The 72,089-nt window shown below is 45.1% G+C and overlaps 1 protein-coding gene across 4 annotated transcripts; it reads right to left on the reverse strand.

Moving 5' to 3' along the window:
* Positions 1-5,645: 5,645 nt before the first annotated feature.
* Positions 5,646-48,166, reverse strand: Ehf (ETS homologous factor). Of its 4 annotated transcripts, none has more exons than XM_023710532.1 (9): positions 48,006-48,166; positions 26,318-26,417; positions 22,251-22,496; positions 19,726-19,788; positions 17,211-17,279; positions 17,027-17,095; positions 10,894-10,956; positions 9,422-9,617; positions 5,646-9,317 (listed from the first exon to the last, which is right to left on the reverse strand). In XM_023710532.1, the coding sequence occupies exons 2-9, from the start codon at positions 26,412-26,414 to the stop codon at positions 9,218-9,220; spliced, it is 903 nt and encodes a 300-aa protein (XP_023566300.1). In that variant the 5' UTR covers positions 26,415-26,417; positions 48,006-48,166; the 3' UTR covers positions 5,646-9,217. The 4 variants fall into 4 exon arrangements, with proteins under 4 accessions (XP_023566300.1, XP_023566302.1, XP_023566299.1 ...); XM_023710534.1 differs by lacking the exon at positions 48,006-48,166 and adding an exon at positions 44,575-44,661; XM_023710531.1 differs by lacking the exon at positions 48,006-48,166 and adding an exon at positions 37,058-37,289.
* Positions 48,167-72,089: the final 23,923 nt, after the last annotated feature.

Below are 72,089 nucleotides of genomic sequence, written 5' to 3' on the forward strand. Positions count from 1 at the left end.
ATCTCTTCCACAAAGTATATGCTCCAACTTAGAGTCCCTGTTTATTCATCAGGAAGATGAAATTCAGAAAGATTAAGTCACTTGCCCAAAGTCACCCATCTTTTAAGTGCAAGTATAAGAATTAGAACTGAGACTCCTGGGGGCCAGGGAGATGGCTCAGTGGAATAAGTGCTTCCCGGGCAAACGCAAGGGCATGAGTTCAAACCCTGGTTCCGAAAAAAAAAAAAACAAGAACTGAGACTCCTCCAACACAAAGACCTATGCATTTTATCCTGTTAAACTTGGTTGCAGTCCTGGTGATCAGAAACTATTTGTTTTGAAAAAAAGAATGGCCACCAACAGAGGGTGTTCGGATGGAATAGAACTGGAAGTCAGAACAGGTGCAGGCACTAACCTAGAGTGTGAATTTGGACTTCTCACTTGACCTCATCTTCAGTCTGTCTGGTGCACAGTGGTAGCACCCAGGCAGTCACTAATACCTAGTTGAAAGCTGTCAAATAGGTGCAGTATCCAGGAACCCAAGTCCTTTGCTTCTTACTTTCCCTCTAGAAAAGCCTGGGTAGAGAGGGCAACATGGCCAGAATCCTGTGGACCCCATGCAGGTAGGTTGTGCCCGCAGGTCCAGCTGAAGAGCCCGCCTCTATTTTCACAGCCTCGGCAGGGATCACCAACTCTGTGTGGTGTGAATACACTGTTTGTTTTCCTTCCCTTTTAGTTTGCCATTGGAAAGTCCATTAGTGCTGAATGACATGACTAAACAGAAAGGGAGAGAACAGTTGATGTGTTAATAATTCTTAGGTAAATATCATTTGTTATTGTCACTGCTGAGGCTTTCAGAACGGTGGCACCATTCCTGATCCTGCACTGTCTCCTTGGCTCTGTCTTTTGGCAACCTAGAAAGACAGGTTTGGAGACGGAAGGAATCTCAAAAGGACTGGTGAGCAAGAGGAAGGAGGGGTATGGGAATGAAACAGGGACTCTGAAAGAGACAGAGACAGCAAAAGAAAGAAGGGCGGACACATGCACGTACGCACGCATGCACGCACATCCACACGCGCATGCGCACACACAAAGCAGAGGAGACAACACGAAGAGCTAATGATGGATCATTAACCAGATCCCACAGTCTCTCGTGCTTCTTCCGTAAAAAGCAGGCACCTCTACATTCACGAGTGAGCTGCTCTTTCTTGGCCCCTCGGGTCCCACATCTGCTCTTGCATCAGTATCTAGGATGTGCAATCTCCCTGACTAGCTGCGAGCCAGAGGACAGGTAATGTCTTCTGTCTTGGGAGAATCAACCTAAGAAGAGTGAGTCGCATCACTATGGAGGCCGAGAGGCATGAGGGGCTTCCCTGGGAATAACTCCACGCCTGTGGTTAGTGTGTGTGTGTGTGTGTGTGTGTGTGTGTGTGTGGTGGGGGGAGTCATGGCCAAGCAACTATCCTTTTGAAAGGAAGGATTTATGAATGCATAAACAGATAAACTGGCTTCTCCTAGCCAAGAAAGAAAAAAGGGACCTTCAGTCTGAGTCACATGGTAGGTGTTTATGTCAAATGATTGTTCCGATCTGGAGCTATGATTTTAAGGCTATCAGACACTTTTTTTTAACCTTCACTGCCTGGCTAGGAGTTGCCAGATATGATTTTAACCCAGGATTCATGACTAGAGACACCACGTTGGCTGGATAACATTTCATTCCTTGGCTAGACACTCAGAACATCTCTCTATGGGTCACATAAATTCTGAAATGTATCCCTCTCTTTATTCAGTGTACAATATTCTCGCAATGCTTTCAAAGGGAGACAGTTAGAACATCACGATTAATACCTGGCAGAGGTTCAAATATCAGCCCTGCAATAGACCAGAGAAATCTCAGGCAAGATTATTACCTTTCAAGCCTCAGTTTCCTCATCTGTGAAGTGGAATTAAGAGTAGAACTTTCATGATAGGGTTAAAATGAGGATTAAAATATAATAGTAAAATGCTTAGCATAATACCTATATATATGAGTCTTCCCTAAAATACAGAATGACCATGAATCAGCGTCTGTTCAGTCAATTCCCACACCACCACTGGGAAGCAGGTTGTGTTGCCACCTAATAAAGAATTAATTGACATATCCACAATCTCCAGGCATTTAGCATTGAAGTCAGGATCAGAAAAATATACCACTGTGAGACTGGACTCTCATGAGATGACACCGTGGGAGAATGTAAAGAAGGAAAAGAGGAGGGACAAGGATTTGTTCTGGGGGAACAGATGCCATTAAAGGCATGAGAAGGGTAGGGTCTGGACAAGAGCTACTCAGCAAAAGCAGAAAAGCAAGGATTTCACTGTTGCAAAAAATGCAGGAGGGAGCTCTTTTCCCTAAATACAGGAACAACGGGCCCACTAGGATCAAAAATCATGAAATTGAAAGAAATGCCTTGCAATTCGAAAGTAAGAAGGTCGTCCATTTATTTATTCAACATGTACCGATGGGGCCAAGGGCACTTTTGAGGCGCATTCTCGCTCTAGGAATGCTTTGGTGAAAATGGAAAGCCAGATCTTTGTTCTCTGAGGACATAGCCCCTCACAGGGAAAGCAAGTAGTATAAAATCAAATGGAAAATCATAATTTTGATGGTGTCACTTCTGAGGACACAGAGAGTGGATAATAGAGTAAGAATTTGACTTGGGTAGGTGGGCAGCTAAAGCAACTGTGATTGGGAAAGCATATTTTTTTTTATCTTTTTAAGACAGAGTCTCACTGTGCAATTTAGGCTGGCCTTGAGTTCACTTTGTAGCTTAGGGTGTGGTCTCGTACTCACAGTGATCCTCCTGCCTCAGCCTCCTATGTGTTGGGATTATAGGCACATGCTACTACACCCTATGGAAAGCATACATTCTTAAGGAGACCTAGAAGGAGCCAGCCTCAGAAAAATCACAAGGGCATTGTAGTTGGGGAGAGCAGGTTAAGCAGAGTCCCTGAGGCAGGAACGAGTTTTACTTTGACCTTCGAAAAGGCATTGTTGCCGACTTTATGTCAGTAGAGGCCAGACTCTGATAGCTAACAGAGAAGAATTGACTTAAAAAGAGCTAGACAGCCTAAGTGTGAGCTACAAGACATTGTTCTTGAGAAGATACAAGACAGAGGTCTGGGCGCCATCCGGAGCAGTGGGCGTGGTGGCCACACTCCTTTAGGAGACCTCTCATTTCCCTCCCTCTTGTAGGGATCTCCCCTCAGTGTCAACATTTGCAACCAGAAAGGCATACTTAGCTTATCCATATTAATAACTGTAAGGTGTTTGTGGGATTTGGAGGTCAGAATAATCAAATCCTCCCACTCCAACACTCTCCTGACAGTATCAAACTTGTTTGTACTCGAAGGCAATGTCATCATTCCAACAAACACAAGGATCTTCGCTTCAGATCTCTTTTGTTTATTTGTTCTCCACAATTCAGGGTCACCCTTTGTTTCTAAGCCTTCCCAGATCTCATCTCACTGCTTAGTCTTGCTCACTGTCTTGTCCACTCAATCTCCGCCATCCGAGGTCAGACCCTAGATCAGGTGATCCGGTGGAACTTCTCTAATGAAGGAAATGTTCTGCATCTGGGCCAGCCAGTGCAGCAGCCACTTGCTGTACGTGGCTGCTCCACACTGAAACATGGATGGCATGATTAAGGAACAAAATATTTACTTTATATAATTTTAATTAATTTCAACTTAAATAATCACACATGGCTAGAGCCTATAATTTTAGACAGTTTGGGAGAATTAAAATTCAGGAGTGTTCATTGCTTCCCGTCACTTTATTGAGAAAAAAACCAACACAGATAATTAATGCCGAAGCCAAAGAATGAGGAAATTTCTTCTCAAGGAGAAAAGGATGGAATGTATTCAAAACGGTCTAAGTTTAATATGCAGGACTATTATCAGCATCTTTCTTTGGCCCAAACATGAACATACCGCCTCTTCAACGTCTGAGATTGTTATTTTTCAAGTGTGTTCTAATGAATGTTAATTTCATGAAGTCTTTGATGGAAAGGAATCATCATCCAATAGGCTAGGGAGCTTTGAACATCTTTATTTTCCTTTGTACATTTACAACGTGCATTATCTTATAAAGACTCTGAGCAGTCCTACAGCATGGAGCTCTGAAAACATTGGTCAGTTCAGTAGTTCTCTGTCGTGTTTGACCAGAGAAATCTCTGAGTTTGTGGTGTGTGCATAAGAGAAAGGGAGAGAAGGAGAGAGAGAAGGAGAAAGAGAGAGAGGAAGAAGGAGAGGGGGCGAGGAAAAGAGAGGGAGAAGGGGTAAAGGAGGGGAGAGAAAGAGAGAGAGGCAGAGAGAGAGAGAGAAATTAGAGAAATACTAAGCTTAAAACATGCATTTAAGGGGTACAGGAAGGGGTACTTGTATAAACAATGTCAGATTTACTATTGATTATTAACTGTGTGACCTTGAAAGAGTCAATTAACCTTTCTGACCTTCATCACCATCATTGGAAAATTAAGGATTGTATCACAGGTTTGCGTGAGGATGAAATGCAGTAGTGTATATTAAAAAATTGCAGTTCTTTCACATTTTTTATCCCTTATTTCTTTGGTACAGGGTCTTTCCGTGCAAGTCAGACTCATACTGATACTCCTGTCTCAGCCTGCCCAGTGCTGGGATTCCAAGCCTGTGCCACCACACCTGGTTTCGGTGGCCAGTACAGTGCAGCATGCAGTTCTGGGGATTGAACCGGGGCCCTTGCACTTGCCAAGCACGTGTTTAGACAGCCGAGCTACCTCCGCGACCCCATATTGCAGTTCTTGAGAACAAGAGAATCTTCTCAAAATAGTGGGGTATTATTCTTTTCACTGTCATTTATAAAAATTATATGGCTAAATGACAAACTTTCTGGACCCAAGGAGAAGTATATTCTGAGCTGGAAAGGCCCACTTATGGCCTAGAAATATTTTGAAGTTTTGTATTGGAAAGCTGAGTGACAGAAAGGGGCCTCTCTAACTCCCCTTCCCCATCCTTAGTAAGACTGTGCACCAGGCACCATCTTCCTGCAGTCCATTCTCAGCGCAGTAACCAGGATTCTTTGGAACCAGAAGCTGGAAGGCATCGTTCCTGGAGGTAAAGGCCTCCAAGCTCTGTGTAGTCACATCAGCCCATGTTCCTGTTTTTTCTCTTCCTACCATTGCTATTCTGGGAAGCACACGTTCTTGCTGTCCCCTGGTAAGACAGGAGGCTTGAGCTTCCCCTGGTGCCTCTGGTATGGATCACTCCCCACTTATCTGCATGGCTTGTTTCCCTGCATCTTCCAGCCCCTTTGCTGCAGTGTTTCCTCCTTAACCCAACCCAGACTTGGTGGTACAGCCTCCCACGTCCCAGAACTCTCCATTTCTCTTCCTTTTCTACTTTTTTTTTATTACACATGTGATATCCCCTGTTTTACTTGGTTGCATTTTATCTTTATCTGTTTCCATCCAGTGAAACCTAAACCTGTCCCTTTCATTCTCTACCATAACTCAATGCCTATGGCCATGCCTAGCACATAGGAGATGCTGTTGGGTCAATGAATGCAGAAATCCCATGTGTTCTGTTACACAATGGCGGGCCCTTCCTCCAAGTCCAGTTCTGCTTGAAGAATGAAACACACATGTACAGGATGGTTTCTGTGGTTTTTATTAGTGTTTTCTGGGACCTGTCAAAGGAACAAATAAAAAACCCATATCTTGAAAAATATAATTCTCTAATAAAATAGGAGCACTCAGTTTAAGTTTACCATAGCTTAAAGGGAAAGATTTCTGATTTACTTAAACAATAGAAGCGGTGTGGTTGCTCTCCCCAGTTTGTCAACCCCGAAGCCAGATGGCAAGCATTATGCTGATAGCTATAGAAAGCTGAATCCCAATTTAGTTCAACTTGTAAAGGCCTGCATGTTTCAAAGGTTTATAAGATAAAGTCTCAACAGGTATTTTTTTTTTTTTCTTTCAATGCCATCTTACTTCAGAAACCAAATCCTGAGAACCAAAGCTGAGGGTAATTTTATTCTGCTATTGGGAGCTCTGTGATGTTCTCCATCCAGTAAGTACATGCAGAAGAGCTGCAGTACTCTGCATAATTAGACAAGCCCCTCACACAGATGGTTCCATGTTGTACACACGGCAGGCAGGCATTCACCGGATGCTTAAAAAAAAAAACCTATAGAATAATATAATCATTTGTCCCTCTTACTGCCTTCCTTTTCTTATATTTTATACATCTGAAAAAAAAAAAAACAACACACTTGCAAAACTAAAATCTAACGTGGATTAACTAACCTTATCAAAAAAAAAAAATCCCTCAGAAAGAAAAATAAAATAAAAACCAACCCCCGAATACTAAACCTGACAACTCTTTGATGCTTAAATAGCAATTTACATCATATAAACATTCATAATCTTCATTGGTGTCAAGGGGTTAATTATGAGTGCCTTGTACCAGAGAAGTCTCACAGTTCCAAGTAAGTTAACAGAATTCGCCTCCAACACACGCCGACTTGGGGAACCCAACAGCCTGTTTGGGTTTCATCTCAGCGCTGGTGGGAAGATAAAGTAAAAACTCTCACAGTAAAATGTTCATAATAGATAATAGGTCCTGGAAGATTTGGCTGTGCTGTTCCTATTCCATTGAAGAAATGATTCCTGTTCCAGTTATAGACACGGCTGCCCAACCAGAGAGGTCTTCCACAGGCATTTGTTCACTAGTTCAACCCATATTTACTATCTACCTGCATCATGCCTGGTACCAGAAAAACAGGCCCCTGCCATCAATGAGCTTACAATCTAGTGAGACAAGAACTTTCCAGAAGGATCAATGTGTTCCAAAGAAACCTCATGACTCAGGTCTGCCCTGACCAGGTGACAGCTTCAAGACACCGTGTGTTCTGAGAGGCAGGACCTTACTCGGTTTCATCAAGCCAAGCGGAGCCTCAGATGCTCTAAGTTTTCTGAAGACTCAACAGTGTATCATGTGACTTAATTTCCCATAACTTGCTAAGGAAAGCGAACAGAACCTTTGAGTTCAGGAGGTTCTAGGAGACCATGTTTAGTACTCAGTGGATAGCCATTGTGAATAAGCTTCTCAAGTGAGGAGCTGAGTACCCAAAACAAAGGGGACATTCCTCAGTAGGCCTTTGTGTTCCCTGTCAACGCTGGTAGGAAATACTCGGCTCACACCCCAGGTTGGCATGGTTCAATTACTTGGGCTCTCCAAGTCACGAATAGCACATAGAAAACACAGCAAAGAAGCCAAGACAACAGAGATATGCTGAGACCTTAATACTGCAGCCTATTTAAATAGGTGCTGGGTGCCAAGGAACTGTCACTTTCAACAAATAACACAATTTGCTGCTTATCTGCAGAACTGTTCTTCGTTCTTCCAAGACTTATCGCCTATCTAGCAAAGACTGTTCCTCAAAGGAAAGGTTGCACAAAGAGCCAAAACCCATCACGAGGGGTGGAAGGGGCTTCTAGGTTTGAGGAAGGGTGAGCACAGGGAAGAGCTAGCTCGTGGTGATGGTGAACAGGCAAAGCCAAGGACAGAATGGCAGAGAATTGGCAGATGCCCCTAATGACTTCACACAGTTCAGATGTGTGGACACACAAATCCCCACATGTTACACAGATAGCCAAATGGTGGGACAGCCCACATGCTTTTTACCCTTGGAAAGTAACGTGTCTTTTGCCAAAATAATCTGAGTCGCATAGTTGCTCGTTCCTGTTCAGCATCATTTTTCTCAGTTCTCTCAATAATTGTTACTCATTAATAAAAGTTGAGTGGAGCTGACCAAGTGAGGCAGAAATGAAATGAATGTGGCTATACTTTCAGAAGGGAGGTCATGTGAGCTCCAAGGTCACTTCCCATAATGGTCCTCATTATCAGTACAATGACTTCTTAATTTCTTTTACATCCAGCCTTCTAAATACATACAAGTACTTAGCAACCACTGAGCATGAAATGCCCACTGTCACTGCATAAGCCACCATGATAGAGGCTCTCCTGCCTGGTGAAGAGCAGTCCTTCCAAGTAACACAAGTTTTCATGCCATACAATCACAGAAGAGAGAGAGGCAGGATAAAGGAAGAGGTCAAAAGCCAAAGGAAGGCCCAAAGCAAAGCTGTGCAAAGGATCGGGATGTTCAATTCTCAGACTGTCTACAGATTTCCATCCTGAATTTCATGGCGCAATGAGTCACCAGGTATTCCAGAACAATGCCAGTAACAGGGAAGAAACTTCCAACGCCTCACTCCCGAGTTGAAGTTTTTACTTGTCTTTTCGATCCTCCCTGCCTGTTCTTTCTTTCTTGTTTTTAAATATTCTCCTGAATGCAAGTCTCAGCAATAAACCATTCACTTCAAGAAGAGTTCATATGAGACAGAGCTGACTCAAAGATAGAAGATTGTAATAATTAATACACGCAAAGAGGGGTTTTCCTGGATAGCTCTTCTCTTCCTCTCTTTCTCTCTCTCTCCCCCACCCCCAAGTTTTTTCACCAACAATTCTAGGAAAAAGGAAGATTAGGCAAATCATTCCTGAATAAATATAAAGCCCACACACACACACCATTATTCTTCTCACTGATTCGAACTTTCCAAATCTTCTGATTATGCACTGATTTACGGCCCACCCTAGATTCTGGAAATTTCCATTTCTCTACCCCTTGTCTCCAAAATGTCAGGTTAAACTTTCCAGCACCTTCCTGGTTTATCCCATCCACCTGAGACCATGAACTTCATCCCAACTAGCATGTCCCCTTCTTGATGAGGCCCTATGGGTGCTTATGTGCGAAGGACACATCATCTTTCCCTAAATCATTTTGCATCTAAAAACATTTAATGCCCTCTGAATTGTTTTTTTCTGTCTCTTAGCAAGAAGCACAAGGCCACCAGCCCTGTTATTTTTGTGGTAGAAGAAAAGCTTCACAAGAGAGGCAAAAACAAATCCTGGCCACATACAGCATCATATTTCACAGAAAACTGTGTACATTTGTTCCCCATATAGGACATACATCAAAGTAACAAAAAAAATTTCATCAACTGTAGTGTTCCTTCTTGCCATTAGAAGTAGAACTGTCTCCCTCGTGGCACATAAATATCAGAGAAAAGTAGTCTTTGAAATATTTACGTCCGGGAGTTCTTTGCTGGTTATTATTGATTTGGTGCGTGTTTCTCGGTTTGTGTTCCAAAAGGTGGCAGCCTCAGTTTTCATTTTCTCTCCACCCACGAGCATTCTTCCCAAACTTATATACCAGCCTGCGTCCATCCACCCGTTCCAGGATCTCTCTTTTGTAGTAATATCTGTAACAAAGGAAATTGCATAAAGCGGTTGTTTAGACAGAGTCTACCAGGTAAATAGCTACTCAAAATAGCCTTATCATCTGAAGAGACGTGAAACTTCTTACCTCATGGCCCGGCTGAGTTTTTCATACGTCATGCTACTGTTGTTTTTCTTTTTTCCCCATAGCTGAGCCACAGCTTCTGATTTCAAGAACCTGAAGATGCCCTCAGACCGGTCTTCCCACTTGATTAACCCTGGGTTCTTGTCTGGGTTCAGGAGGATATCACGGATAAATTCCCACAAATGAGTCCCTCTTGGGTCTGTAAAGAGGAAGAAAACAAGGTTTATTTTCTCCTACAGCACAGCAAGAAAGGGGCAAAGAAAGCGCTGAGTTCTAATTTCTCCCTTCAAGATGGAGATATTCTGTTTTCCTCTACTGGATGGGGTAACAGATCACAGAACCATCAAATATTGTACATTAGAAAAAGCATTTGATAGTGAACAATTAGCACAACTTTTTATTTTGTATATCATAAAACTGAGGAACAGAGAATTTCAGTGATCTGACCAAGATCACAGGGTCAACTTTTGGTAAAGCCTGAAGTGAGGAACAGGTCTTGGGTTTCTTAAACTGGAGAGCTTCTTTTAATTATTATTTGCAACTTGCTTGCACTTGATTTCAATGTATTTTTCCCTATCAAGCACTTTCAACCACTTCTTTCTAGTCCCTGACCCAATGAAGGTACTCCGATCTAGCAACCAAATTAAGTTAGTCTGATCCCAACACAAATGAATATTGCTGCAGAATATATATGAAGTACTAGAACATACTGGGGAGGTTGGCATCACACAGAAGCTAGAGATGATAATTTGAAAATGAAGCAATCATTGCAGTGAAATTAACAATCAAATTCAACTTTACTCCCAGTGAATTCGTGACACCTTTCCCTCACACCACTAGGAAGAGGGTTGCGATGGCAACAGTATGGACCCTCGGGTGCTCTATAATTTTTAGATTATGCTATCTTCATTTCCCTCTATGGCCTCTCAATTCTGTGTCTGTTTTCACCCATATGCTCCTAAGGCTTTATTAATGGTGTGATACAATTCCCAAAGAACCCTACAAAATCTAGAATAAACAGTCATTTCTTAGAGCAAAAGCTCCATAGAGGTAGGAGGGCATAATTCAGCCAAAGATAGAATGGTGCACCTCAGTTGTTTCTTCTCATTTTACATCTCTTCCCACCTTTCTTATTCAGGGAGAGAGAAAATCTCTAACCCTCTGTCTGCAAGAAACTGTTATCCATGGGGTCCTGATTTTAGAATAAATATGACAAGGTGAAGGGGAAATAGCCAGGGGCTCCCATTTTGAGAAACAATTGCATGCTTCCCACTTCCTTTTCTTTGTGGTGCCTTATGAGACAAAGGATTCGTGAGTGTTTACCGTCAGCGGAGACCTCTATTTTCTCTCCTAGTCTTTAGTGAAGAAACACTGATAGCAGTCAGAGGCAACCCGGGCCTGAAAACTGGGGGGCTTCCAGCTATGGCCAACACCAAGGAAAGGACCAAAGGCCATTTAGAAGCCAGGTGACTTACTATGCTTTTTGGTGTGAGACTTTGTAGGGTGGTCAGGCTCTTTTTTCATATCAGGTGACTCTACTAAAAAGAGAAATGAGAGCTGTTTAGTTTATCTATTTCTTATACCATCCTTTTCATTCACGCATATACCCCATTAGCCAACATTTATTAAGCACCTTTTTCCTGCTTGCCCCTTTTCACATCCATGTTAATGAACCAAACACAGTCCCAGATTATAAGAGCTGAGGAGCAAAATAATTCAGAGTAAGAAATGGGGATAAACATACAGAGGTGGGAACAGTCTCCAATTTTTTTCAGTACCAGCAATCGAACTCAGGACCTTGCACTTGCCAAGCAGGTGCTTATGCTGCTGAGCTATCTCCCTGACCCAACAGTTTCCAATTTAACCCAAGATGTGAACAGCCAGCTTCTCTAATAAAGGAACCAATGAGGTGTGAGGGAGCTGACGATGCAGAGAGCTTGTGGGAGAGCCTTCCATGTGTGAGCACGGTTTGTGCAAAGGTCCTGAGGTTGACGTGTATGGACGCATGAACAAAATGAAAGATGTCAGAGTAGTTGTGAGCAAATAGAACCCTAGGAGAAGAGGATACAATCATCAATGCCTTTCTGGGCTTCTAAGTAATCTCTCTGAGAGGGATAGGAAGCCACTGAAAGACTTAGGTCCTTAGACTTTATTTTTTTACATAATTGCAAAATATAAACATTTACAACAAAGAAAGATGGTTCTTAAGCCACAAGAGTGCCCTGGTTTTGGCATGCAAAGTCGAATTTCAATCACCCTGACAAAGGGGCCATTGAGCAGTCTGGGAAGAGAACAGAGGGCCACAGTGGCCTGTGGAAACACAGATTAGCTTAACAAATAACTATCACCAAAGCAGAGACCACAGAGGCAGACCTTGGTAGTCAAAAGTTAAAAGAGAAAAGGCCACGTTCTCCCTTGTGTGCAGAAGGTTTACAGTCTCATACAAGAAGAGATTAGAATGGTGACCACGAGAAAGAAGGGAGGGAAGGGAAGAAGCTGGGTGGATAATGGGGAGAAAATGCAGCTGGACAAAAGCTCTACGGCGGAGTAGCCTGTGTACAGTTTCCAGCACTTTACAACATGTTTCATAATGAACCGGAGGAGAGTGCGCCCAAGCTCGCTCTCACCACAAATAAGCGGTAGCTGGAGAAGAGACAGAAATGCTAACTCGATGGCCTGAGCTGGTCATGCTACATTGCGTGCACGTATCCAGCTATCATGCTGTACCCCACAAATGCATGCAATTATTGTGTATGAATTAAAAATAAAATGGAGAAGAGAAACCAAATAACCTATCTGTGCATGTTTCAAAGGATACTGCAGGTATTGTGAGAATGGAAGTAGGTATTAAAAAGAATTCCTGAATCAAAAAAACAGTCAATACAAAGTAGTCCCCATCTACAAGTCAGTTCTTCAACACCTTGTCTCCTCCTGGCACAATCTACCAGTCCCCCCACTTAGGGCTCACTGCCCCCTATATGTCCTGCAAGGACATCTGGACTGATTGCACACAGAGGAAAAGAATAAACGGTAATCATTCAGTTGTTCAAAAAAGTTTAACTACAGCCACTGTGAACATCAATATGGAAATTCCTCAAAAAGCTGCAAATAGAAATTTCCCTTGACCCCGCTATACCTCTTCTAGGTATTTCCCAGCAAGAGACAAAGACAGTACACTGACACGTGTTTATGCATGTTTATAGCAGCACAACTCATAATAGCTCATCCTGGAAGAAGCTGCCTATCTACCCATTGACAGATACGTAGATAAAGAAAATGTGGCACTTGTACACCACAGAGTAGGCTCAGTCATAAACAAGGATGCATTTAAATGATTCGTAAGAAAAGGGATTTGCCTTAAGCCAGTAATGCTAAGTGAACAAAATCAAACACAGAAAGTTAAATAATTCATAGTTGGTCTTCTGTGGGAAAGCAAAAGTATAAATCTTTTAAAGAGCAAAATAAAAGATAGATGATAAGAAACAGGATTACAGACTTGGTGGAGATGAGAAGAAAACTTGGGGATGGGAGAAGATAGGAGAGGGAGGAGAAGGGAAGTGAAAAGGGTCAAGATGTGATCTTATATGTACCAATTCCCCACAAGGCATGTGTTTTTAAAGTTCATTGAACACTAGCTTCTAATTAAAATGGCAAGAAGCAAGCTACTGTTTCTTGACTACTTACTCGGTACCAAACCTATACTAAGCACTTTACACAAATCATCTTGTGTAATTTATACAATAACCCAAGAGATCAGAACTATGTACTAGGTATTATGGCCTATAGATTATAGCTGGGGCAGAGCTGAGAAACTGAAAACTCAAGTGACTGGGCTACCCATCAGACAACCTGAAAGTGGAGCCTGGAAGTGAAGCCAAATAACTTTGAACCCATAGTCTTCACCTTCCCTCATACTCACTCTTCTGTGTCATTTCATCACCTATAACACATAATTGATTACCCAGAAGTCTTTTCTACCAAGAGTCAGTTCGTTTTTCTTCTACTTTCATTAATGGAAAAAATAATCCCAGGCTAATTTCCCAGTGCACATGGCCCACTCATCTGTCTCTTCACACAGTTGATCATAATCCAGTTCTCCTAGTGTTTCTCTCAAAACCACTGCAAGATGAAGAAAAGGGCTTAAGTAAGAGCCAGGCGGTAGAAAAGCTTCTCATTCTGGTTAAGAATCTCTCTCCTGACATGGGCACCAGGAGGACCTGCGCCCGACATGAATTTCTCTGAATCTGGAGGGACAAATTCACAGGAAGTGGGAGGAGACTCCGCTCTCCCGCCTGGACATTATGAGGCAGGGTTGCAACATCCCATCAGGATGTGACAATATTGCGACAGGCCTGGCACTCATCCCGGTTTCCAAGTGATACATCACTCTGACAGGGCCACGTTGTTCTGCAGACAAAGAGTGGCATTTACCCAGCACACCACAAGCAAAGCTCATTTTCAAATGGCATCCAGGATGGTGTGGGGACATTATTTCCCAACCAGGGTTGAAGTCAGAAAATCCTGAGCGTCCCTCAGCACATTGTCTTCATTGTGAATTCCAGCTTAATGTGGAATGAATCACTTTGGGATTAAGATACCTTTGTGGCGATGCTAAAAACCCTTGGCCCCTCTCCCCAGAAAAAGGCACCTATGTGCACACTTGTTGAATTCTCTCACAATTTTTAGAGTTCATGGTTTATGCTAGAGTTCATAGACTCTAAATTAAAAGCCCCCACCCTAGATAAACCATGCAAAAATTTCTCTATATTAGTCATTTATTCAACTTAATCCTCCATCTAGTTTAAGAAAAGATTTTTTTAAAAATCTCACTTCAGAAAAGATGTAAGATGGGCCAGGGTTATAGCTCAGTGGCATAAGTGCTTGTTTGGCAAGAACTAGGTCCTCAATTTGATCTCTGGTACTGCAAATAGAAAGAAGGAAGGAAGGAAGGAAGGAAGGAAGGAAGGAAGGAAGGAAGGAAGGAAGGAAGGAAGGAAGGAAGGAAGGAGAGAGAGAATAATAATAAAAGATAAACCATGAAAATATTCCCATCATCATATGGGACAACAACCAAAGGCAAAGAAAATATCTAATTTCATCTAGGTCCCTCCTCCAGTTCCAATCCACAGAATCCCAGAGCTGCCTTAGCACTAAAATCTTTTGATCTACAACTTTAATACAACCAACTTCTTCCCCTCTCTCCTTCCCACTGCCACAAAATAAAAGTCAAGACCTTTGAAGTTATCCAGGTGGTTAAATGATTCATTGTTATAAAATAATGGCCCACTCCAGGGAGGTTATCCATCCTGGCTTTCTCTAGCTCCCCTCCCAAGCATTCTGGGCCAAGGTCCTCAAGGCCCAGGCTGGGGCATGACAAGGCACAAGTTCATGATGCAAGGTTGACAGCTCGACTTCAGTTAAACTGCTTCCCAAGAAGCAAAGATTAGAAGCATTTGCATATGATTCATCCCTGAGCCATTCTTTACGGGATATACAAATTTCAGTGTTCTAATAGACCATGCCACCCTCGCTTTAGGCTCGACAAGTCAGTAGATAAACACATCAAGCCTGCATTGGCATGAGCAGCTGCAGGACAGTCCAGCAGATCCATGCACTGGCGGCAGCCGTTTTATAAAAATAGGCAGATGACAGAGCAATTCAAACATAGCCTCTTCCCCACCAGCCTTATCGCAGAGGCCATCAGTTTAGGCAAGTCCTGCCTTAGCTCCGCTTCAACTTGCACCGAAACTTAGACAGATATGTATTTAGCTTCACTCAATTCATGAGAGCTTGAAATATAAAAGGCTCAGGCTGGCAGCAGAGGTCTTTTGGGGAATGGATGCTGGTCCCCTTCAGTACTAAGGGAAGAAGATGCAAGGATGATGGAGCTATGGATCAGCCAATTCATAAAGCCCACTTCAACCAGGACTATCAGAAAATATTGCGCAGGTGGGCTCAGAAGCTCACAAGCTCCCTATTACTACAAGACTGCAAGCAGTAACTGGCTCCTCAGGCCCCTGTCATCTGTCAGATTCTAGACAGTCTAAATCAAGACATAGAAAGGGGAAGGAAGACCGGGTTGCAGAGCTGTGACCATTAGAAAAACTTCCCGGGGAGTCTCTAACCCTAACCACCCCCAAAGCTCAGGAAGCAGTTAGTTCAGCTTTACTCTTAGTTGGAATCTTTTGCCATAAACCAAAGGCCCAACCAGAAGGACCTGAGAAGTGACACCTGAGGAAACGTGAGAGGAAATCAGAGGGTGACTTGGTGGTTTCCTCAGCCCTAAAGCCTTTAGTCCTGACTGTGACAATGATTACCACAGAAATTATACCCTAGCGGGCAGTTCCTCCAAAGTGGCACCTCAGAGTCTTTCCACTGTTTGATCTGCTTCCTCATTTCAACAAATAACTGCAACTTGGAGTGAAACCTAATGCTAAAGGCTATGGAGGGAGGGGAAGTAGAGAGATGAACTGCCTTCAGTATCAGCCTCATTTCCAGAGCCATTTACACTGGTTCCCAGCCCCGTCTCATCTGAGGGGCTTGACCAGATCAAAACCAAAGGCTTTCATTATTTCAGGCCTCAAAAACACACTCAACAAAAGCAAAAACTAAATACATACATAAATAAATAAATAAATAAATAAATAAAAAGAGGAAGGGCGTTGTTTAATTCCCCTGATTAAATCCTAATTCTGATGCTGTCCCAAATTCAATTCCTGGACAGAGGCATTTCCTGTGTGACTGACATATATGTTCTGCTTCCTAGACCCAAAGACATCCAGAAATTTTCATTCAGGTCAAGGGCAGCATAAAATCTGCCACACAGGTTGTTCCTATACTGTCCATGCTAATGACCCCATCTGAAAGCCCCCTCCCCAGATTCCTGATGGATCAGTCCTCACTACTATAAACTTGATGAGTAGTCAGGAATCAAATCTTCACACAATAGAACCAACGTGAACATAATTTGTAGAGTGCAGGTACTCTAATTAGAGAGGATCAATGAGCCATCGGGCTTAGATTTAAAAGCTAGACCATAACATGACTGAGGGGGTTCTGGAAACTTCTAATGGCCATCATCATAAGTTCATGACCCCTGAATTCCACTGGTAGACAGTCTTCTTCAAAAGCCAAATGTAGTTTGAAGTTAATGTTCCAGTCTAGGTGAAAGTTAAATACAGCCCTCTTCCCCTATATGTGTAAGTAATATTTTTCACGTATATCCCAAGAGAAAATTTTTGTGAAAAAGAGAGGAAAACATGAACAAAATCTGTTGTTTCATGAGAGACAAACATTTCTAGAGGAATCCTTACTGGTCATCTTTGATGCATCAATATTGACTCAAAAATTAACATATTCTTAGGGGGCCAGGGAGATGGCTCAGTGGAATAAGTACTTCTCTGGCAAGCACAAGAGCCTGAGTTCAATCCCCGGTTCCGCCAAAAAAAAAATTAACATATTCTTATAAATGTTAACTCACTCCTGTTTTTAGCTTTGCAATGAGAAAGATTATAGCAAAGCAAAACAGTAAGATGTTGATAATTCTCATTAATTCTCAGGAAGCACTTGCATTAGTCACATTTAGCCTCAGATGACAGGATGACTTACCAACAGGAAGGTGACCCGTGGTGGTCATGGAGATCTGAGCCCGACAGAAAGTTTTGCTGTCCAACAAATCTGTAACAGTGAAAATATAAAAGGCGTGAAAAGCTCCCTCCTTACCACATCACATGGCAGTTATACAATAAGCCTAAGAAAGGAAAAGGGCCTTCTGTATTGGGCAGTTAGTTACCTACTGTGCTACCATAGGTGGTGTCGTATAAATAGTTTTCTTCTTTCCAGGTGTTCATAACAGATGGGTCTACAAAGAATAGAAGATGGGGAAGATCAACAATTGTTTTCCTCAAGGTGAAACATCTGCCTCTTCTAAGTCCCCACTCATCTAAAATCACTGAGGCAGAGGTGGCCCTCAGAGAGGAGGGATGATATTCTGCTTAGGTACATGTTACCATTGTCCTCCTGGTGTCATGGCGGCAATGGCATCCTGGTCCTCATTGAGTGATCATTAGCTGTTGCATTTGGAAAGTGAGAGGAGCTTCAATAATAGAATCCTGCCCTAGACCAACACTTTAATTTTCCTAGGAAGGTTTCCAACCTTCTCTAGCGCTCTATAATCACCTGAATATTTTTGCCTTGGGGTAGAAGGAAGCCCTTGTTAGAGACAAATGAATGTAGGATAAATGATTAATGAGCATCTTTTCATATAAATGTCTTCCTGGGAAAATCAATAGTGTTTCTCGTTCTTTATTTTGTTTTCTGAAAAGTCTTGTGCGTTTCTCTCACCGTTTCTTTCACAGCCTCTCAGTTTCTGAGACTCAGAAGGCACCCTCAAGCTGAGTGACAGCTGGGAACCCTTCAAGGGTTTCTCCAGTTAGTTCAAGGAGAGACGAATTCTCAAAACAACACCAAGGAGAAGGGAAGGGAGCCTTACCAAATCAAACAAAGAACTTTTAAGAATGGGGCACCGCTGCCTCATCTCTGGAGAAAGAGGAGTGCAGGCTCTGACTAGCTGGTTCTTTCTCCTCAGTGCGAGGTAAGTACACCTCCCTCTGACCCACTCTTGAGACTCGGCTTCTAAGGAAATTCCCTCCTCCTTCCCCAAGTGAAGTCCAACTCCTACACCACCCCCAGATCTTGGCTGGTCACCAACTCAGCATTTGCTTTCCTGCCTGGTCAAGTGTGCTAAGATCTTTCACCTTTTTCCTGAACACCCTCACCAACACCCTGACACCCTCTTTTGGCTTTAACCATAGTTCAGGCTGCCTGTGCCCCTCTTCTGCTTGAGTGCTGAATTTTAGGTCCAGAGTGGTAAGCCACTGGCCAAGTTTCATTTTGTTTTTACTGCGCAAATGGCATAAAACCTGACTCACTGTCTAAGTCCTCCTGTTTACGACATAGAGATTTAGCTGGTATTTTAACTAATAGCTACGTGTTTGGGCACCCCAAGCCCAATCTCTTGGGGTTACACCCTTTCTCCTTGTTGGATCACTCTGTACACCTGTTGTTGTCTCTGAAAACAAACTGAACCAAAGAGGCATGGGGGTGTTGGCCCCTCAGAGAGCCTCTTCTCCCTTCCACCCAGGGAGGACCTTCTTCTCCACGCTTTAGTTTAGCTTTTCTGAACTGGCAAGGCAAGAATGCCTAAATGGTCAAGGAGGAGTTAGCAAGGTTTTTGAGACCCCTCCAGTATCAATCAGGGTCCTTCAGGGAGGCTATCTGTAAGGTCAAAGGACAGAGTATTCCTTTAGCCAAAGGATGTATCTCTCCCTGGGCCAGGCCTATAAAGCACAGACCATCGAGGCACCCTAGCCCCCAGTCTATGCAGAGGAGGGGAGGGTGAGGGAGGCCTAATTAACATGCTTAGCAGCTATTGTTTTTTTTTTTTTCTTTAATAATGGTAGACCAGCCCCCTCATAAAAAAGTAAATAACTGCATGGGCCAATTTGGGTGCCAAGTGACTCACAAATCACCCCAGGTCAAATTCTGTCCTTGGTGACTGGCACGCAACCTTCAGGGCGGCCTGTGGCAAACGTGGTCAGCCCACATGGCTCCCAAATCTTCCTGATGTGGACACAGGGAGTAGCTCAGGAACAGTGGCACCTGCACTTTTATCATAGCTGTAGATTCTGGGAGGTCAAGCTCCAGGAGAGAGATGTGGAAATGGCAAAAGGGGAACAAAGTGAGCACTGATGTTATGGGACCAGAAATGCTGCTCAGAGCATCTTGTATATGAAAATGTCCGTAAGGGAGAAGGTGAATTTCACAGGGGACTTGTGAAGCCCACGGGGCTTCAAAACCTATACAAACTAGACTACCACCTCAGCATTTCCTTTCTTGTGAAACACACTCCCATGGGGAGGTGGGGGAAAGTGGAGACACTAACTTCCTCTTCTTTTGCACTGCTTTCTGAATTTGGCCAAGGCCCACGTCTTCACTCTTCGCCGGTGAGGAGGCTCACTTTAGATTCTGTGTTTCTACAGCTACTGGCTGGGAGTCCAGTGATGCCCTGACAGTGGTAGGAAGTAGAGACATATGGGCTCACCGCTCCAGTCTCCATCAGAAGGAGTTAGGGGTCACTGGTCCCAAGGAGTTAGTAGCCCATGGGAATCACACTGGACAGCAGCCTCCCTGGGTTTCTTGCCAGGACCCGCTGCCGTGCTCTGATTTGTGCTCCACCCTGTAACCCCCCTCCCCCACCGCAGGACTTTGCCTGGCCAGGTTGGCTCTCTGCCTCTCTCACCACTCACCGTTTTGTTCGGTCTTGACAATGACATTGTGTGTGGACTGGAACAGGTCGCTGCTGCACTGGCCTGTGAAGGACACATGGGAAAAGTCAAAGAGAGCCCAGAAGGAGCCAAAACGCCATGCTTCACTAAGAATGGAGCTGGCCTCATGGACAAGTAGGCTTCTGTCACCTCCCTGCCTGCTCAGGTGTTTGCTTACAGGAGAATGCTTCCTTCTCAGCCTCCACAGGTTCAGACCCAGAAACGTCCCTGACCCCAGAAAAGCCAACAGTCCAAGGCATCCCCACCAGCTGGAGTTATCTGGCATTAAAGAAGGAAGGCACCTAATGTGCTGGACCCAGAACTTCAGACATCCAAAGAACAATTTTTCCATTACTAGCTACAAGGCATTCATTTTCTGAATCTCTGCTTCTTCATCTGTAAATGTAGGTCATAAAATTAGATAGAAGTGCAAGCAATTTCTAGATGCTTTCACTTATCAAGATATGAAATGAGGACAAAGGGAAAACCATTTCCACTAGCTTGATTCTTCTTTGATTTTAAATGTGATCAAATCCATCTCGATGAGATCCAGTATATAAGGTACATCTGGATGCAGTAAGCCTTCCCTTATTTTTATGACCTCAGCGCTGGAGTAAATGGTGTATAGCACATGTTCTAGTGTTCCTTTTATAACACCGCTTGACTTGCATCATATAAAAGCACATATGTTACATATAAATGAATCAAGAATTTTTTCCCCTCCTAGTGAGACTATAACTATTTCCGGAGTGCGGATTGTACCTCTGACCTCTCTGACCTTCAGGTTTCCCATCTGTAAAATGAATACAATACTTATTGTGCCATAAGCTCATTCCATAAATTAATTCACCTGGAGCATCCAATATAAGTAAATAATAAATGTAAGTTAATAGAATGTATACCAAAAAGTAAACAATAAAGCAAGGGGGAGAGTCTGATGATTAGACACTCAGAGGCCATGGCAGTACACAGCCAGAGCGGACAAGTCACGGGAGGTCAAAGATGGAAGGTCACACATGGCCCCAGCGCCTGCCCCCGCCTCAGGCTTCAGTCACAACAAAGCTTTAAAGGAGGACATTTAATCGGGGGTGGGGAGGTAAATATTTTTAATTCTTCAGCTATAAGCCAGCTCTTTCTGAAGACTCCTGGGAGTTATTTATAGGGCCTTGTTTAGTTTGGTTCTTGTAAATGAAAAATGAGCAACCGAAGCTGCAAGGTGAGTGGGAAGGAGGGAGTGCCAGGGTGCTGGGGCCAGATGAGGTCATCCAAAATGGCCGCCCCAGCTGCCCGCTTGAAGCTGGCCTCCTGGGTCCTCCTCAGGGCTGACTGCAGCTGCCAGGGCCTGGCTCTGCCTCAGAGTCTTGGAACTCCCATGTACTTATCTTTATTAATTCACTCACACACCAGTTCTGCTAAGACAAAATACTTTTCCCATTTCCATTTGGGCATAGTCTCCATCTCTGCTAAGACATAAATATTTTCCTTCCCAGTGTGGCTGCACCAGCTCACTGTCCTTAAGTGTTCCTCCTTTCTAAGATGTCCACAGTTCTCAGAGGAGCTAATTTTACGTCCACTGTCAGAGGAACCTTCTGTCAGTGTCAAAGGCATTCTACAGAATGAGTTGTGTGCCCTACAGGGCCTTATGAGGCAGTGTAGCACGTGGTGTAGATGTTAATAAATTATCACCAATATCTTAGGACTAGGAGGTGCTAGGTGCCCGGTGAAGACACTCGAGGGTTTCGGGCAGCCTCGGTTCCAGAAATCAGCACAGGAACAACCACAAGAGTCCAGACTATTGGCTCTAGCCTTTCTTTGTTTCTTTCTTTTTTCTTTTCTTGTCTCTTTCTTTCTCTTTCCTTTTCTTTCCTTCTTCCTTTTTTTTTTTCTTTTCTGGAGATGTCTTGTTCCCAGAAAAAAAGGGACATCTTTCTTTCCTTTTTCTGTCTTTCTTTCTCTGTCTTTCTTTTTCTTTTTGTTATGAACATATTCAGAATCTGCCAAGAAATGATGAGTCCTCAAAAACTATCTGTCCCCTCCCAAACATACACATTTAATGTTCCACCTCTTCTCAGTTACCTTAGACCCCCACTTAAGAACCTACATCTAGAAGATTTGGTTTTTCAGTTGTTTGCTTTTTAAAGTAGTCATGATCATCTTTAACAAACAAATGATTGGGAATTAAACTACTGAACTCTGCTTGCAAAGTTTAGAAAGACGAGTTTTCTAGGGGTAGCAAGTGTTCCGGGAATGCCCAGCCAGCGCCTTGTCTCCCTGGATCTGAACACAGCCAGAGGCGATTACTGAGTTGCATAAGCGTTCCTAAGGGATCAGACACACTGGATCCCAGGTTTTTCCCCGTGTTATCACCCCCCTCCTACTGCCCTGTTTTGGGAAATGGTCATTCAGAGGTGAGACCATTCTTCACTGCTCCTGATAAGGAACCCACTCAGATGGAGGCCTCTGAGCTCTCCCACCCCCACTTAGCAGGACAGGGCAGGGCCAGTCACCATTCCACTTGAGATGCTGCAGGCTGCTGTACAGCAGCTGCCCCGCTGTGCCTGCTGCCCTCGTGAACTCCTGCAGGCTCATGCTGCACAGGTGCTCGCCATTGACGTCGAACTCCTGGAAAGGGATGCAGCTGGCGTCCAGCTGGTTGGTGTCCAGAAGGTGCTGCAGCCATTCCCACACCTGATACTTGGTCCAGTACTGGGGGTGGATTTCATGCCACTGGCCTCCAAAGAACCCGCTGGAAACTGCAAGACAGGAGATGAGGCTGTCAGTGGTTGCTGGGCATTGCTGGGCATAGTCCCTCACTCAGCGTGCTTTGCAGCCATGCCATGAGGGACAGCCCCAAACTGTGAGCAGTGGAGTAGGGGTTGAAATGTGAGGCGAGCTCTGGGAGGTGTGATTCTTTTCCCCATTATGGCAGGGGCCACTGAATTCCTGCGCCTTCACCTTCTCCTTCCCATGATACTCACCCCTGCACTCTGAGCCTTCAAAGCTCACATCTGCTCCACCCAAAGCACCACAAACACTAAAACACTGCTGTAGTTTCAATATCTTAGTAGCTTATTATCCACACCAAACACAGTCATGCCTCGGTATCCACTGATGTATGGCTTCAGGATCCCGTGTGGATACTAAAATCTCCAGCCGCTCAGATTCCTTACACAAGATGGCATGGTATTTGCCTGTACCCTCAACATATTCTTGCATATATTTTAAGTCATCCCTAGACGTCTTGCAATCCCTAGTACAATAATACTGCTATATAAAGAGTTGTGATGCTGTATTATTTAGCGAATAATAAGAAAAAGTCTGTGATGTTCAGGGAAAACACCAAAAATAGGTATAAAATAAACAAGCCAGGCATTGAGACTCTTTTCTGTTAGTAACCCATGACCCTTGTCTTCTGTGCTACTCTTTTGATGGATTTTTTTTTTTAATGTATTTGGTTGGTACAGGGTCTCACTATGCAGCTTGGACTAATAATGATCCTCTGTTTTCAGCCTCCCCAGTGCTGGGATTACAGGCATGTGCCACCACAGTGAGACTCTGTGGCCAGCTCAACCTGCCTTAGGGGCAGGGTTGGCGCAGCATGCGGTGCCGGGGTGAACCGCGGCCCCTATGTTTTCCTAAAGCAGGCACTTTAGTCCGCTGAGCTATCTCACCAGCCCTCTTTCGGTACACTTCTATCCTACCACTTACTCCTGTTGCATTCTTACCTACCTTTCAAACATTGACCACCAATAAAGCTTTCACTTACTCCCAGAACTCCCTGTCCTTTGGTTCTCCAGGAGCCGTGCTTGGGACTTCTCCTAATGGCCTCTACCATATCCTACTCTTCTTTTTTTTTTTTTCGGCACTGGGGATGGAACTCAGGACCTTGCACTTGCCAGGCAGGTGCTTATTCTACTGAGCTATCTCCCAGCCCTATCCTACTCTTCTTTACAGGTCTCTGAGCACCGTCTTAGTCTCCTTTGTAAATTGCAAAGTCAAGGTCAAGGACTCTGTCACTCAACTTCACATGGCCTATTATATGACCTCAGTGACTGCCATTCTAGGTGTTCTCTATATACTTGCTCAGTAGAATTGGCTGCTGAAGAAGAAATAATGCAGGAATATGGGAGCACCGGGAGGCACAGTAAGAAGTTGGGTTCAAATAATATGAAGATGTGAAGTTCACACTAATAGACAAATATGGTTAAACTTATTATGTGCTAACCATCTATGTGTGTGACTCTCCTTTGTTCAGTTGATGGAATGTCATATAATTGGTCCAAAGTCATACAAGGGTGGGAGGTGATACATTGGAGAAGAGACAGTCAATCTCTAGGGCCATGTTATAGTCCCCTCAAGAGAGATGTCACAAGCAAGAAATTTGTTCCAAGAAGAGTGAGAAGCAAATTCTATTGCATCTCACCAAACTGAAGCAGGAGAAATCCAACCGAGTATGTCACCAACTTAAGACATGAACCAGGATTGGGAACGGTATTTGCAGGGAAACTACCTCTAACTGTCCATTCAAAGCCAGGCTAGATCACTCCCTTCCAAATGTTAATGTGATTGTGAGCCACAGAGAAATTCTGCTCAAATGCAGGTTCTGATTTAGAGGATCTGGGCTGAGGCCAGAGTGTCTGTATTTCTACAAAGCTTCCCACAGGGATGATGCAGGTGGGCTGTGGAGTGACGGGGTGATTCTTGGCTCTCAAAGGCCTGAGTCCTCAACACCCAATACTCAAACACCCATATTTAGGGTCTCCATGTCCCCCAATTTGTTTGGTGTTTCATACAGATAGCTGTTTAAGAAGGGGTATGTTTTTGTAACCCCCCAACTATTTGATCTTTTTCTACCCTCAAAGAATTGTGTTGTGTTGAGGGTGAAGTTCTAATTTTGCCAACAGGATTCAACATCTAAGACCCCACAGCAGACTCAGAAAAATCTCTTCTCCAAACTTAACATGATCTAGACTAAAGAAGAGCTTCTCTTGTATCCTGTTCAGACTGGGAAGAAGCAGGAGAGAATTTTGTCTAAAGCTGACGAGGGGAAGGTCTGGCATCAGACAGAGAACCTATGAAATTTCTGGAGTTTCAGGAGAAATATTTGAAAGTATTGTGAATTCTAAACTCTGTCCTTCAGATGACCTCCCTGTTCTAATCTTGATAAATAGCTGGCCTTCTCTGGGACCTTTAGAAATTATGAAATAAAAATGGCACCCAAATTCTACTTCTTGCTAAGTAAGTTGCTCTAGTTTGTTTCCAAAGCAAACGAACAAAATAAATGCTACCTTCTCAGCAAGGGCCTGGGAGCTAAGGAGACTCATACTCTCTGCCCTATCTACTTAGAAGCTTCCTTCTAGGTCCTTCAGAAAATCTAAGGCTTTCAGTAAAAAATGTAACTGCCCAGAAAGAGAGGCATCATGGTGGAACAGGTGATGGAATAAGGAAAAGCCACTTGTTCATACTTTCTACCTGTTTGGCTGCAATTCCAAATTAAAATAGGTGCTCACAATGTACTATGCACATGTGGCAAGTCCCTACAATGACTGCATTTATTACAGATTGCAAACATAGAGTAATAAAAAAAGACAAAAAAACAAATGAAGAGAGGTGGAGCTGCACGTGGAAGCCACTCGTGGGAGCACGTCACCTCCCATCGCCCTCCCACACCTGCTGCTCAAACTGTGCTTCCCATTCAGCTGTGTCCTTGTTTCAAATGAGCAGGACTCTGCTGGGGAGATTAATAGCAGGTGTGGGTGGGAGAAGGCTCAGCGCCTCTTAAGCCCAGCGCCATTGGGTGCTCAGCAGCCTGTCTACACGGAAGCCTTCACTGCACCAGGTGGGGCATCTGATTCAACCTCAGCTTCACTCAGAGTCAGTTTCTGTAACAAGCCACAGGCTTGGCCACCAAACCCTCTGCATGCCTCACCAGCCGGCCCGCCCCCTGTGGATCACTAAGTTCTAGAGATTCAAACGCTCATGAACAGGACCTGGCCTCCTGGTCAGTTTCTCTCCCCTTACACTGGAAGATGAACAGCAGCTTAATCTAAAAAGCTTAAGCTGCTGTTAGCCTCCGTGTGTGTGTGTGTGTGTGTGTGTGTGTGTGTAGACACAAGCATGGACACTCACATGCAGGCATGCGCATACCTAGTTTCCCCTGTCCTGTTTTGATACATCCCAGCAAAATCCTGTTGAAAGCTTCAACAGGAAGTCTCTTCTGCTGTCCTACACCTTCACTGCCAGGATGCTAGCACGGACCCTTGTGTTTTGGCTAGACACAGTGCAGTATCTAAAATGGGCTTTCTTCTGGTGCCTTTGGGCCTCTAGAGAACTCTAGTATGAAGAGTCCTCAGGGCTGAAGGTGTAGCTCAGAGGCAGAGCCTGGGCTCAGTGTGCACAACGTCCTGGGTTCTATCTCTAGCACTGCAAAAAGGAAAGTCTTCTCCATTCTGCCCCATTGCCAATGTGCTCTGCCCGGCAAAACCTGTAGTTTTCAGCTGTCAGGTTGGGAGGGGAATTAAAGCAAAGAAAGAATAGCCATGGGACAGTGGAGCGCATGCTGCCTGGCCCTTACCGTTGCACGTGGGGTAGTTGTCTGTCCAGGCCGGCTGCTGGTGAAGGAGGCTGCTGCTGGGGTTGAGATTCATTACACCACTTCCTTCCAGAATCATGGTCTGTGAGGGACCAAACAACCCATTCAGTCAATGTTCCCTGGACACACGTCACTGGGGAGTGCAGATCATACAGTGAATGGAGAAGGACAGCAGAAAAAGAAGAGGAAGAAAAGGACAAGAAGAATGTGTCCACCCGCCCATGGCCACAGCACCTTCAGTGAAGTAAAATTCACAGGGATTAAAAATTTCCAGGTTCAGTTTTCATAGGCAGAAGGCAAGTTCTTCCAGCCACCCATTCATAAAGGAATAATCTCAGATCAGGAATGAAGCAGGAGGGAAATGCAATCCATGCTCCCAAGGCAATTCTGGCTGGCACCCAAGGGTGACTCTGTGTGTGTGCATGTGTGTGTGTTTACGAAGGTGAAAATGCAAAGGAAATTTTATTTCAAGCAGAATTTCAAGTGATAAAATTTCAGACACAGCATCTTTGCTGGCCTGGGAAGGTGAGAGCCTCAGTTGCCTTTTAGCAGGGTTCCTTCAGGATATTTCTTTGTGGTAATATCAGAAATCATTCAGTTTCTCCAATAGGCACTGCCCTTTTCTGGTTTCCTCTCTGGTAAGGAAAGTTACCACCAATTTTTCTCTCTTGTGACAGACTTGGAGAACTCAATGGCTTTAAAGCTGCCTCCATAGTGACTTGATTTGTCTGTGGAACCAATTTCTCAGTTAGAGGACCTAAGAGCACAGCTTGCTTCCCTGGGCCTACACAATGTGAAGATGTCACACTTTCGATCGTCTGACATTGATGACAGTGCCTAGCCCAAAGCTGGGCACACTCCATATTTCTGCCCCAAGCCCTGGGGTGTGAGCAGTTATCCAAAGGAGTAGCAGGCAATTTCTAGAAGGTCACTGAGCACTCCCCAGAGGTGTAAAAGTTGCTTTCTCTTTCTAAAATGCTGAGGCGGATAGCTGTGCTATCAGGCAGACCATGGAAATGTTCCTGCCTCTTTGGTGGAAATCTTTCATTCCTGAATGTCTACAGATGGAATTCAGGTCCCTTCCCCAATGTAATTCCAGCCTCGACCTGGCCCCCAGCTCCAATCGAGCCTCAGCTTCTGCATCCAGTCTATGTGGGGAAGAAAAGGAGCCCACAAAGGGCACAGAAGTGTGTCCATGAATTTGTATATTTCACAAGTATTTGCCAGCCCAGCGAAGGGCTGGGCACTGTACTAGGTTCCAAGGGTGGAGCCGTGATTAGGGCTGAGCTAGGTTGGACACAAACATTTATGATAATTATTAGCATCACCATCACTGTTGCTTGGTAAATAATTAGGCTCCAAGCCAACCTAAGAGGGGGATGGAGATGGAAAGATAATCTAGGCCTCGCAGACAGGCTAGCAGCACACGGAGACCTAGTGGGAAGATAGGAGAGCTGGACTCTACGGCCCATGTCCTAGGTGAGAGCTCTGCTGCCCTCGGTGACACGGAGGATTGACTGCAACTTCTCCCACTTCGTAGCTCAAGCTCGTATTAATTCATACAAGCTACTTCACCACCTGTTTCCTCCTACACAAAAAGCCACTAGTTTGATCTAGCCTAGGTATTGGTGGGAAGGCAAATGGATTTCTAATCCTTGAGCTCTTGATACCAAGTACAGGATAGTTAAGTAGGACAGGTGTTATGATGAAGAAATGTTTTTTCTCCTCTGGATAACTTGAACCAGAAACCTCCCAAGGCCTCAGTTTCCCCATCTGGAAATTTAAAGAAGGTTACTATGCTAGTTTTTTGAAGCTCCCTTCTGGAATCTCCTTCGGTTCTCATCTTTGGAGACAAAAAGTCAAGTCAGACCATCCACTCTCTCATTTTTGCAATAACTATACATTACGCATTACGCATTTCCCCATTCTGTATTCTACAGCAATTGCCCTAAAGTTAAAAGGCTGGGCTGCACACTTCAAGATGAAAGAAAACTCCAAGTCTCCAGGAAGGCGGCTGGGGGAGGAGGACGCCGCCACCGGCCTGGCTCTTGTTTGCTCAGGGCTGGGCTTCTTCCTGGGCAGCTTTTGCTCTCCTGGGAGCAGTGGAAAGGTTACTGTTTAACTCTCAGAGAGGCAGGAGCTCAGAGCCCAGCCCTCCTGCAGGAGGGAGCGAAGCCTCTGGCAGGATTGGAGGCCAGAAAAGGGGTCCCTCAGATTCTCAAGGACTGGCCCCCAGGGCTCTTTTACATCTTTTTTTTTTTTTAAACCAGGGATTGAATTCAGGCCCTTGCACTTGCCAGGCAAGTGTTTATTCTACTGAGCTATCTCCCCAGACCTCACATCTTCATTTCATGGGGAGCAAATCTGGCTGGCGGCCTCTGAGCTACCAGCTCAACCAGCACAAAGATATGATTTGCTGCTTCCAAACTTCCAAAAAGTGGGGCTTCAGGTGCCCACTTTTGGAAATGGGGAGATGGGGGATTGGATTCCAGTTCCCCTACCCTACCTTCTTGTGGATGCTTTTGAGTGCCAGATCTGTCTAGTCAGTAATTTCCTGAGCCTCCCTTTCCTCAGCTGTAAAATGGGAACAAGACCAAACTAGACTGAGAATCTCATGTACTTGTGTAGGTAAAAAAAAAAAAAAATAGCAAGTAATACAAAATAAAATAAATTGCGTCTCAGGCTAATTCTCAGTTCCTTCCCAGGAGGCCAGTGTCATTTCTCCCTGGGGACCTGGAAGCATCCATAACTACTCCCATCTCACAGAGTAGCCTTTCTGCACTACAGGGTCGAGGCTTCACCCTGCCCCAGGCTGTGTTGACCCAAGATCCCAAGCCTCGCACCCCCTTTCCGAGGGAAGGCAGCCAGCTCCGTGAGGGGCCCTTTTTACAGGGAACATTAAATGGTTACCACTCATAAAAGAATTTATGTGGCTTACCCCTTAGTGAGTCAGAGTTCACTGGGGCTCACCCAGGCTCGGGAGGGAAGAGAATGAGGCAGGGCTGCGGGACCCACAGGAAGCCGCAGGGAGAGTGCCTTCCAAGCTGGCCTAGTACAACCAACACACCCACACCCCCGTACACTTAATCTGACTGTCCGTGGTATATACTGACTACTTTATAGGGTATAAAAAGCAGCTATTTAATTTTAAAGTAGGAGGACTATTAATGCCCTATTTTCTGTTCCCCTCTTCCCCTTCAGCACTGCTGGCTTTATTTCCTTTAAAAAAAAAAAAAAAAAAAAAGGATCAGTAGAGCCTTGGAATCCAAGATCCCAGGTAGATTCCAGGTCCCATCTTTCAGTCATGTGACCTTCAGTATAGTAAGCTTTCTGACATTCATTTTCCTTCACTGGTTTAAACAGGGTGGGACTGGAGAGCTGGTGACAGTGATTTCTTCTAAGCCTAAGAGTTATTTTGAAGAGGCAATAATATAGTGGGTTTAAAGTGTCTAGCCCCACCCCCAGAGAAAATCACTTTTCTTTCTTTTAACAGTAATGCTAGAGGAGAATTCTCCAACACACTCTACTACCTTAGTTCAGAGCATGAGGAAGACCCATTCCAGTCTGTGTGTCCAAAGCGAGCTGGACACACAGAGCTCATTTTTCTCCATCATCAGCTTCCAACAGAAATGGAGGGGATGGGAAGGAAAGTGGAAGAGATCCACAGCCGTGCTAGGTAGTTATTAAAAGGAGGGTTTTGCAATATCCCCTGCACTGAAATTTGGGGCTGAATAATTCTCTTTTTAGCAATTTTTAAAAATGAACACATTTATATACAGTAACAGGATGCAGTAGATTAATTCAAGAAATCTATGCAATGTGTAATGATCAAATCAGAATAATTAGTATGTCTAGCTATTCAACACATTTATTATTTTCATATGTGGGGAAACTTCCAGGTCTTCTAGTTACTTTGAAATAGGACTTGCTATAGACTATATTTAATCTACTATGCTTTGAAAGACTACAACTCGGGCCAGGCAAATAGCTGAGTGGATTAAAGAGCCTACAAGCTGGCATAGGGGCCAGGGGTTTGATCCCTGGACCTTCAGTGTCAGCCCTTCCCTGGGGGAGCACTGAGACAGCAATTGAGACTGGGCGTGGTGACGCGTGACTGTAATCCCAGTTCTTGGGAAACTGTAAATAGGCGGTCACTAGAAGTCCGATCCAGTAGTGAGACCCTGAGCACCCTGTAGACCCTTCCCTAAGATACAAAAAAAGAAAAAGAAAGAAAGAAAGAAAGAAAGAAAGAAAGAAAGAAAGAAAGAAAGAAAGAAAGAAAGAAAGACTACCACTCACTCTTCCTACTTCACTGCATAGTCGGAACCTGGTAACCAACCCTCTCCGTGCCTCCTCTCCCCACCTTGCTCCAGCTCCGGTGGAATGCTACTCTACTTCTGAAAGGTCAGCCTTTCTCATTTCCTGTACCTGATTCACGCCACTTACATGACGTCCTTCAGTCCTGCCCACTTCACCACAAATGACAGGATTACATTCTTCTCAATGGCTGATAATATTCCCCTGGGTATACATGCCACACTTTCTTTATCCATCCATCTGTCACTGGCTAAGTAAGTGGTGTGGCATAAACATGGGCGTAGATGGGGTGGGGGTGAGGGTTCCCTACTCTGGGGCTGTCTTGTGCACCACTCCATGTTCAGAAGTGTTTTCACCACTGGAACGACCCCTGGATCCAAATCCGACTGGCTGAAAACAATGGCTGAAGACGAAGCCAGTGGCGGCAGACAACATGGGCCCTGCTGCCTCACTGATGTGGCAACCATGGCCTGTTGATGAGACTTTCTAAGCTGCCATTTCCTCTCCTGGGTAACAGATGGCATTAGTCCTTGCCACAGAGGCTGGTGGAGGCTTAAACAGGACAAGGACCTCAGAGCCCACAGCAGTGCCTGGCACAAAGACAGCAATCACCTAGCCAATGGAGGTTTAAGAAAATGCGTTGTGTACAGAGTCACCTCCCTCAAGGATCGGGTGGCATACGCGTGCATCTTGGAAATATAATGCAAGGTCTTGTTTGCATTATTAAAAACTGAACACACACCCAAAACTCCTAAATTTTATTTAAAACCCAAATATTCAGGAATTTCTTTACAAATATCCTCAGATGGCTATCTTGGATGGGAACAATCAGAGAGGAGTATTTGACCCCATCTCCCTATTGATGCCCTGAACTTTCACATTCACCCAAAATTTCACCCTTCTGTGCAAAAGTTCCTAAAAATTACCATTTGGGGGTGCAAAAGCCTGCCCTTTGTTTGAAAAGAAGAGGCAGGGAAGAGTACCTAATAGATGAACCCAAGGTAAATAGCCTGTACCAGGCCCCAATGAGGACCTGGTCCACTGTGGGCAGCAACTTCTCCGAGCCAAGGGCTCTCCTAAATCTTAGGGGCTACTCGGGCTTGAATGATCTGAAACACTTTGGCAGCAAAAAAAAGCACTGGGCAGCCACAGACAGCAACTTGGCAGGAGAGATAGCCTCCTCTGACCCTCACCAGTTTTATATTTTTATTTTTGTTTTGGAGGGGACAGAGTTTCGCTATGCAGTTCAGGCTGGCCTTAAAGTCATTTCGAGGCTGACCTTGAACTCACAGTGATCCTCCTGTGCCAGCCTGTCGAGTACTGGGGTTAAAGGCCTGCACCTCTCTTTTCAGCTTGTCCCTCACTGTCGAACGTATGGATTTCGGTAAATGTCAACACCTGCACTCGAAGCTGCTAAAGATTTGGACTGCCCTGTCCCGCCCACCCTTAGACACAGCCATGGCCCTCCAAGCCACTCCTCTTTCCAGACCTTTGGCACAAGTCTACTTCCCTCCCAGAGCAGGCCTAGCCTGGCTACCACCACACATAGGTGGGACCACTGTGGGGGACAGGATGCTGGGCAGTACAGCCCTTGGCCTGACCCCAGAGTTGAAGAGCCTCACATTCTGGACTGCTTATCCACAGCGAATTTACACAGAGGAGAAGGTGAGTTACAGATGCCAGATCCCACAGAACCAGAGCCTGAAGGACATTTTCAAGGGTGCAAAGAGATTTCCACTCAGGCTCCCATTGCCTTGTGTCCTCAGGGCAGCTCTGAAAAATATGACAGGGATGACAAGGGCTGAAATTTGAGGCCTCACTTCACTATCTGTGTTGACCTGAGGGAAGTTCTGTCTTCTCTGCAGCCTCCGTTTCCCCACACAACAGAAAGCATGCAAGTGTTGAAGGGTTAAACGAGGATGTTTGTGAAGTACTTGGCACATGGCTTTATGAGAGGCCAGTGTTCATGTTAGCTCTTAGGATAGGCTCTGCCTGTCTCTCTTGAAGCTGGGTTGCTTGGCCTGAGAGACTTTCCTGGGATAGGATTAGGTCCCTCAGAGACAGGAGAATGGAGTGGTCAGAGAGCCCTGGGCTCTGGAATCAGACAGCCATGGTTCAAGCCTGGCTTCACCGATTTACTAATGGGGCAAGTTTAGACAAGTCCGTGTCTTTCTTCATTTACAAAGGTGTATGACATGGAAAGGGTTGCTGAAGGACACAATGAAATGATGCTTGTAAAGTTAGAAAAGTGTTTGACACACGCTATTGATAAATGGTAGTTTCTTTTGTAAGAATACGAATTCTTGTTATTTCTTTGACTCTCCAGAGGGAAGCATAGAGCCGGGTTCATTTTAAGCAAAGCCTCAGATCTGTGCCATCTCACAGTATCCTCAAGTCCTAGCAGCCCTGCTCTAGCAGGCCTGGTGTCCAACACGCCTTCACACCCACCGTCACCCTTGTGTTGTCCTAGTGATGCTCCATGGCTATGGCAGGTGAGTCCCTGCTCACAGGAGACATGCTAAAGCCCTGTGGGCACAGCTTTGGCCCAAGGGACCACGAGCCATCCCTCCTGCTCCCCTTCCTCTAACCAGCCATGCTGTGCGTGAGGCCACCAGAAGCCACAGGAAGGCACAGTGCCCTGGCACTGAGTAACCATGGCTTTGCACCCGCAAAGCCCAGAGCTGAACACACAGGCAAGGAAGAAGGCAGCCTGTGTGGAATGTGGTACAGAAGGCCACCCAGGCCACCGGTACCCCAGAGGGTCCCTCCCACAGGAAGTGTGCAGCTGCCCCCAACATCTAGGTCTGGGATTGTCATCACCAGGACAGAAAGGCAAAGGGAAGGAGACACTCCAGGGAGCCTGGCATGGTGCTGGAGTCCTGCACTGCCCACACTTTTGGGACTCTAATAAACCAACAACCACTCGAGTGGCCTCATGTTAGATGGATGTAGTTCAGCATGGGCCTGTTCAGATGGAAGCAAATCTTTCTTTTACTCAGTGGACTACTGAGGCCCAGGACTGAATTCAATTGATGTTATGATTAATTCACTGTAATAACTAGGTCTTGCTGATCACTTCAGACAGGCTAGCTCTGCGCTAATGGTTTTTAAATGCATTATCTCAGTCCATGCTTGTAATAAATCTGTGAGACATTATGTCACCTGAAAGACAATCTGTGAGGCTCAGAAAAGTTAGGGAACTTGTTCAAGGTCACATAACTTAACTAAAATTAGAGCTAGAAGAGAATTCAAACTCAGTCTTTCTAGCAACAAAACCCAAGAGTGTGCTTTGCCAGAGATAAAAACTGCCTTTAACTTACCCTCAGCTTCACCTCCCCCTCCCTTTGCGTGGCCACGGCATCTCCCTAGGTTCTGTTGCTTGTCATGTTTAACAAGCTTATGTACACAAATACACATATTCACACACATATACGTATACATGTACACATCCTCCTATGACTCAGCCATTTTAATTTTATATTTGCAACATAATCCTGGCCAGTAATTATTCATGCGTTAGCTGAATTAGCCTCCAAGTCAAAGCACATGTTTGTTCCTGCTGCAAGCATGAAGCTACACTGGGAGCTACCAGAGCCACAGGACAGTCCCCCAGCAGGACCAGTGTCCACGTGTCTTCTTCAATCAGCCACGTCAACCTCAAATTGGCCACAGATCTGGCTGCCATGAGACCTTTGTACTCCTCAAGCCAGAAAAGCAATTAGGTTTTTGGGATGACAGAGACCTGTAGAGTGTTGGCAGCCCTTAATCACAGCCAGTAGCAGGTGAATCCACAGCATTTGCCCCCAGGATGTTGCAACAGCTTCCCTGTGGGAATATGACTGGCATTGGTTTCAAAGGCCCGCTCACAAGTAGGAGAGAGACGATAATTCACATATGTGTGAGATGTGGCTGAATATACTACAGACAATAACTGGCTCCTTTACGTGTGAATCAGAATGTGAATCTGGCTAGGGGAATGTATTTGGTCCCCTTGGGATTACATCACAGGTAATTTCATTCCTTCATGATGCGTTCTGAGACACACAATTTCATGTTCCCGGGGTCAATATCCAAAGTATTCTTTCTGGAGTTTCAAGCCTTTCCATGACAATATTGGGAGGCCAACTCTGAAGGCATTATAAGTACAGCTTCTTGACTACAAGCAATTTGGAAATACACATTATACCGATCTTTATCATCCTTTCTTCCAAATCCAGGCAAGATGGTACGTACAGCAATAGACACTGACATAGATTGAAAGACAAGGTTGTCTTAAATAACCCATGGGGCCTTTATCAATCCTGTTCAGATAGACAAACTAAGAATAGGGCAAGCTTTGAATCGGAAAGGTCAGAGAGTCTTTTCTGTCCTCAGTGGACATGGGGGCTTCTACCAAATGCTCACATCCATTTCCAGTGTTGAAGATATTGAGTGACGCCCAATGCCACTAAAGATCATCCGTGGACCCCCCAAAGACCTACAGACACCAGCGATATTTGAGAAATCTCTCTTACTCATGTTAGATCAGAAGCTAAAAACTTTGTGGTAGAGTGAGGGTTGGAAGACTCAAGACCTGACTCAAGACCTGCCAAGATTCCAGTTCTCTCTTCCTTCACTTGGGCTCTGCCAGTGCTCCTTTGCTGAAGCTGGAAAGGCCCCACTGTCTCTTCCCAGTGGCAGCTGAAGCAGGAATTGTCCTACATCTTGCATGTGTCGTTCCCAAGGATTCACCATTTTCCCCACCAATTCTGAGCCTCAAAATCTCTCTCCCTGCTCTTCTTTTCAATTCTAAAATCCAACAAACAGCAGTAAGGTAGTTAGCAAGAAGTATAGCAAAAAATACCAATCTCACTTCTATTACAGCCATGGATTCCTGCTAAGGTACAAACATGAGGACAGGGACTTGGCTGAACAGGCTGGTAGTCATTTCTCAAGTTTTGATTGATAGATGGCTGCAACATCATCATCTAAGCCGAGGTAATCTCGAAGTTCTCTGGGGTCCCGTCTCAGACCTCTCAGTCATCGTCTATTTCTAACACCGTGGGAGGATTCTGGACCATTCTGACAGTTGAGAATTTCTACTCTACAGAATGAATTGCCTCCCCTCAATTTCCTACCACCAGATAACTAACTCCAAGAAATACCAGCCTTCAGAGAAATGTCTGTATACACAGGAAATCCTTGTGTAGTTAAACACAAATGGTTCAGTTGGAAAGATTCAAGCTCCAGACCATCCGAAGAGGACCTATTCCTGCATCAATTACCCATGTAAACGAAATAAAACAGTTCTTTTTGAGTATGGTGGAATGGACCTGTAATCTCAATTGCTTGGGAGGCTGAGGCAGGAAGATCATAAATTCCAGACCATCCTAGGTACCTTATAACACCCATTATCAAATTAAAAACTAAAAATAAAAAGAGCCCAGAATGTAATTCATATCCAAGGGCCTGAGTTCAATACCAGTTACCCAAAGCAAACACAACAAAGAGTATTTAATATTCAGTATCCCCAAATTGTGTAGATTGTTGAATCTAAGTTGTTAGATTCTTACAAGTACTTACAAGTACACACTCTGCAATCAGAATAAGCCACTGGGCCCCAGAGCAGGATGGCTATTCCTGACCCCATCCACCCTGCTGTAGTCCTTCACAAGTTTACTTAGCCACTTGTATGGTAAACCTCATACTGCCCACCCTCTGGCCAAAAACAATGAGAAAAAAAGCAACTGTTGTCTCAGTCTTCTGCAGTGACCAACTCTCCCCAAGAAATGTTTGTACATAATTACAAATACTTATTCACCCTTCTAATTAATATGGATATTTATCAAGTGGCAGCTAGATGCTCAGCATCGCAGTACTGGGGCCACAACAGTGAACAAAACATCAACGCCAGTGCCCTACCCTGCTGGACTAGTAGCAGGACACAGTTCCAAAACAATAGCAGCTCTTTCCGAAGTGCCTGATCTCACTCCCCACCTCCCCTCTGGAATGGAATGGAGCAAGAGCAGCGGGAGTCCCGCAGCCTCCCCTGGCATTTTGAATAACCAGCCTTGACAAGAATTTCAACGTGGTTTAAGAGTAAGAGGGATCCTCTTCTCTCCAACAACCCCCTGCCCTCACCTTCAGAGAAAACCCTTGCTAAAACACAGAGTTGGCAGACAGGATAAATACTTCTGAGTTTCACCAAGCAGCCTCTGCCAAAACTAATCTCCACGCGGAGTGGAATAAAGCCTTCGGTTGTCTGGATGGCTGAATGTCCCTTCCCGAGACAATGGATTGTTTATGTGGTAGAGGGTTAGGAGCAGGTTGTTAACATAAAACCCACCGTAAATAGGGCTGTTAATTCAGTTGCTGGCAGGGGCTTCTGTTATCTTCCGAATCCCTCCCAGAAGGGATAAGCCCTACCTTTTCATTTGAGTTGGCAGGAGAGTTATTTTTTTGCACCTGTTGCTCTGCTCCGATAACAACGCAGTTAAGCATTGATTTGTTGGAAAATAAACAGAAAAAAGCAAAGAAAGGCATCTGCCCAAACAGCCTTGGCTGGTTTGACAGAGTACTCATGCCAATTTGTTTTTCCTATAAAAACCAAAGAAAACCCTTGTGCTTTCAGTTTGGGTGCTGCCTTCTCACTCCACAGAACAAGAAGAGGCATCAAACAGGCCAGGGGGAGCTGGCAGGGCCAGGAAGCCCAGAAGGCCTTGTACTTTTCCATTGGCTGATTCCGCCAGGGCACTGAGGGGTGTCTGAGGGCTGCAGAGTGATATGGCCAGCGTCCAGCCAGCCCAGCTTCAGATCCGAAGTCAGATTAACGAGGGTGGAGACAGGGCTGCTGCAGGTCATGGAAACCCAAACCACATCGCTCTTCCAAATGGTTGACTTCGGGATGTCAGTATGCTTCAGAGAGTAGGCGTGGGCCGTGGGTGACCTCCTAAAGCAGAAGCCCAGCCACCTCTGGCCTCAATCTGGCCTCTCTCAGATGTCTGCCCTCCAACCGTTGGCCAAGAGAGTGACTGAAAATCTGGGTTATGGCTCTCCCCTTTCGGAGATAAGGCTACCTCAGAAGTGGGCTATGCAGATTCACTCCCATTCTGCCAAGGAATCTGAAGTCTGGGGAAGAAAGCCTGAGAGGGTCTGGGTGGCATTTCTGCCCTAATCCAAGCATCTTAGCATTCCTATTTGTCATTAGCCTGTCAATATCCCATGATGAACCAAAGCCAAAAAGGGCCACAAAGAGCTAAACAAATCACTCAAAGGGAGATCCTTAACAACACTAATTAAACAATAGCATCATTTCCTGGCCTTCCACATATGTAGTCAGCGGAAGCTTTTTAATATCTCTTTTGAAGCTGGAGAAAGAATAGTCAGAGGTGACATTTAATATTCCCCCTCAAAATCACTTCTGTCAGCCTTCCCTTGGCCACAGAGCTACCACTTCCCCCAGAGCACTGGTTCAGTGGGAAAGGTCACGGAAAAATGGCTTCCCCAGGACTGTGGAGAACAGGGTGCTCTGGCAGGGAGGGACAAGGCTGGCTGAGCACTCCCAGGCATTCTTGTCATGAGCAGGCCAGGGAGTGGAGTGCTTCAGACTAAATCAAGCAGCAGAAAAAGAAAAGATTTAACAACACCCTTCGTTGTCGACTGAAAAATAAATACAACCAACTGGGCAGGAATGTGGGAAGGGTGGAGGGAGTTAAGGGGTGGGGAGGAGAGCCAGGGAGTGGCTGAGATGGAGCAGGACAATGGATTTGACCATTTCAAGACTCAAATTTCTTCCCAGGAAAAGACAAAGAAGATCCAGCCAAGAAAGGTCAACAACCACCAGTGTGGACTCTCATGGATAGCATAATTACCAAACAACACAAAAGCTAAGATGGCAGGATAATTCACGTCCACTGAATGTTCATACTACACATTGAGTGAGGCTTTACGTGAATTATCTCATTCAATCCTGGTAAGAACCTCCAACAGCAGTACTTCATGTCCCATTTTACAGATGAGGAAGCACAAAGAAGTTGAGCAACTTATCCAAGACACGAATCTAGTAATTGGCCTAGATGCGCTATAAGAATCGCAGTAAGGAGGGCGTGGGAAAAGCAACATAATACTTCATAGCTTTGCAAACAGACTCCTTACATTTCTAAGGAAAAGGATGTGACATGGGACCTCATCATTTTAATTTGACAGTTGAGATGTTTTGAGGACGGCTTCAGTGACTTTTTCTTTAAATGTGAGTAGGCATCGTGCTGATCACACTTGTACACTAGTGAAAAGGTCTCCGTAATGTACACCAGTCCACATGCTGCAGAAAGACCAATTCACTGTTTCTCAAACTCACCCATGAACCACAGAGTTGGTGCAGGGGCTCAACAGCAAGCTCCTGCTTAGCATTCACAAGGGCCTAGGTTTCACCCCTAGTACCAAAAGCAAAACAAAACACCTTCATCCGGCGTCCCGCTGATGGCCCTACATTGACTCAGGGGTGAGGTGGCTGCCTAACAATAAAACAGCAGTTATAAAAATAAGGAAAATATGCTGCTGAAAAATTAAGAAGAAAACCTGGCTCCCTTGGTGGCTGAGTATCACATATGAGTCCCAAGGGCTGGGAACAACACACTGATGACAAGAAAAAGACTATGGTCATGTCACCTAGGAAGCCTGAAGTCTGTCACTAAAAGGAATCCAGTGAAATTCTCACCTCTTCCACTGACACTGTGTCCAAAATCCTGTTCCAGAGCTTGCAACCATTTATAAAAATGTGCCCCTCAAATGCAAACTGACCCTCACAGGCTTAAATCATCATCAGCTTAAATCACAGCTTAAGAACCAAACACTATAATATCTGGGTTTGCTCACAAAGTAGAGACCCTCCTTTTCTGAAAAAAAGTAAAGTTTACTCTTTGCTCAGATACTCATTAAAAGACATAGGCAACAAAGCCAACTCCTTTGCACGCCCTACAAGAGCCAAGGACTCTCAGCCCACTAAGTTTATTTTTACTTTTAATATTTTATTTATTTGGTACAGGGTCTCACTACACAGCTGGGATTCATAGTGATTTTCCTGTCTCAGCCTCCCCAGTGCTAGGATTACAGGCTTGGGCTACCATGCCCCAGTTCAGTGGCTGGCTCAGTGCCAGGGGACTTCGGCCAGCACAGCATGCAGTAAAGGGGATCAAACCCGGGTCCTTGTGCTTACCAGGCAGGTGCTTAGACCACTGAGCTACCTCCCCAGCCCACCAATGAGTTTCATTTTCCTTCCAGAACAAATCCAGATATTATAGTGTTTGGTTCTTAAGACTTGGTCCTGCTTTTCCTAACTCACTGGCCTATCCAGCAAGGTCCCTTGAAAAAGTAAAAAATGAAAAGCCATCAGGAAGGCAAGCAAAAAAAACCTACCAGAAGACTTGTCCGGGGAATCAAATCTCCCACATCATTTCACAGAAAACCTTCAAAACTCAAAATTAAACTATCAAATTCACCAGTGCAAAACCTATGCTTTTCCTCCCCAGCAGGCCTCAGCCACCCCAGTCCCACAGCCACCCTCCCATGGCTCAGTTTTCCAGACTCCCAGCATAAGGAACTGTCCTGCATCCAAACAACATCACCACCTCCAGAGGCAGTAAAGGCCACATAATCCATCACTTGGTACAGAAGGAAAATACAGAGTCCCTGGTTCAAATGTATTAGGCATTTCAAGACAGCCACAGTAACGCATTAGGGCAATGCAGAGTGTTTCTAATCTCGGACCAGGCGATGCTACACAAACTACACATGCACGATGCAGGTCTCCAGGAGGTTGGTCGCTATTTTTGCTTTAAATTACACCAAGGCTCTGTCACTGTTGGTGGGAGAGGTCTTTTCTACGTCTGACTAGCCCATGGCCTATCTTCTCAGGTAAGTGGGCAGATTCAACAAAATAGGACATTGAACAGACCTGGAACCAGCTGGCCTGTAACAAGCACTCAATCAATGTTAGCTCTTATTACGAAAGCCATTATTACAATTATTATCATCTTCATCATGCCCAGGTCCCTCCACAACTCCAAGGCTACTCATAGGCAGAAAGAATACCATCCTCAGTCTTGGCAGAGACTGCATATCAGCTGGTCCTGTTCAGGAGCCATTTCTTTTTGCCTTGTCAGAGAGAAGGCTATACATTTGAAGGTCTTAGACTTTCATTCATACTGTGAGCCCATTTTGCAATGTATTAAGGCATGTAGGTTCCTTTTCAATAATCTTGGTTACTGAAATACTTTTTAAAATAAATGTGTGATATCATGCTAATATGTGATCTTCTTTAATAACACATTAATAAAAATATCTCTATCAAGTCTAATAATCTCTGTGGTATAGGACAGTGATATTTTGAGATGTCTCCAACAAGCATAATGTGATACAATTTTATTTTTTCATTTTTTAAAAGAGAATAAAGCTTTTTTAAAAAAACATTAGACATGATACAGAATTTCACTGAACACAATAGTAGGAATTCAGCAATGGTTGTAATATGGCATAATGTTGTCTTCAAATTAGTTGTTTAGATTGCCAGATTTAAGCATGCAAAATTGGTAATAAAAGTTATTAAAAAGGAGAAGAAAAAATACAATTTTGTGATTGCTCTTGGTAGCAGTCACAGATGCAGTGATTATTATGTTTACATCAGAAGATGTGAAATTTAATGAGAAGTTATGGAAAATTGTGATATAATTTTTTAGCATCCAAGTTCATGGAGTTCCCAAATAGTCTCCATAAACACTTGGAAACCAAGCAATCCTTGGGAACCAAGCTGGGAACTTCGGCGGTTTAACTAATAGCAAGGATGACTCCTTCAAATTAACCTCTAGAAACCACTTTTGCATGGCCACAATGTTTGAACTATTTATCCCAGGGAGACCCCACAGTGTCTAGACAAATAAGTAATTAGGTTTTTGTTTTGTTCTTTCCCCCCAAAGCCTCTACACACTTGCCCCAGGTGAATGCCTTCCACAGTGGTGACCAATAGATGTCTGAAGGCACTTTCAGCAATTAGGGCTGGTATACAAAGCAGCAGTCCAAAGGGGGGACTGGACTGTCTTCTGCACGCGACTGTGTGCCAGGCATCAAGACAGGGGCAGTACATGCCGCATGCGCACTCCAGCCCTTCCCTGGGAGCTCGGTGCGTTGTGACACGCAGCCAGCTCAGATGGAGATTTAAACTGGAAGTCCTTCATTAACGTGAATCATCTCACTTCCCTGCAGCCCACCATGACCACCAAGCGCTTCTTTCTGTGCAGAACCAGAGTTAAGCATTAATGGAAAAAGTCTACTACCTTTTCATTCTGATCCAACAGAGGCTCACTGAATTCAGCTGGACTGGATATTTCTCCTTGATTTCCACTCTCTGGGATTTTCTTTTCTTCTCATTTTTTATGTATTCAGGACAGGGTCTACAGGGTCTCACTACATAGATCGGACTCGTATTGACCCTCCTGTTCTCAGCCTCTCCCATGGGCTGGGATTACAGGCACGTGCCACCACGCCTAGTCTCAATCACCATTTTAGCGCACTCTGGAGGCGGGGCCGGCAGGGAACACCAGGAATCAAACCCCAGCTGCTCTGCTCTGCCTAAGCAGACGCTTTAGTCTGCTGAGCTATCTGGCTGGCCTTTCCACTCTCAGATTGCTAATTATTTACTCATCGCCACTTATTCTAGTGTTTTCACATTCTTTGTTTAATGCACTGTTTACAACATCCCTGTGCAGTAGTTGTTATTAACCCCATTTTCCAGAAGAGGACATGCAGATGCTAGGGCTTATATAATTCACCATGGCCATTCAACTACCCAGGGCCAGAAAAAATTTGAATCCAAGAATTCTGATTTCAAATCTAGTATCTTCATACCACATCCCAGCGGATGCTAAACCACAGTTTTTACAGTGTCCCACCCCTTCAGACCCACACTGGGTGAACTCTACTCTACTTCAGGGTTCTTCCACCTGCAGTCTTGCAGCCAGTGGCATTAAGAGAGCAGAGCAGTGACTGCACGCTCTCTGACTTGCTATGGGAACAAAACTGAGGCAGAGGTTGAATCTGGGGCTGCATCTACACCCCACTACGATGAAAACAGCTTCCCCTTTCACACCTCTCTCACCTCACCCTCCAAACTATGCCGTCAGCACTATGGACATTTTTTTAAGGCTCCTAAAATTGGCCCTTGAATGGTCTCCGTGCAATGGCCCTATTCTCCAAGGTCCACTGCCATATATCTAAAATCAAAGACCCACGTCCTGTTCCAAGAAAGGATCAACAGAGTTTTAGAGGACTGTGGCTCTTTTCACCAAGCTGAGAAAGGCCTAATTGGAAGACTGAATTTGCCCAAATCCACAGCTGGGAAAGGAAGCCTGGCCCCCAAAATTGCTTATTGATATGTCTATGATACAGCTTGGGGACAGTGGCAGACATGGTAGTTTAGCTTCTCCACAATTGCAACATCAAAGGAAGTGTTCACCTAGACAAGGTCTTACAGAAGTAAAAATAAATTATTACATCAAAACAGTGGGGTTATGAGGTGGTCTGCTACCTTAATCATCACACTATTATTAGTTGGGCATTTTGTTTCCTTATTCATTTAGGTGTTGTTTCATCAGAAAGCATGCTTTGAATGTACCTATACCAGTCATATTTTAGACAGTTGTTTATTAAACTGTTAATGAAAGAAAGATTATTGAAGAAGGTTCTGAGAGGGCTAGGATATGGCAAAAGATTGGGGGAGAAAGAGATTGTGAGCCCAACATGCCAGAAATAAGGGTTTAGTCCCTAATCTAATCCAGGACAGAATGCGGTCAAGTGCTAGTTGAAATCACTTTTCAAAGGAATATTTTTAGGTTAACTCTTTTAAAACAAGGTCAATTAATGCACTGTGAGTGTCTTTAAAGGGGACACACTTTCTTGACCCTGTTACAAGCTCTGCAGGGTACAGAACTGAGCCCTCAGGGAGTCCCTGGGAGCTGAGTTGAACCACCCAGTGCCTGAGCTAGTCCTGTGGATCTTCCTCTGGGAGAAGTGATCTACGTTCATCTCGTCTACCCAATAATTCTCAGGCAGTCAGTCAGGCACACTCATAAGTGCCCCTACGGGTCTGTGAATTTCACCGTCTAGGAGGCTGCTGTGGCATTTTATGGGAGACACCATGAGAATGTTGCTCATGTACAGCGACTGCTCCCTGTGGTCACAAGCAACCTGCTTCAACCGCTTGCACACTTTCACCAGCTCTGGGCTTGTGCGGCAAAAGAGAAAATACAAATATGGTATTCGAACAAACTAACGTCCCTCAGGCCACTAATAAAGGTGCCAGGTGGGGGTCTTGATACATCCACTAAGTATGTCCCTTAGCCAAAGTTCTGAGGCCCTAAGGATGCCACTTAGGGAAACCTACTTCTCTCCTTTCTCATTTTTAGAGCAGATCTCTCACCCCCTTGCCCAGATTTCACAGACTCCTGCTTATCCCCCTGGACCCCTCGGAGGCATCACTGTCAGGCCTCTCACATACAGTCATGCTGTCTCTCCAAAGGTGGAGCCTTGCCTTCTTCAGGGGAGGTTCTTAAAGAAAGATTTTTTTTCTCCTTCTGAATTTCAGTAAATATTTATTAAGTAACTGACGTCCACAGAAATGTCTACTCTAGTACTTCGTGATTTACTGATGTCTGCACCGCTCAGCCCAAAGTGTTTTCCACACACAAATAGCCTGGGGTGGGCAGCCATCAGCCCCCTTTCACAGCTGATTTCTTACCTAATGGCTTAACAACTGAACCCTTTAAGTCCTTGTCCAATTTAAAGAACTAACCATTTTTAATAAGAACCCCATTGCCTGATACTTAAAATAAATCACATTATCTAAAAATATTTGATAACGAGTGAAATATGAAAATGTCAAATCAGTTACGCACCCTCTCTCCCTGCAGTTATTGGAAGGCAGATTGAAGAGAACCTGGGTACAAGTGACTGGCTGCCTCCTGACTCCGGCTTGGCAGGGCGATGATCCCTGCTACAAATTCAGCTTACCTGTGCTGCAGGCCACCTTGCTGTGTTCAGTTACCGGGTAACAGAGGCAGGGGGAGGTGTGTGGGCTCTAAACACCACGCCAATGCCCCACCCACTACAGAAGGGCTTGTGGCTTCGTCTCCACCAGAGGACTAGCTTGACAAGAGCAATGGGCCAAACAGCAGCTAAATGGTGTGACCAAAAGGTGTAGAATTTCTATCTGGTTTCTTACAGCGATGACATTGACCCTCAAGTGTGTTAACTGGGGTCGTCTTGGTAGCCATCTCACCCTCTTCCCCCAGAAGACAAAATCTGAAAAGTACTTCTGTCTGTAGGGACTTAGAGATGACTTCATTTGGAGACAGGGGAAAACACAGAATAATTTTTCAGTGACTTTTATGAGACGTAATTTTTAAAAATGAATTTGCACTTAAACATTATTTAAAAACTATGGTAGCAAAAGACACATTGCCCCCAATCCCTCTCAAAATTCTTCCCCTCACGTCAGACACTTATCTCGGACTTCTGGCCACTTTCTGGGGCAGTTCGAGAAAGTCTTCAGCTGTGCTGTCGCAGCGGCCTCAATGTCCCGAATGGACTCCCAGTGTTACTGTTCGTGGTCATTTTGACTTTGGGGAAGAACTAGAAGTATCGCAGTGCCAGACGGAGTGAATAAGGAGGGTGAGGACGTGCCGTAATGTTCTTATGAGCCTGCCTTGCCGTCGGATGGCACTCGGCAGCAATATTTACCGTATTTCTTAATCACACCTTGTAAAGATGTGAAAGAGGACTTTGAACAGGGTCACAAAGCAATAAGAATGATGGGCTCAGTGTGTGTGAAGCAAAGGGAGGAGTATTTTGAGAGGATTAATGGCAGTGTGCCTTTTGCTGTAATCATCTTTTCAAATTTTAATATTCTTTGTATTTTTTTATCACTCCTTGTGTAAAATTCTATGCCAGGTGCTATAAAAGAAGCAGAGCTCTTTTACCCAGACTTCTGAAAAGCAAGAGAGCCTACAAACACAACCTAGTGTTTAAATTCCCAAATTTGGGAATAGGGAGAGATAAGAAGGAAATAAAACTTTATGAGATTCCAGAAAGCTCGATTCCACTTCCTTGGAAGGGAACTTTGGCCCAAAGCACTCCCATTCTGAGGTGAGACTTTATGTAGTTCCTTCTAGCTTCCTACTAGCGAACTGCACTCAACTGAGTACACATTTCAACCTCTCAGTTTCCGTTCTGTCTGAGACCTTCAGCAAGTCAGAAAGATATTGAAAGAGGATCAGGATAGTTAGTCAATGAAAGGGAGTACTTTCAGGCACCTACAAATGTGCAATCAGGAGTACGAATGGAGGGCTTGTCAGAGGTCAGGAAAGGCCCTAGGCATTTCTAACAAGAAAATGCAGTGTGTTAATATACTAAGAAATGAAATACACATAGGTATATGCACATATAAGCAATTTTTAGCACAAGGGAATTAATAGAATAGAATTTGAGAGCTTCTGAGCGCTTGACCGAGTATACTGCTCTACTCGCAGCCACCCTTAAAAGGTCCTAAGGACCAAGACAAGGAGATATAAAAAGAATTAAGATGTGTTATGATAGACATAATCATTATACACCACAAACATGTACTAATAAAAATTAAAATTCTTTTAAAAAAACAAAAAAAGCTCCTAGAGACTGTCCTGAGTACAAATGTAAGAGAACTTACGGCAGCTGCTTTTTCAGGGTTGCTTTCTTTTGTAATACCTCTACGAAAGCTCAGTGGTAGAGTATTTGCATAGAATGCCCCTGTAAAGTATTTTGGTAAAACAGAGGATTGTCTCCAGGAAGTTTATTAATTTTTAAAGTGTGATTACAGACTTCCAAGTGACTGCGGATCTCATTTCATTTCCATTGTGGTTTTTAAAGACTGTCGACGACTGGTACGGAAGCTACGTGGTCTGACACGACCATCTTATTAAAAAGATAGAAATAAGGAATGATTTTATGGTCACAGAATTTCAGGTCACAAAAAGAGGACAAATGGAGCCTTCTGCAAAATTCTAGCCGCAGCCATTAGTGTTGTTCTTAAAATATCTTGAAGAATTTCTTCTGATGGCATTTTTCAACCATGAAATTCTTCCTAATGATGAATCTGCACCTCTCCTGTTAAAAACTGATTCTGCCCCGGCCTCAGTAGATGTAGCACGCTGTCACAGTATGCCCAACTTCCCTTTTGCACACCAACAGGTACCATCTACACACTTCTTCATACCTATAGCTGCAGAACCTGTGCCTAAACTAAAGCTTACTTCAAAAGTTCTCAGAATCTAAACTTTTGCTCTTTTGCTCCCTGCTACCGAGATCAGTCCAGGCAGCCAACAGAGACACCTGTGTACTTGAACCCATAGAAGCTTATACTTCATCCTGACAATACACACTCCCCTAGTGGTTCTCAGGATGCTAAAGTGACAAAGGACAGATGGTAGAAACAGGACCTTCCCACTTTGGTGCTACTGTGGCCTAACAAGAAGATGAATTCCCCACTGTCCCAGTTCTGTCCATACTCGGACCAACACTTCTTCCCAATGTCTAAATGAAATCAAAGAGTCCCTGTTTCTGATGCATTTGTTACTGCTGAGTCATGTCTGCCCACCCCGTCATGATATCCCATTTGGAACAAAAGGTGAGTTTGTCCCTTTGTGACAGGGCAAAACCTTTTCCCTAAATTGATTTTTTTTTAATAGACAGAGTTCATTTTTAAGTGTTTAGCTCCCACAAGTGTTCCTTTTTATCTTGACTGCATGGCCTCTTTTTCCCAAGTGGAAATGCTTCCCCTTGCCTATTTCTAACCATTTGCCAACACTGGAACATATTGAAGATGAACTGGCTTTCCCCTAGAGCTCAGGAGTCAGAAAAACTACCAGCAGAAGACATCCCTAAAGGGTAAGATACTGTGCTCTGAGCCCCCAGAGTCTCTGGCCAACCAGCTCTTTGCTCAGCTGCATCAGACTCACCTACCCCTATCTGCCTGGTTATTTCCAAAAATTCAACCCAAGTACATGACTTTGCCACACCAGAAGAGGGAAACCAAGGATTTTAAAATTGCAGTCATTAGAAGTCTGGACAAGGTAGGAAATTCACAGATAGCATCCAAGGAGCTCAGCTGGCCCCCAAAATAAAACTAACTAGAGGCAGTGAGTGAGGTAAGCACAGGTAGGCAGGCTTCCCTCCCGCCAGCTACCTCCGGGAGGCTGTTCTATTTTCATCTGTCTAGTTCAAAGAAGGCTTCTCTTTTCATGCAGGTGTTTGGATTTCAGATTCAAAAGAAGGTTTAAAAATAAGGACTTACCTCATTTGCCTAAAGATTCTGGGTGGGAAATCCAATATCCCTGGCTAATGGAGAGGAGGTTATGGGCAGCTGTCACGCCAGCTCCTACCAGGATGGGGAACCACAGGTGTTATCACGTCTGAGCCTTCATCGGAGTGAAGATAAATGCACATGACAATAATTTAAAATCATTTTGTAGGATATTAAGCAATAAGCCACCAACCGGGAATTCCCTAAGTCACTTCCCCCTCTTGTGATTGGCTGCCCAGCCCTTTAAAAAAATAAAATAAAGGATTACAAACATTGGCTCATTTGCATTTGGCCAACTCACACGTTAGTGTTCAAACAAAACAGGTCTAACCAGGTTATACCTGTGTCTCAAGTACAGAGAGACAACCTGTTAATAGATGAGGAATTGATTTGGTGGTGACTGTTCTTTTCAGCTTAAAGGCAGTTTCGGGTGAAAAGCGTGGTGCTCCCCAAAGACACCCTCAGGAAGAGAGAGTATAAAAGCAAAGTGAACAGAAGCCCAAGTCTGACAGAGATGGCTGTAGAGGGGTATAGGAGGGGTGCTCTTGAACATCTGTCTCCTTTTCTAATCTGCATTTAGCCCACTCAGCTTTCGCACCAAGATCTTTGCCCAGACTGCAGGTGTTATGTTCTACAGGAGCTTCCAGCCAATTCAGTCACCATGACTGCCTCCTTGACAGTGACCCTTGGCAATGTCAAGGGACTTTGAAAAGCTACCTTCCCTCGGCCCTAGGTAAGAGACTTGGAGAAAATTTTGAAAAGAAAAGGCCCCTAGAGGGGAAGTCCACTATGAGCGATCAGGCCAGCTGTCAGTTCTCAGCAGTCAAGGGCTGACTTGCTGGATTATCCAGTTTTTCATTTCCTCTTGACACTTACTTGATCTTTTCCTGTTTACCAACACTCCCTATGAGAACACCAGAGGAAAACTGAAATTGGGAATAAAACAACAGTTGGGACAAGAAGGCAGATGGGGAGGGTCAGCAGGTTTCCAATACCCACACACCCTCCTGGGCCAAGGGCATGCTGGGAGTTGCCTGTTCCTGCTTCACTAGGTCACAAATGTCCCTGCACCTGCACAGGTGAGCAACTGCCCTGGCTAGGAAAAATACCATCTCCTAACCATTAACTTTCTCTCTTGGGTCTTCCCTGATACTGGCCCGGCATAAATGAAGTGTCCAAGAAGGTTTCTTGAATTTATAAGACTATATCCCTTTATGGGAGAGGGAAGGGGGATAGAGTTTTGGCAAAAAGATAAAGATTTTCTGATCAAAAGAAAAAAGCCCCATATGTAAAAATGTAAGGCCTGCAGGAGAGCCAAGGCTCCTGGTTAAAACAGAAAGCAGTTGGTTATTGTATTATAAGGCAAGGTGGGAGCCAGCAGAGGTGATGTGATTTCTTCCATGTGTACTACACAACATGAATGCAGAGATTTTGAAAGTGGAAGCAGGTTACCGGTAGACTTGGGAAGATCTTGGAACTCAACCTAATCTTAAAGGAGGTCTTGAAGCTTACTATAGTGCTGCTTAGGGCAGCTCTACAGAGCCCCTTTGCTTCTGCAGTCTACACCACAGAGTCTCACTCTTCCCACCTTTCCAATCTGGAGTACAGCCAAGGGCCCTCTTAACATGTAAATGTATGCCCTGGGCCTGATAAAAACAGTAAATGTCATTATTGCCCATTATCACATTAGCCCCAATTAGTTTATCAGCCTTAGATCTGAGAGCAGGGCCCTGAGGGAACAGCCTGCTGGGACTTTGCTTGAGAGATGGATGAGTCAGGAGCACCTTGAAGTAGCTATGCTCCACCCACGACAGGGTACTTGCTTGTGGTGAGTGTGTGTGTGTGTGTGTGTGTGTGTGTGTGTGTGGTGGGGGAAGGGTTAGTATTATTAGTGCTGTGGTACTTGAGGGAAGCAGACGGGGCCTCATTTATACCTTTGCCTAAAATTAACCTGAGACAGCAAGGTAGGGTAGGAGATAGGCTCTGTGTGGTTCTGAGGTGATGAACTTCAAATACATCTTCTCTAGTGATGTGGCTAACTAGCCCAGGCCCAGACACCTTTAATTAGAGGCCCTTTAATTTCTAGCTAAAGTGTTCTGGTGATTTGTCCATTCCTTTATTCATTCTTGACAGGAAGACTGACCCATTAAAAGAACTCATGGTGTGGGAGGACAGGAAAATGTCACTTCATCCTCACAAGTCACCTTATCTGAAAAGTTTTTATGTATATGAAGTACCTCACAGTGTGTCATACTCAGGGGATACTTATTAAGTATGGATTCTTTTATTTACTTGGAGTTTTGTTGAACCTTCTAGAAGAAAACAGAAGTCAAAGCAATACCTTCCCTTCCCTATATGAAAAACAAAGAAAAGCTAGATTTTAAGTATTTAACATCCGTGGATAAATTCTTTTGGAGTATGATCTTTTACTCTGTAGTCAACTTCCCATAAAACAGACTTTTGCAGACACAGTAAGCCTTTGAGTAAGTAGTCCTGGTCCTGGTTTCCACAGAGAAAGGGGCACATATCAAGTCAGACCAAACTGCAGTGGCCTCCAGCTTCCGAGTTCAGATGCACCATCTTTTAGAACAGTGACACCCAACCCATTTGTCATTAGGGACCAGTTTTGCGGGAGATAATGTTCAATGGACTGGAGGGAGGGTTATTTTCTTTCATTAGTGTATATTTGTGATGTATAATAATGACTGTACATTCTCCAGTGCTAGCATCACCACCTCAGCTCCACCTCAGATACTCAGGTATTAGGTTTTCATAAGGTGCACAAATCTAGATGTCTCACACGTACAGCAGGATCTGAGCCTCTGTCATCTTCTAAGGCTGCTGCTGGCATGACAGGAGGTAGCGCACAGGCAGTGATCCCCACTCTGGGGAGAGGCTCAGAGTGAAGACGAAGATGAAGTTTTCCTTGTTTTTCTACTCTTCATCTCCTGGCTGTACAACACGGTTCCTACGCTGCAGACTGGACCCACGCTTGGTCCAGTTTTAGAAGAACCACCCCTCAAAGCCAAAGAAACTTAGGGACTTTCACTGCCAAATCAATCCTAAGACAAGGAAGCTCTTTAAGCCAAGTATTAAGATTCAAATGTTCTGAGCCTTAAATACCAACACAGAAGGTGGTTATAAGGTCAGTGGAAGAGTGCGCTTACAATGCAAGAAAGAGGATGCTTTTAGGGCTAGTGAGGTAGCTCAGGGGACTAAGCGCCTGCTTAGGCAAACACAGGGACCAGGATTTGATCCTGATACCACATGCTGGGCTGGTACCACTGTCAGGCACACTGAACCAGCCACCAAGACCAGGTGTGCTGGTGCATGCCTGTAATCACAGTGCTGGGGAGGCTAAAAACAGGAAGATCACTACAAGTCAGCGCTGCATAGTGAGACCCTGTACCAAATACATAAAAAAGAAAGAAAGAAGGTGCATTTAATACAGCACCTCTGAACTAAAAACACTATGTTTATTTTTTAAAACAAATGTGTGCATATTGTTGTCTGTCAATCCCTGCTAATTAAATGGAACTGCCTTCCAGGTAGAATGTGACAACTATGTAGAGAGAGCCACACAAAAATATTCATGGGAGTATGGCAGAAGCAAGAAACTTTATCCAATCCTGTAAAAACTCAAAGGGAAGGAATAGTCACACAGAGCAGAATGTCATGACCAATTATTCTGACTACCATCAAATAAGGCACCAGGGCAGTGATGGCAAACCTTTTAGAGTGTAAGTACCTAAACTGCAACCCATTTATTTACCACAAAGTGCCAACACAGCCCTTCTGTGCAGTGTTATCTACTACTCAGCTTCCGGGGCAATGCTGGAGTAACTTGGCTCAGACGCCTGCCAAAAAAGAGGGCTCTGGGTGTCCAATGTGGCCCATGTACCACAGCTTCTCTACCACTGAGCTGGGGTTTATAAATATCATTTCGCCTTTTACCCTACGCCCTCTAAAGGCCACTCTTGTAATGTCCTCAGCTTTCTGGTGAGATTCGGTTTCCCTGTTGCCTTCCTGTCTTTTGAGGAGCTTCGTGGGCTCTGCAAGTTGTTCGCGCGTTCTTTGTGGGAGGCCTCACTCTGACAGCAAGCAGGTATGTGTTGAGCACTCAGACCATGGCTTTGGCCTTCATATGTGTCTATCTACCTGCTCATTAACCAATGGCACGTAGCACTGAAGGGCTGCGGTGGGAGAGAGCCTCATGGTGCGAAGAAGCAGGGAGAGCGGCCACTGTTGCTGGAGAGAATGATTCATTGTATAAACACACCACACACACACACACACACACACACACACACACACACACATCAAGTTGAATGCTCTGATTTACCCCTTGTAGATTTGTTTTGTTTTCTGGTACTAGGGACTGAACCCAGGGACTTAAAATAGGATTTTTTAAAGGTACCCAGGCTAAGTGCAAACTTGTGGTATTACTAGATCCTGTCCCAAAATAAACTTTTTAGATTTTATTTATTTATTTGGTACAGGGTCTCACTACATGTCTCAGCCTCCCCAGCTCTGGGATTACAGGCATGCACTGCTACACCTGGATTTCACGGCTGGCACAGCACACCCAAGGTTCCAGGACTGGCACGGCACGCAGTACCAGGGATTGAACCTAAGTCCTTGTGCTGGCCAGGCAGGTGCTTAGGCCACTAAGCTGTCTCCCTAGCCCCCAAAATAAAAATTAGAAACAGGCTGTGAGTACAGCTCTGTGCAAAAGCCCTGGATTTGATCTGAAGAAAACAGTCTCCATTGTCAGAGTCAGAGAGATAGAAAAGACTGGGCGACATGGCCATGTCCCAGCAAACTTCCCGTGGCCAATGTTGAGTTTTTTACTTGGGAAAGGCTTTCTCATGATGATAGCAGTTCAGTTCTCCACCCTCTGGCATTAGTCGTTCTTTAATTGAAAATTTAAAGTTGTATATATTCAGGGAATACAACAGGATGCCTTGATATGCTCATAAATTATGGAACGGCTCAACCAAACCAATTGGAATATGGGCTACCTCACATATGTATCACTTTTTTATAATGAGAATACTTAAATTCTATGCTCAGCAATTCTCGGGTCCTCAAGCCTTTGTTATTCACTGTGATTATCATGTTGTACAAAAAGTAGCTGTTCTTACGTTATTTTTTGCCTAACAAGTCCCTTTTCATGGTCATGGAATCCCAAAAGGTAAAAGAAACTAAAGATTGGATGCTGGGTGTGAGTTGGTGGGAGGGAGGCCAGAGCTCTGGTGCTTTGTTTCTCCTGCCCAGGCTCACAGTGTCCTCTCACCCCCTGGTACGTCCTGGCTGCAAGCCAATAGCCCACCAGAATTATCTTCACAAATGCAGTCTCCTGAGTTTATTTCCATGTCTACCAAGTCAACAGGTACCTCCAACAGTGGTGTGATAGCAGAAAGAAATGGTCAGTTTTATGTTCATTGCTGTTTTCATAACTATTCTCTGGTTTCTGAGACAAAATATCCGACACCCACAAGTGAAGGGAGGAAAGGTTTGTTTAGCTCGGGTTGTAGAGCTTTCAGTCCACAGTTGGCTGACTCCGAGGCAGGGTGGCACAACAGAGGGGCATCACAGAAGAGAAACACTTCGTGGCAGACAGAAGAAGGTAAAGCAAATAGACAAGGGATGACCACTGCTCTTTCTATCCCTTAAGTCTTCTTCTGGCAGCTTAGGACAGATAACGTTCACACTCTTAATTCCCATGCTCTTGATCCGAGCACTGCACCATGATCAATCTCAGCATCATACCCTCTAGATGCAGCCACCTCTGAAAAAGCCCCACCTATGACAAGCCACAGTATTCCAGTCAAGACCCATACACATCCCTTTATGCAAAAGGCATGTAGTCCATGCTAAACTCTTACTGAAAAGTCCAAGTCCAACATCTCTTCTGAGATTTAAGGCAAACTTTTAGCTGGGACCCCCTGTACAAATGAAAAGTTAAATGCTTCCAACAAACAAGGGCAAAAGATAAGCATTACCATACGGGAATACAAAGGGATTAGGAGCAAAGCAAGTCCAAAATATAGCATGACAAACATTAAGTCCTGGAGCCGGCAAGATAGCTCAGCAGACTAAGCCCCTGCTTCAGCAAGCACAGGGATCAGGATTCAATCCGTGGCACCACCACAGGTCTTGTGGGCCCCACCACTGGGGTGCACTGAGCCAGCAACTGAGTCCAAGCATGGTGGCACACACCTGTAGTCCCAGCGCTAGGGAGGCTGAAAACAGGAGTATCACTACGAGTCTGAGCTGCATAATGAGACCCTGTACCAAATAACATAAAATGAAAACAAACCAAGCAAACAAATAAACAAAAAAATTAAGTCCTAGAGTTCTGCGTATGGCATCTGAGATGATCTGTGGCAGGATGTGAACTCCGAAGGGCTTGGATGTTTCTGTCCCTGTGGCATTGGCAGTGGCTGTAGCTCCCATGGCTTCTCTCTTGAGCCAGCTCTGCTCGCTCCTTGCAGTTTTCCTTGAAGATCTAAATTTCTGACTTTGCCAAACTTCTAGCATCTCCACTACACCTTTAGCTTCACACACATAGCTTCATATCTTGACCCCTCAGGGGCACACTGTCTGGTCTCCCAGGCCTTCTTCTGGAATCTGGGTGGAAATCCTCCTGACTCATGACTCTTGCATTCTGCATGTACGTAAAACCAACACCTTATGAATGATGCCAAGGTCTGATACCAGCTGGAGCAGTAGTTAGGCTTTCCTCTATCTTGACTATGGGAGATGGATGCCCATAAACCAAATGATGAAGAACAGTGCTCCTGGACTGCCACCATTCTGGGACATGGTGCTCAGGAGCGCCTTTCTCAAAGCAATGTCTTTCACTTTTGCAACTCTGATGCTACAAAAGTTGGAGTCCTGCTGGTTCTTGTGTATTCCTCAGGGCGTTTTTTTATTTTGTTTCTCCTGAAGCATTTGGCTTTTTCTTGCTAGTCTTTTCAGTGACCAATTTTTCCTCTGCTCCATCTTTGTGGACCACAACTTCAGGAGCTTTCTTTCTGTGCAAGGTGGCACTGCTTTCTCAGAAGCAGCCTTGGAAAGGACACAGATTGGAAGCCAGGCAAACTAAAACAGTTTTTCTGTATTTACCTAAATGCTAGGGCTCAGCTTTCCCATCTGTTTATAGAGATATTAATGTTCTCGCAGCGCTGTTTGGGGAATTAGAGGGAAAACTATGCAGGGCATCAGGAAGTGCCTGGCATTTGGTGGCCATGTGGGTGCTTATTAACTCCTTCCATGAAGTATGGAACTTGAGTCCTAAGATTTCCCTTAGCAAGATAAAAAGCTACATGTGGGTGATCCAAGAATTTGCCCTCTATGATTCTAAGAAAAAAATAGAAGGGGGTGAAGATGAAAAGGCATAGAAATAAAAGAAGAGAATCAAGCATATTCACATTTATTCCATTTTAATCATGTCCCAGTTGCTGGCTAGAAATTGAATTTTCATTACCTTAATGCTCATGAAAATGCACTAGAAAAGAACTATTACCATTGCCTCTTTCAGATGAGTAAACTGAGCCACAAAAACCTGATAAGCTAAATTAGTAAGATCATACAGCAAAACAAGTAGCTGGAGCTCAAACTAATTTGTGTCATTTCACAACAAGATCTCATAGTAAACACAGCCCTCTGTGTTAGAAAGGCAAAGCTTAACAGCTTGTTGAGATTTAGATTATAAATGTCATATATAGACATAGAAAGTCAAGATCAAAGGCCAACAAGATAGCTCAGTGGACTGAGTACCTGCTTTGGCAAGTGCAGGGACCAGGGCTCAATCCCTGGCTCCACGTGCTGCACCAGCCCTGCCCCCAGGCGTGCTGAGCCAGCCCCCGAGACCAGGCATGGTGGAACATGCCTGTAATCCCAGCACTGGGGAGGTTAAAAACAGGAGGATCACTATGAGTCTGAGCTATGTAGTGAGACCCTGTACCAAATACATTTTTAAAAAGTCAACATCAGTTCTAAAAGACAACTAGAATTATGTTTCTTCCAAGATTGGGATTGGAAAGTTGAGATGAAAAGATCTGAACTATACACACAGGTCTAAAAACTACAGACCCATCTTTATCCCCTGATCTTCAATGCCAAATACTTAAAAAGTTTAATGTTCAGAATAAAAATTGAGGGGAAATCCATGGGAGAAGTTGTGATTTGGTCTTGCCTGGGAAGTCATGAGGTTCTTTTGATTCAAAGGTCACCCTGACACTCACGTGAGAGTCATTAGACATCTGGATCCAGAATGAGGGGAACAGAGCCCAGAGCTGCAGTGATAAGCAAAGCTGTAGGTGTGAATTTTGAGGGCAGTGGTGAAAACTAAACAAGCATGGGTGTCACTGTGTTTCTCCATTCTTAGTCTTCATAAGCAATGAGAATCTCAAAGTAATCAACCAGATTGCCTGACCCCAAAGCTTTCCAGATATAAATTAGGAATTCTGGATCTGCTCATGTCTTTCAGAGAGTTGACAAGTACTTCCACTGGGGCTATGCAAAGACACTCATTTGCATAACTAAGTTATCTCTTCAACCCATTCAAAACGTGCACCTGTACATGGGTGGAATGTCAAGAAAGAAGCCCTTGGAATTGTAACTGAACAGTACCATATTTGGGGGAAATTCGGATGAAATCTCCCCAGTTGTATCATGGCATGTCTGTGATTTTCCTTCTTTCTCTCCCCACCCCCATCTTCAGCAACCACAGGTCAGTTCAGGATTTAGAATTAGTCAGTCTCCCTTTCAGGACAAGGTCAGAATGTCAAATAATCTGATTTGGGAGCTAAGTTTCTTTTATGACAATACCCCAGGAAAATTTCATGAGAATCCTAATTTGAGGTTGGAAGTTAATATCTCTGAATTCTGAGAACCAGAAAACATTCTGTAGGCGGCTGTACACTAATACTGAAATAAGGAAGTCTTCTCCAAACCTACCCTAAATCTCCACAGTCGGTGTATCTCAAAACTTCTGTTGGGAAGATACCCCTGCAGTGAGAGGGACCAACCACAATCCGCCTACTTCCTTACAGCAGAAAACAAGAAGGCCCCCGAGCTGTGGTATTCTGGGGACAATGGGCTAAAGAGGGCAAGGGGCAGGAGCCATGGTGACAAGGTGGATGAAGGACATTTCAACTGCTCCATCAACACTGTAGTCTAATGTCAATGGACATTTCTCATCAACACCAAAACATTCCAAAGTTAATTTATGATCCTCAAATCCACAAGTTGCGGTTCTCCAGGAATTGCCGGAATCACCAGTATAGAAAACCTCAAGGAGTCCAATCTCAGATCCCACGATTGTCTGTGCTTGTGGTGGGGGTGGGGAGCCTTGGCAACCCCCCGATTTTTGTTAATCCATTTTCTCTCCAGCTTGGCAGGTCACCTTAACTTGACGCTGAATGCACAGTTGGTGAAAATAATGCTGTTTGTTAGGCGATAGGCCGGCACTCTGAACTTGAGCCTTGGCTGGGGGTAACATTCTTTTAACAAGCCTAGAAAACCACAGCATCATGCCAGGAGGAACATAATTCCCAAGCACCCAGACCTCCAGGGGTCACTGCGCAGCCCTCAGCCTCACTTGGAATGAATCCACTTGCTCCTGCAACTGAAATCCCTCGCCATTCCTCAGAGCTATTGGCAGCAAGCAGGGGACAGAAGACAGAGTTGCTGCGGAAAAGGGCAAGAGGAGAGAGAGAAGGAAAGACGCAGGGGCAGCAGTTCCACATGGCTTCACCTGGTGACCACAGAGACTTTGGAATTACCCCCCCTCCAAAAAAAAAAAAAAAAAAACCTCATCTTGATAAAATACCTTCCATTTTAGTCACAAAGTGTCCAAATTTTATACACACACCCCACTGTGCCTCACATGTGTAGCCCTCTCGAAAAGCAACCAGGTCATTCCTTTAGCAAACATCTTCATCAGTTCCCCATTCCCTGCAGCTGTCTTCCTCAGAGGAAAATCCAGCTGCCTCAGGTGGCATGCAAATGATTCTAAGTGCAAGATGTGATTTTTATTTTAACAGTTAGGGATCTTTGAGATGGAAGCATGTTAGTAAACAGTAAGTCTATTAATGAAAAGTATTAAGTAGATGAGAGACAGACAGACAGATACAGATTTGGCAAAAATGATAACCGGAAAATAGGAGAGGTGGATATTTGGGGGAAACAACTACAAGTGGACAGTCCAAACTAGCCCAAGAGAATGCCTTGCATCACCCTCCATCATCAACACTTCTAAATCCCAAGTCCTGTGGTCTCCAGCCCTGCCTCCCAGGGTACCTGTCAGGCACAGCAGACCCAAGTCATTTCTGCACAAGCACCCTGTGTACTTCCTGATTCCTGCCTGTCCCCCCTCATGGCCACACACAGAGAAGCACCCAACTCTGCCCCAGTGCCTTGTCCTTTCAGCCGTCCCCAACTGTCTCCATTGGGATTTCCATCTCCCAGGACATTGTATGTATTGAGAAAATATTAGTATCAGACACTGAGCAAATATTTTGAACCTTCTGCCATGGGCAGAGACTGTGTTAGGCAATGGGTATCCTGTCAGCAGAGGGGAAGAAAAAGAACAATTCCTGTCACCAGAGAATGCATATAGTCTAATGAAGTGAGATGACAGTGTGCTTCTTATTCTGCCATGTGCTGCTTGGGAGTACCACTTTTCCCAGCCAGCCTGACTAATGCGGGCAGATAGGGGCTTCTCCATGGTGAGATTTCCAGAAACTTCTGACTTAACTCAAGCCATATAGCAAGACAGTCCAGCCTGCCCATAGAACTCAACTGGATGGTACCACTCAAAGGCTAAAAACCCAGTGCCAGAACCTTGGTGCCCCTCTAGAAACAGAAGACCAGCAGCCATAGATGCTGTGTGTTTACTGTGCTAGAAAACTATATATAAATAAATATTCAAAGTAAGAAATGGTTTCATCTATGCCTCTCATAGATCCTTACCATGTCCCTGCCACATACAACAAAGGCAGGATGGTCAGAACGATGACCCCATTGGGCTTGGTGACTTTCTAGTGATCATTCAGTTCTTCGTACATGGCAGACAAGGGCCCAAGGTCAAGTTCACGGTCCCAAGTGGCTGTCCTTAGACCTGTGATGGTGCTTCCCAAGCTTCAGGCCGGACCCTCTACAGACATAGACAATTGTAACCCCCCTGGAAAGCAAGGCCACAGAAGATGCTGAGTACCTACTAGTACACGTCATGCAGGGACTACGGAAGGGAAGACACCCAGGCTCACTGCGAGGAACAGAGGACGCCCTGAGACACAGTACAGAGCTGCCTCTGCCATTCTGTCTGCTATACCTCGCCTCTTTTCTTACATCTGTTCCTTCTCCAGAACTGTAGCCAAACCTTCACAGGAGGTCTGTGTGACAGTAACCAACTCAGCCTAAGTATTAACCACTTCAACACTGAATACCACACATCCTAGAAATCCCCCTGTTCCTTGCAAGCCAGAAAAGACAGTCACCCTCGCTGCCCTTCACCGAGATGTACACCACTTGGATCTTCTCTAATAGCTAGGTGTCTTTGGACAGCTATCAACCTCCTCTCAGCCCCTATTTTCTTACTTGCAAATAGTGATGACACTGTGCTCCTGGCTGAGCCATCAATGGATGCAATAACTGATACCTTGGGAAGATGGACTGAGAGAGATGTACATGCACCTCAACCAAAGAACCTATGAGCTGGTGAATGCGGCTGTCTCTCTTTTGGAGGCTAACATGTCAGAGATCATACGGCCACAAGAGATACACTCTTACTGGGATCTCTGGCAAGAAACAAGAGACTTGCTTACAATGTAAGCAAACCCCAAATCTACCCTTATCTGCTTGGCTACTTTTATTAAGCAGTTACTACATGTCAGATACTACAAATTTTATTCACAAGCATTTCTCATTTGATCCTCACAAAGAGCATCTCTGAAATTTGGTACTGAGAATTAAACTGAGGACCTCATGCTGGCCAGGCAGGTGCTGTGCTACTGAGCTGTATCCCCAATCTGGCATGCTTTTTAAAAAATACTTAATTTGACCAAGTCTATTTGTTTTTACTAAATGAATAGAATAATTTACCCCCAAAATAACTGAAGCTGCATCATAATATCCCATGTTAAGGATGAGGAAGCTGAAGCTAAGAGAGGGAAGGACAGATGAAACCAAGTCAGCCTGGCCTCAGAGCCTCTGCCCCTAACCTTCACCTCCTGACCATGCACAGGTAACATCTTCTGGGCCCTCAGCAGGAGCCGGCCGCTTTGCTACCCCACCTCCAAAGACAAGGAGATCGCCAGACCCTGGGCAACCTGATCAGTTTTGGGAAGGAGGGAACTAGCAGGCAAGCCCTTGCTTGCTGGGACATAGCTTATGCTAAAACCAGGCTGGGTTTCCCAGAACCCCAAGTAAATATTTGCATACAGCTATTATATTGCTCTCCAGCTTCAGACTGAGGAGAAAGCAGGATCTCCCTGGCCAACATACCTTCGTGGTTTGGACAGATGGCCTCTCGGCCCACAAGAGACTATATGCGGACCAATTCCTGTGCTCTAGAAGAAAGGGCTCCCGCTTGGAAAGAGACCAGAGTCCTTATCCCCACTCAACTGTTTACCATCTGCATGCCTTTGAACAACTCAAGGCAACTGCTTCCGTGTGTGAAATGGGTCTAAGCTCACACCGCGATCTTCTTCTCACTGTGCCACCAGAGTGTTACGGTTTGCTGAGCGCTACTCTCTCACCCTGGTTTGCGCCAGATGTGCTTGAGGACACTGAGGCTCAGGGAGTCAGGAAATTGGGCCACAGTCCTGCATCCAGTTAGGAGCAGAGAAAGCTCTAAAACCCCGGATGGCTGGTCCAGAACTCAGCCGTTCATCTGTACACACTGCCTCTCATAACCAGCGCTGCAAAGCTGTCCGGCCCCCAGCCCGTAGGGTCCCCATGGTGGCATCCTCTGCCTGCCCCCAGCTCTCAGCTTCTGCTCTTTGTGACAGCTTGGGAAGCAGAGAGAGGGGCTCTCCTTGGGAGCTCCCCAACCCCATGGCCGCCCCTCCTCCTCCCCAGCCTGCTCTGCCCTCCATGGTGACAGCAAATGATTCACCAGGCTGTCTAAGCCCCTGTGAGCTCCAGTGACTCAGGAACACAGAGGGACCAGGGGAGAAGGATCTAACTGCAGAACAAAGCTGGGCAGTACTTGTGGCAGAGATAATTACAGGCTGGAGCGGCGACATGAAGGCCTGGGGCAGTCCAGTTTATAAGGCCATAAAGCATAACCTCAAAGACTCCGAGGAGGTCTGAGGCTCCACCAGGGCACTGGGCACCCAACTGGGGGGCGGGGGGAGGTTAATAGCAACAAAAGCAAAGCAGCTCCTCCAATCCCTATGACCACTATGTGGTCACCTTGCCTTTCCCGCAGCAAGGAAAGAGACCAGAGTCCTTCTCCCCACTCAACTGGTTACCATCTGTATGCCTTTCAACAACTCAAGGCACACTGCTTCCGTGTGTGAAATGGGTCTAAGCTCACACCGCGATCTTCTTCTCACTGTGCCACCAGAGTGTTACGGTTTGCTGAGCGCTACTCTCTCACCCTGGTTTGTGCCAGGTGTGCTTGAGGACACTGAGGCTCAGGGAGTCAGGAAATTGGGCCACGGTCCTGCATCCAGTTAGGAGCAGAGAAAGCTCTAAAACCCGGGATGGCTGGTCCAGAACTCAGCCGTTCATCTGTACACACTGCCTCTCATAACCAGCGCTGCAAAGCTGTCCGGCCCCCAGCCCGTAGGGCCCCCACAATGCAGGACGAGCCATGCCATGTCTTCCAGCCCTCACCCCACTGCCCCACCATCTCCGAAGGGCAGGAAGGAGGATATTAGGTTGGAAGTGTAACACACACAACAAATACACACAGATCTACAATGCAGTTAAACAGTGGTGGTCTTGGCTCTTCATGGTGTCCTATAGCAGGTTAAAAATTGGTCATTTTTTTCATCCAGGCAGGAAATGAAAAGCTACTGACTCATGTCCAGCCACCTAAGACACCACTCTCAAACTGCAGGTCAAACCCTACTGTGCGAAACAGAACATGCAGTGTTACAGTTTATAGTCCGATGGGCCTAAGTTTGTGTTCCAGATGGGCCACGTGTGATCTCGGCTGAGTGACTTGACATTGGTAAGTTTCTGCTTTATCTTTTGTTAAAAATGTGGATCACATTATTAATTCTGTGGAGTCACTCAGAGGACTAAATTAGATAACGTATGTAAAGGACTACTTAGCATGCATTTTAATTTTTATTCTCATGTTCTGAATTCTGCCTTTCCTTGTCCCAGGACTTGGCCACCAGGTCTACACAATTTCCATTGATCCTCATTTTCCTGTGATTGTTTTGGCTTCTCTCCCCGACTTCCCTGTGGGGGTAGAGGGTTAAAACTCATTGATTGGGTACCAGCCCTAACCTTGGGTTCCTAATTCCTTGTGAAAGAGGGGAAGTATACCATGAACTGAAACTAGAGCCTTCACATGCAGGTATATCCTCCACAAACCCTCTTTCTTTTTCAGGGTCTTGCTAAGTCACTAAGCTGCCCAGAGTCTTGTGTCACTAAGTTGCCACAAATGCTAACTGGCTTTGTTCTGCAGTTAGATGCTTCTGCCCTGGTCCCTCTGTGCCCCTGAGTTGCTTGAACTTGTGATCCTCCTGTCTCAGCATCCCAGAGTGCCACAAATGGGCCTGTACCCAGTTTCAGGTTCCTAACTCCTACTCCACATACCAGTTAGTAGAACCTGTGTCATCCGTAATCGGACACCAGAACTGCCTACTGGGCCCCTTTCTTATCCTCAGAGGCTGAAGAGGCCCCCTTCTTACCATCTCTGATCTGCCCGCCCTCCCCTCCCTGAGAGCTCACTTTCTCAGTTGCACTGAGCACCAACCCGTGGGCTTTTTCCATGGAAATGCTATTTGGTTACCAAATGCTTTGCATTTTGTAACACCAAAGGCCTGTAACACCTGTAAACTTCTATTACCCAAATATGAGTCCACTCACAGCTTGACAATGACACAGACTCGCATTTTAAAACACATTGTGACCAATTTCACCTTCCTCCTCTCTCTCTACCAAACACAAGATCAGTGTTTCTGCACATTCCATAATAACAAAATCACTAATTGCTTATTGTGACATAACTCTCTATGGGTTCAAAGTAAATTGCTCCACTGAACAGGGATATTCCATTCAATCCTCATGGCAAGCTTTGGAAAGATCCTAGGTATCTACCATTTTATTGGGAAGCCATTTCTCCAATAGTACCACTTACCCGTGTCATAAAGGCCCAGATTTGTCTGATTAAGGAGCAGTGAGAAGAAGCTGGTCAGTGTCCAAGTGGCCAGCTGGGAAGAGAAGAGTTTCGTGGTGTTCAAGTCCCCACAGAAATGGTGACACCCGTGGTTGGTTCTGGTGTGGGAGGTAGACACTCTGTCCACGGGAGGATATATTTTTATATCTTTGTGGGAAACACTTTGACAGCATCTATCAAAATTTAATGTGCTCACACGCTTTGATTCAGTGACTCTATTTCTAGAAATTTCTCACATAGATACATGTACATGATCAAACATTGAAAGTAACTTTAGTGTTCCTCAATAGAAGAATGTCTAAATAAATGATGGTCCATTGAGAAGGGAGAGCAACAGGCCGTACTGTTGAAAGATGTCCATTAAAAAGTGAACAAACAAGTGAACAATAAGGCTTATGTCAGTATTTTTCTTAATACATGTATTCTGTGCATTTCCGGAGGGATATACAACAAATAGTGAATTAACAGAGGGTAGGGTTAGGGAAGGGAAGTTCTTTAAAAAAAATTGTGACAGATTTGTTTATTCATATTTATATGACAAAAAATACCCAGCACAACAGATCTCTCCATCCACCCCCCTGTCATCCCTCTGGCAGAATCTCACAGAAAAGCAGTATGTAATCCTAAAGAAATATGGAATCAGAGCTTTGCATTTTACAAATCAATTTTACAAATAAAACTTCAGCTTAAATCTCCCACCATCCTCCACAAAGCCACCTCCATTTTAGAGATGAGAAAAGAGAGAGTCAGAGAGTAAAGGTGGTGCTGCCCCATGTCAGCATGGCTGGTGGTTAGTGGCTGGTGGAACAAGCGCTGGAAGAGCAGGTTGTCTATCTCCAGCACCAGGCAGCCTTTCTAGCCCTCCTCAGCTGACCCTTGTAACATTTCTTCTATGACCAGCGTCAGATCATCTCTGACTCGAGGGAAATCCAAAATACCTGGGCATAGTGAAGAAAGCTGCAGGTAGAAGAAAAAAGGGCAGGGGCAGGATGGTGTAGGGCATGATGCAGAAGAGAGAATGGAAAAGAATTAAGAAGGCCCAAGAAGCATGGCTTTTTGTTCTGTCATTAAAGCCTTCAGCAATCCAGATGAGCAACACCTGCAGGTGCCTCCTTCCATGGAAGCTGTGTTGTTTAGAGTTGAGTCATTAGTTGCCATCTTCTTCCAAGTTGTATGTGAGCTAAACCTCAACCCTGCTGCAGAGAGGGGACCATTCTGGTCTTGGATGTGTCTCATGAACTTCTGCCCTAAAGCCCTTCAAGGACCTATAACCACAGGTAAGAGAAGAGAGGCCAGGGGTCTTCCTATAATGTTCATCTGCTCCTTTGCCATCCATTAATGGGTCCCTTGCCCTTTGAAATAAGGCTACACCTTCATAAAATAATTGAAAAGAACTAGTTCTCCAGACTTCTCTCCAAGGACTTCTCCTTTGTGTACCTGTGCAGGGGAAAAAAATAAAAAACAGATTCCATATCTTCTACTATATTCACACAGAATCCTTCTGGACTAAATGTGTACAGGATTTTTCCCCACACACCAAGCAAACAATGTTACAGGGGAGCACATGAGATTCCCTCAGACAGTTTAGTTCCACATACTGTCCCCTGCCCCATTTCTGACACCAATTACAAATTCAAAGGTCTTTTTTAACCTGTTCTTCTCCAGCTGTACACTGAAGATCCCAAAACCCTCTCCATGAAGTTGGCCTGATTTGCTAGAATTAGTCACTAGAGAAACACTTACTTATGTTTACTAGTTTATTATAAAGGATATCTTAAAGGCTACCAATGAACAGGTCTGAAAGGATATCAAGCACAGGGACTACCTTCCTTGTGATGCTGGGGTATCCCACATTTCATGAGTTCTTGTTCTCTTTCACTATCCTGGAAGCCCCATAGCTCTGTCATTTTAAGGAATTAACGAAGGCTTCCTTACAAGTGATCAACTTTTTTGGCGATCAACTCACCCTGTCCCCTGGTGATCAACCAATCCCTCTCCAGCCCCCAGAGGTGGAATCAAGCTTAGTTCCAACCCTCTGATCACATGATTGGTTTCTCCTTTGACCACTGTCCATCCTGAAGACACCTGAGGGTGGCCAGCCAATAGTCAAGCACTTAGCATAAGTGTTTGTGTCTTTTTAGAAATTTATCACTTTGAGATTCCAGAGATTTCAAGATCTCTATGTCAGGAAACTGTCCGAAAACCAAATGTATATTTTACAGTATCACAGGGCCTGAAGTTGCAGCATCCCCCTAGTCTCTCTGCCCCTCCCACTTAGTGCATCTGCTGTGCATGCGCAAAGCACAGTTACTCCTTCTTCTTCCCCTAGCTCACCACTGCCCACCCTTCAGATCTGAACCCTAGCACAGCTTCCTGATGGGCTGGCTCCCTGCCCAATCAGTCCCTACCTGCATGTGGGACTTCCCTCTTCTTGATTCTTCCTCTCTCTAGTACTTATTATCCTGCATTATGTTATATTGACTTGTCTCTCTCCCCAGCTGGAATAGCACTGTGATTGGTGCATTCTAGGAAGCTGTAAATATGTATTTAAGAAATGGGGAATGGCTTGGTATGACTGTTGCCACATGAGAGATGGCAGGTATCAGACATCAGCAATGGCCCTTGGCCTCACCCACTTGGCAGGTGTCACATAAACCCTGCTGCCTTGATCCACGTGGCTACATGCTCTCTTTCATTTAAAGCCTTGAATGACAGACATGTTATGAGGGCAATGACCATTGGGTGTACGTTGGGAGATATTTCTAGCAGGTTCTAACTACAAGTCCTTAGGAATAAGTAAAGAGCATCCTTGGGTTTACAAGGTGGTAACAGAACAAAAGGACTGAGCTCAGGCTCAGAAACAAACTGAATCTATTCTATAGTCTCTGGGTAAGACTGGCTCAGTCACAGTCAAGCATATGCTTTTGTGTTATTAGTAGGACCAATATTATAGGAATGCCTGTATTCATAGCTCTATAATAATGGTTTTACTACAAATAAACACTTACAAGGAAGATGACATGGGTCTCCTCAGTTACATTTTACAGTACTCAGGAGGACACAGAATCTGGTTTAAACAGCGTGAGGTCTGACTGTGCATTCCCTTTGGCAGTGTGATAGTCCAGGGATAGAGAGAAGGAAGCAGGTTCTCTTTTAGAAGAAGGCAAACGAACTGCCCTGGACTCTATAGCCTGGTGTTGGACCACATCTCCCCAGCAGTCAGATGCAGGCAGGACATCATCAGGGCCACAGGCAGGCATTTCCTGTCACTGTTCCCTGTGCAGAGGGATGCACAGTTTTCAAAGCGCTTGCCCATCCCTGATCCTGTGTCACCCTCACAATGCAGTCACAAGTGTATGTGACATGCTGAGGCCGGGCAGGCCCTGGGAGAGTTCCCCTGAGTTCTCAGACCTATGAGAAGCTGAGCTTTTATAGAGGCACCAAAACATTTAAATGGCTCTTTCGACACTCTCTCCACTTTACACTCAGCCTCTCAGCATGGAAAGAAGCTACATCAGGCTATTACCAGGCCCAAAGCCTTATCATGCATATCTTTAATAAATACATAAACACTTGCTATACTCCAGGAACTAATCCAAGGCCTGGTGATACAGCAGTCAATGAACAGATCTCTAAAAAATAAAACAAGCATGCTTGCCCTCACAAAGCTTATATTCTAGAACTGTAGTATTTATTAATAGCTGTCACACACATGGGTATAGATGATCCATGGACTTTAAAGTAAACACTATTGAATCACAGCATGAGAGATGTGTACCTTCTCCAACGCTCTATTAATGCTTCTCAAACTTCAAAAGAAGTCTCAATGTACAGCCATCTCCTCTGCACAAAAAGAGCTGAGGCTGCAGGATCCAAGGAGAAGGCAATTCCATTATGGGGTTTTATCCTGTTTACGAAAACTTTATTCTAATGGGTGGTTGATGCTACCTGTTTTCCATTGGAGATAGGATTATGCTCACCTTGCAAATACATGCAAAGTCTTTTTTATGAATACAGAGTCATCACGCATATTTATAGGGTACAGTGTGACAGTCTGATACATGTTCTTACTACATAATGATCAACATAATTAGCATTTCCATCTCCTTAAGCATTTATCATTTCTTCATGTTGAAATTCTAGTTCTTTACAAAATATATAATAAATCGAGATGAAGTACGCTCACGCTACTGTGCTGGAGACCACTGGAGCTTATTCTTTCATGGGTGAATCATTTTGAAGAAAAATTGTGAAGCCAATAGGACCCGTGGTAAATGTAGCAACCCGTGGCAGCTTGGGAGACTTGGGTGTATGTGGTGGGGCCATCAGCCTGGGAATAGCCAAGTGCAATTCTACATTTAAATATCCAGACTCTAAAGTAGCCTCTTCTTGGGCTCTCAAGAATGGAATATCCTAAAGGTTTGCTGCCTAATGCTTTATTTCATCTCATGTATTTGTCACCTTAATTCCTCCACCCACCGTCCAGCCACAACTGGGTTTCACTGACCTTCTCCAAGAAGGAAGCCTCAGAGCTAAGCCTGGAGTTCAACCTCTGCCTGGCAGCTTTCTCTCTTTTATCTCAATCTCCACACTTTCACACAGCACAAAGGTCATTCCCCAGAAGCTCCCCTGGAGTTAATGACCCTCTGTCTCAGAAACCAGTGGCCTCTTCCTCTAGATGAGGAGGCACCCCTGAGTCCCCGTGATCTCAGTCGGTCTCCAGGGCAATGAACCCCACCCAGGCCCTGTGTCAAATTAACTCAGAGTCTCACCAAAATAGAGCAGCCTGGATGATGGTCACAGACCCTGTGAGTCAGAGTCATTTAAAGGTGAGGCACTGTGTCCTTGTGTGGGGAGTCCCATGGACAGCCAGACTGAGAAGTCAATGGTCTTGGTTGGAGACACTTTCTCAGTCGGCTTCCTATTCAGCCAAGTAATGACTTGCATTTATCTTATCAAGGCCGTTACTGCAGTGGTTTAGTATGTGGGCTTTGGAATGGAATAAACCTAGATTTAATTCCTGGATCCACTACAGAGAAGTAGCTGAGAGGCCTCAGGCAAGCTTGCTAACCATGCTGAGCCTCATCTATAAAATGGAGGTAACAAGAACTGTGCAGGGCCAAGTTGTTTGAGGATTCGGTGGCCTGATGTATCAGAAGCACAGAGCACGGTAACTGGCTCAGAGGAAGAGCAGAAGTACACACAAGCAACAGCGCTTGGCTGACAACTGTTCTGGGTCATCTTTTGGTGCCCAAGCTAATACCCATCCTATATTCATTGTTGCTTGGATTTGTTTTGCTCTTACTCCAAGCCAGCTACTGTACTATGTGCTCTTGATATGTTAAGTCGCTGAGTCCTCCAACAATATTTTTTGTTCTTGTTATTCCAATCTAAACTGTTTCTATGCTATTCTGAATAGTGCAAATTGCCAAATTACTTTAAAATACAGAGAAACCATTCTAATTCGAGAAGATAAGATTGTCAGGCAATAAAAATAAACTCCATCCAAAACAGAAGAAAAAGGAAGAAGGGGAAGCAGAGAATGAGGTAGAAGGTGAAACTATCTGAGCCTTCCAGATCTATTTGTCCCCTTTCCCTTTCCCCTGGGAGGTCCCTGAGTTCAGAGGCCAGGATTCTGGATCCTTCCTCATGGTCTTGGTTGGAGACACTTTCTCAATAGATCAGAGTCCACACCTCTGATCTCTACCCATCCTGGAGACAAGACCAAATTACTGAGCTCCTCACAGAGGTGGATCAGAGGAAGACCATTGAGAGGGGTAATCTGGGACCCCCTGGTGTAACAAGGGGCTTCTAGGAAGCCAAGTGCCCATCTTCCCCAACTTCTTCATTTGGAAACAGAGGAGCTGTCTCCTCACAGTGGTGAGTCAGGTCATTCACACAGTAACCAGCTCCCTGGCAATTCTTCCCTGAAAGCCCACTGTATGCCAGCCCTGTACTCATGGGATACATTGCATGCTGAATTTCTCCTGGCTCACCTGCCCTGCTTTATAAAGGAGGAATACGGGACCAAGGATCATGCAGTGACTCCACCATAGTCACACAGCCATCGAGTGGTGGCGCTAGGATTTGGGTCTAAGCATCCTGGCTGTTTGCACCACCTTATCCCAGTTGCCACCTCACCTTCTTGACAAGCACAGCCAGAGTCCCAGGAGGACGTTTATCTATTTACCCCAATCAGTTGCCTGGCACAGAGCTTGGTAAAGTCTGGCTGGTTGAGGGAACATAATAGTTTGAGAACTAAACCTCCTCTCAGAAGAACCCTGTAATGCAGCGAAGGCCGTGCCCCTCATACTCCAATGTGCACCTGTTAAAATAAAGAGGCTGATTCAGAGAGTTTGGAGGAAACCAGGGACTCTGCATTCCTGCCAAACTCCCACTGGAGCCAGTGTGTCTGGACTCGAAGACCAACCCTGCTCCTTCCTACCATGTGGGCTGCACCCATTGCTTGAAGTTGCTGGGCAGGGTCGCTGGGAGGTTTAAATGAGTTAGCATACAGTGAGCTCCCATGGCCATTGTCAGAGGGGCAGGAAAGAGGACAGTCATAGAGTCAGGTAGACTTCCGCTGTGTCTCTGCATTCTGCCCAGGAGAGTCAACATTTTCTTCTCTGGCATCCAGCTAATCCAGCAAGCCATTAAGCCATCCTTGAAGAACCCCTGAGACCAAGAGGGGTGAGTCCCTCTTGGCCAGGTCGAGGGCCAGAGTCACCCAAGCTGCAGCCCCACTGTGAGCAGAGCAGAGCAAAGTGCCACAAGACAGAGGTCGTGGCTTCCGCCTCCCAGAGCTGGAGCTGCAGCTGGCAGTGCCTGGGTGCAGCTTCCCCAGCTGCCTCTCAGGAGGCAGTTTTTATCTCCAAGATCCTGAAGAGACAGAAGGTAATAAAAATCAATGAGGTAACCCCGCAGGGTCCTGCTGATATCATCAGAAAAAGGTAGGCGCCCTCATCCAGTTCTCGGAAGGCAGAAGTTAAAAGCAATTTGGGGTTATCAATCAGGTTAGTGAGATCTTAAGAAAATCCAGGAACCAAGTGCCTCAGGTGGCTCCCTTTTCTCAGATGAAGAGTTTTCTCTCTGCTTTCAGCATCCCATCCAGCCTTCTGCCCCCAGACGCCTGGCTGCTAGCCATTGTTCGTACCAAGGCATGCGTGGCTGTTTGCCGTCGGGATGAAAGTCTAGTACTTCTGGTTTCCCCCAAAGCCAAGAGTTGGCTGGAAAAAAAAAAAAAAAATGCACTCCACTGAGAATGTTTTAGACCCTGGCCATAGAAAAGTGGCAGGTGGAAAGAGAGTGGAATGGCTGCAAGGTTTTGCAGCACAAAACCTTCCCTTGTGAAGTGGGACCGATGCCTCTCAGGTAGAATGGTGGAGCGATTAGAGAGTTGAGGAACGCCGCGGGCTAATGCCTGCCACTAGCGACTGCTCCATTAATTACTGTGATCACGACCTGCGCAAAGCACCTTTCCTGACCTCCCACGTACGGCTGACCCCTCTCCTCTTTGATCTCAGCCTGTCTGTCTACTCCTCCACCAATGCAGTCTGCGGGTTACTGGCAGGCACGCCACCTGCCTCGCTCTTTCCACTACGAGCTCAGGGCAGGCTAAGCACCTGTCTGATTTAGCTCACAACTCTGTGTCCCACAGAGCTCGTGGAGAAAATGGACAAAACTGACTTGCAGACCTCGACCTTAGAGATGAGGGAAACCTGAGCAACGGCGCCCTTTTATCCTCAGGGCTGAGGCTTCGCTGAAGGAAATGGCCCAGAGGGGAAAAGGCAGCAGCTGCCATCTGCCCCGCAGCTCTCGTGTTCTGTGGGGTCCCAGACCCTGGGGCCTGGCATGTAGATTCCTCTGGTGAACAACCTCAGTTTGTTCCCCTGGCAGGCGAGGACCTGGCATGTGCGGGCAGGGAAGCTCTTAGCTCTGGGTTGGGCACTTTCTCAATTGTTTCATTTTCTCTCTTATCTCCAGGTAGTTAGTGATTAACTGCTCTTTGAAAGTTTCCCAGACTCCGCTGAGCTCCCGGGATCCCAGGTGGTCACTGGGTCAGAGCAGGAGACCCTGAGTCAGGACGCAGGTCTCTCCAAAAGGCAGGGAGGTCTTGGGGTATAGCACTGGGTCTCGGGCCTGCTGGCAGCACTGCTGAGAGGTTTGCTCCGCGGGAAATGCCAGAAGTGCCGTGCTGGGCACCACAGGCGCAGGTCTGCAGGTGCTGGTTCCTTAGAAGTGTGTGTGTGTGTGTGTGTGTGTGTGTGTGTGTGTGTGTGTGTGTAGGACAACCAGGATCTGGGGGAGACACCCCACCTCCAGGACCTTCACACAAAGACCCTGACTCTCAGTGTCCCCCACTCAATTGGAGCTACTTTTTTCTTTTAATGTGTCTGGTACAGCATCTACTGCACAGCTTGGACTTGTAGTGATCCTCCTGTTTTCAGCCTCCCCAGTGCTGGGATTACAGGCGTGCACCACGATGCCTCGTCTCGGTGGCCGGCTCAGCACGTGCATGGGTGGGGCCAGCGCCCATGCCTAACAAAGCAGGTGCTTAGTCCGCTGAGCTATCTCGCTGGCACAAATTGGAGCTACGTTTACAGATGACCCCAAAGGGTGGAGCAACCACTTCCTCCCACTTCCTAGTAAGCCCAGCCCTGCACAAAGAGGTTCCGCAGGTGATGTAGCTGAGAGTCCAGCCA

The sequence above is a fragment of the Octodon degus genome, unplaced genomic scaffold (genome assembly GCF_000260255.1).
Source record: "Octodon degus isolate 3935 unplaced genomic scaffold, OctDeg1.0 scaffold00018, whole genome shotgun sequence".
NCBI classification, from domain to species: Eukaryota; Metazoa; Chordata; class Mammalia; order Rodentia; family Octodontidae; genus Octodon; species Octodon degus.

Excerpts from the sequence above, each read along its gene's own strand:
- Ehf (XM_023710531.1), bottom strand. The coding sequence starts at position 37,213 with ATGAGTACTCTGTCAAACCAGCCAAGGCTGTTTGGGCAGATGCCTTTC. Across the intron at positions 19,789-22,250 it reads GCAGCATCTCAAGTGGAATG|GCCAGTGCAGCAGCGACCTG; the intron begins GTGACTGGCCCT and ends TGTCCTTCACAG. Across the intron at positions 9,618-10,893 it reads GTCTCACACCAAAAAGCATA|ACCCAAGAGGGACTCATTTG; the intron begins GTAAGTCACCTG and ends TCCTCTTTACAG.